Source organism: Engystomops pustulosus, chromosome 1, assembly GCF_040894005.1.
Source record: "Engystomops pustulosus chromosome 1, aEngPut4.maternal, whole genome shotgun sequence".
In the NCBI taxonomy this organism is placed as follows: Eukaryota; Metazoa; Chordata; class Amphibia; order Anura; family Leptodactylidae; genus Engystomops; species Engystomops pustulosus.
Window position 1 is genome coordinate 100,345,727 of NC_092411.1, and position 72,089 is coordinate 100,417,815.

Below are 72,089 nucleotides of genomic sequence, written 5' to 3' on the forward strand. Positions count from 1 at the left end.
TCAGCGGTGCCAGCCACAGATCAGTCTGCGCCGTGATGCCCTGTAATAGCTCTTGGGCGGTGTGCCTTTTGTCGCCTAGGCTCAGCAGTTTGAGCACCGCCTGCTGTCACTTAGCGACGGCACTGCTGCTGTGCCTAGAGCTACCGACTGATGGCGCCGTGCCCACGGATGGTAGTTCGGAGGAGGAGGTGGAGGAGGGGTGGGAGGAGGAGGAGGCATAGTAGGCCTGAAACACCTGGACCGAGGTAGGCCCCGCAATCCTCGGCGTCGGCAGTATATGAGCAGCCCCAGTGTCAGACTCGGTCCCAGCCTCCACCAAGTTAACCCAATGTGCCGTCAGCGATATATAGTGGCCCTGCCCGGCAGCACTCGTCCACGTGTCCGTGGTCAGGTGGACCTTGTCAGAAACGGCGTTGGTCAGGGCACGGATGATGTTGTCTGACACGTGCTGGTGCAGGGCTGGGACGGCACATCGGGAAAAGTAGTGGCGGCTGGGGACCGAATACCGAGGGGCGGCCGCCGCCATGAGGTTGCGAAAGGCCTCGGTCTCTACTAGCCTATAGGGCAGCATCTCCAGGCTAAGCAATCTGGAGATGTGCACATTAAGGGCTTGGGCGTGCGGGTGGGTTGCACTATATTTGCGTTTCCGCTCCAGCGTCTGGGGTATGGAGAGCTGAACGCTGGTGGATGCTGTGGAGGATCGTGGAGGCGACGATGGGGTTTTTGTGGCAGGGTCCTGGGCAGGGGGCTGACTAGCAGCTGACACAGGGGAAGGAGCAGTGGTGTGCACGGCCGGAGGTGAACGGGCTTGTTGCCACTGAGTGGGGTGTTTAGCATTCATATGCCTGCGCATACTGGTGGTAGTTAAGCTAGTAGTGGTGGAACCCCTGCTGAGCCTGGTTTGGCAAATGTTGCACACCACAGTCCGTCGGTCATCCGGTGTTTCCTTAAAGAACCTCCAGACTTCTGAAGATCTAGCCCTCGCCGCAGGAGCCCTCGCCACGGGAGCTTCACTAGTTGACACATTTGGCGCTGATGCACCAGCTCTGGCCCTGCCTCTCCGTCTGGCCCCACCACTGCCTCTTCCAACCTGTTCTGGTCGAGGACTCTCCTCCGTCTCAGAAGCACTGTGTTCACCCGGCCTCTCAACCCAGCTTGGGTCTGTCACCTCATCATCCTCCGATCCCTCAGTCTGCTCCCCCCTCGGACTTCCTGCCCTGACAACAACTTCCCCACTGTCTGACAACCGTGTCTCCTCATCGTCGGACACCTCTTTACACACTTCCACTACGTCAAGAAGGTCATCATCACCCACAGACTGTGACTGTTGGAAAACCTGGGCATCGGAAAATTGCTCAGCAGCAACCGGACAAGTGGTTTGTGACTGTGGGAAGGGTCCAGAAAACAGTTCCTCAGAGTATGCCGGTTCAAATGCCAAATTTTCCTGGGAGGGGGCAGACTGGGGGGGAGGAGGCTGAGGTGCAGGAGCTGGAGGAGTGGCGATTTCGGTGACATGGGTGGACTGCGTGGAAGACTGACTGGTGGTGGACAAATTGCTCGAAGCATTGTCAGCAATCCACGACATCACCTGTTCGCACTGTTCTGGCCTCAACAGTGCTCTACCACGAGTCCCAGTAACTTCAGACATGAACCTAGGGAGTGTAGCTCTGCGGCGTTCCCCTGCTCCCTCATCAGCAGGTGGTGTCTCACCCCGCCCAGGACCACGGCCTCTGACCCCTGCAGTAGTTGGACGCCCACGTCCCCGCCCTCGTCCTCTACCCCTAGCCCTCGGGTTAAACATTTTTAAAATGAGAGTTATAACTTTTTTTTTTTTTTACTTTTTTTTGTTTTTTTTTGTGTTTTTTTTTTTTTTTTTGTGTTTTTTTTTTTTTTTTGAGTTTTTAAAACCAAACAATGCTATCCTATTGCTATGGCTATTTTCTAGCCAAGTATCAAAGCACACTACTATGCCAGATGAGATGACACTGAGTTAGTGCCTAATTGAAATCCAACCCCTACTAAATTTTCCCACTTCGGTCTTTGCTATGGATATGTGCGTCACTAAGCGCAGAACACAGCGGTCGCAAGTCTCACTACAAATTGCTCAGAATTGGCTAGTACATGCACTGCAGAAAGTACAGCCACCAGCAGATCAACCAGAAATCAAATATATAGAACGCTACTGTATGCGTAAGTAAGCTCTTTGTATTCTCCTATGGCTATTTTCTAGCCAAGTATCAAAGCACACTACTATGCCAGATGAGATGACACTGAGTTAGTGCCTAATTGAAATCCAACCCCTACTAAATTTTCCCACTTCGGTCTTTGCTATGGATATGTGCGTCACTAAGCGCAGAACACAGCGGTCGCAAGTCTCACTACAAATTGCTCAGAATTGGCTAGTACATGCACTGCAGAAAGTACAGCCACCAGCAGATCAACCAGAAATCAAATATATAGAACGCTACTGTATGCGTAAGTAAGCTCTTTGTATTCTCCTATGGCTATTTTCTAGCCAAGTATCAAAGCACACTACTATGCCAGATGAGATGACACTGAGTTAGTGCCTAATTGAAATCCAACCCCTACTAAATTTTCCCACTTCGGTCTTTGCTATGGATATGTGCGTCACTAAGCGCAGAACACAGCGGTCGCAAGTCTCACTACAAATTGCTCAGAATTGGCTAGTACATGCACTGCAGAAAGTACAGCCACCAGCAGATCAACCAGAAATCAAATATATAGAACGCTACTGTATGCGTAAGTAAGCTCTTTGTATTCTCCTATGGCTATTTTCTAGCCAAGTATCAAAGCACACTACTATGCCAGATGAGATGACACTGAGTTAGTGCCTAATTGAAATCCAACCCCTACTAAATTTTCCCACTTCGGTCTTTGCTATGGATATGTGCGTCACTAAGCGCAGAACACAGCGGTCGCAAGTCTCACTACAAATTGCTCAGAATTGGCTAGTACATGCACTGCAGAAAGTACAGCCACCAGCAGATCAACCAGAAATCAAATATATAGAACGCTACTGTATGCGTAAGTAAGCTCTTTGTATTCTCCTATGGCTATTTTCTAGCCAAGTATCAAAGCACACTACTATGCCAGATGAGATGACACTGAGTTAGTGCCTAATTGAAATCCAACCCCTACTAAATTTTCCCACTTCGGTCTTTGCTATGGATATGTGCGTCACTAAGCGCAGAACACAGCGGTCGCAAGTCTCACTACAAATTGCTCAGAATTGGCTAGTACATGCACTGCAGAAAGTACAGCCACCAGCAGATCAACCAGAAATCAAATATATAGAACGCTACTGTATGCGTAAGTAAGCTCTTTGTATTCTCCTATGGCTATTTTCTAGCCAAGTATCAAAGCACACTACTATGCCAGATGAGATGACACTGAGTTAGTGCCTAATTGAAATCCAACCCCTACTAAATTTTCCCACTTCGGTCTTTGCTATGGATATGTGTGCCACTAAGAGCTAAACACAACGGTAGCAAGTCCCCCTGCTAATTCCTCACAAAATGGTACTAGATGCAAATTAAAATAAAAAAAGTAGAACGTTATTGTAGCCCTAAGAAGGGCTGTTGGGTTCTTTGAGAATCACTCCTGCCTAACAGTAAGCTAATAGAACACCCTAACGCTTTCCCTAACCAGCAGCAGCTCTCTCCCTAGCGGCATCCAGACACAGAATGATCCGAGCAGCGCGGGCAGCGGCTAGTCTATCCCAGGGTCACCTGATCTGGCCAGCCAACCACTGCTATCGACGTGTAAGGGTACCACGTCATGCTGGGTGGAGTGCAGAGTCTCCTGGCTTGTGATTGGCTCTGTTTCTGGCCGCCAAAAAGCAAAACGGCGGGAGCTGCCATTTTCTCGAGCGGGCGAAGTATTCGTCCGAGCAACGAGCAGTTTCGATTACCCTAATGCTCGACCGAGCATCAAGCTCGGACGAGCATGTTCGCTCATCTCTAGTCAACACCTGTTGCATGGCTTGGAGGGCAGGCCCCGGTCCAATCTCAAAGTTCTGAGTTACCTGTCACTACCATTGCTTATTCTTTCTGTATTCTCCACCGCTAAGTATATCAAAATTCTCATGAGGCAAGCAAAGTAAAGCAGCTCCATGTATAGTTTCACCATAATTGCCAATTTTCCTGGGATGTCAATGAGGCTACTGGAAATGGAGAGAACCTCTTAGTGTTTGAGAATTATCAATAATAATAATCACTTTATTAGCCTCAAAGAGGAAATACAGTTATTGCATGCTACTCCATAAAAAGAACAATACAATGAATGACATAACATTAATACAGATCCTGATAAAAAAAAATTCCCCTATAATATCATAAATTAATACACTAATATCTATCAAACAATTGCTGCATACAGGTTTTACCATCACTATACATTACAGTGTAATAGAAACCTGGGGACTGCTAGACACCATAGAATGTAATAAAGAAGTAGAAGAAACTTTACTAATGGATAATAATAATAATAATAATCTTTATTTATATAGCACCATCAAATTTTGCTGAATCAATGGATACATTTTTCCAATTAGAGCTTTCTAATACAATGCACTGGTTGATGTCAAAACATTTTTTTATCAACAGGAAGTAAATGTGAAAGACAACAGGAAGCAAATACTGTATGTAACCTATATACAGAATTCAAAATAATAATTACATATTAATTATTCTATGTAAAAAGTTTAGGTAACTTTTTGTAATTCAGAGCTACAATTTCCCACAGTTCCAAGATGACATATTTTGTGTGCATACTTAAAGAGTAGTAAAGTTGTATTCTGAAGTTAATGTGTAACTACTATTTTTTTTTCTTACTTTCAAAAATGAATATTAAAGGTTATATTAGTACAAAGTACGTTTTAATATACTTTTTCAAGCTTTCGTCTTTTTACTATTGTTTCCTCTGCAAATGTAACTGGAAACCATGTGTGGCCCTCCAAAATAAGATTAACCCGTAAAAGACTAACTCTTTCCATACCTAGAGCATATTTCACTTTATGATCCAGCACTCTGAGGCGAGGAGTATAAAGTATATTACAAATTTTACTATTATCATTTGCTCTATTTACTACTATGCATTTTTGTTGAAAGTTTAGTTGGTTAACTTGTATCAGTTGTGTATTGCCTGAACTGGAAAGACTTTAAAAAGTTGTGTTTATTTGTGAGTATGTCTTGGGACCATGACTAAACAGAACAACACTCCATGCAAAATTTTTTGATCCAGCACTGTGCCCAATGTCCTATCTATAAGAGAAAATAGCATCAGTTTTGCAGATTTATCAATTATGGGTGTTTTTGTAGTGTAAGAAAATGGGACAGTTTATATTTATATATTTCAATAGATCATCTTGAATAACTTTAACCTGAGATATGGCTTCATGCACTTTTGCATTGGTGAAAATATTGAGTACCTTATGTACTGGTCTCAGATGTGGTAAACCTGAGCTAATGGTGTAGCTCTCTTCCATTCTCTCCTACATGGCTCATTTAAAGGCGTGGTATAAGTAGTGGTAAAATACAGGTGCTTATAGTTGTGTGCTGCGGCAGACATGTACAGGAAAGTGAAAAGCTGCCACAATCACAGCTGTAGTGACTCTTTAGTGACTGACATGGACCTCAAATTCTGTAAAATTCTGACTTCCACTCTAATTTTTTTATTCTTATTGACATATGTGCAGTGCAATGACATGCCCCAAATTTACACAGAAAAGATAATAAGAGAAGGGGACACTACAGTTTTTAATTGTAGCTATACATCAACCAAGTATGTTTTAATCTGGTATGTCCAAAAGTCAGGAGGATCTATCATATTCCTTCTTCATGATCAATCTAAGAAAGAAGATCTGGATAAGGAGTACAAGGAGCGCATCACTGCCAGTCATTTCTCAGAAAGCAAAACCTTTCCACTTACAATAAGAAACATTCAACGTTCAGACGCGGGGATCTATTACTGTGCCCTAGAGCATGGCACCATGTGAACTACTGAAACCGGAGCCGTACTTAAACTCTACAATGTGATATAAACTCTTTTCATAGATTGGGGATTGTCATTGGAGATCTAAGCCAGCTGTATGACTATTTCAAAGCTATCTTTCCCATTCCCCAAAAAAGCAATGTTTGTCCTGCAAGGTCCTGCACCCATGAAAATCAGTTTCAAATTTCTTTTCCAGTTCAAAATTCCTCTGTGTGAACTTACCCTTACTTTGATTTATGTATTTGAAAGAGGTATTCTTACTTGTTAGGTTGAATAATATACAATTCAGCAAATATACCTGTTTATTCTGCTGATATAGGCTGCATTTTATTTTGGTAGAGATCCTAAAAAAGGATTTACTTACTATCAGAACATGTATGATTTTTGCTTATATTTCAAATATGGCAATACAATCAGAATTGCTTTGTTTAAAAAGTTAGTTCTGTTACAGTTCTTCTTGAATGTAGGGTCATGCAATAACGGAGATGTGTTGGTTTACAGATTTTAGCAAGTGCTAAACTACCACAGTACAAAAAGCCAGTAGCTACCCTGTCTAAAAACTCTCAACTGAGAAATATCCAGTGACAGAAAACTTTTAAATCAAATTCATGATGATAAAATATTATTGCAACAATAATTCAAATCTTACAACAATAATCATAATGAAAATCCGTTTATCTTGTTAGCAAGCATGGCTAGTTTAACCCCTTGATGTCTGCCCATCATATATATACAACGGGCAATCACGAAGGGGAGAATGGAGAGGACTCCTGAAGCAAGCCCTCTCCATACGCTGCTGATGTCAACTTTATTACAAGTTGACAACTGCTGGTAACTGCCGTGGTCAGTGCTGGCACTGATCGCAGCAGTTACCTTGTTAGCTGCTGCAGTCAAATCCAACTGTGGCACCTAACAGGTCTGCTGTTGGTTGCCGCTATCTGTAAATGGCAGTCGGCACCCTCCCTAATGTCATCAGATGGTGCCGAATGGTGCTGTGACAACTGGGAGCCTGTTAAAGGCTGCTATAGCTGTCATTAGTACAGGCGGTCCCCTACTTAAGAACACCTGACTTACAGATGATCCCTAGTTACCTCTGGACGTTGGTAAGTTACTGTGCCTTAGGCTACAATGATCAGCTGTAACAATTATCAAATGTGTCTGCAATTAAGATTTATTGTTAATCCTGGTTCTGATGACAACCCAACATTTTTAAAATCCAATTGCCGTAGAGACCAAAAAACTTTTGACTGTGGGTTACAATTATAAAATATACAGTTCCGACTTACATGCAAATTCAACTTAAGAACAAACCTACATACCCTATCTTGCACGTAACCCGGGGACTGCCTGTATTTGTATATTACAGACTGAGACAGACTGAAATATAGAAGCTGTAAATCTACTATATACTGCAACACAGTTGTATTGCAGTATGTTATATCAGTTAGATAACATTTTTAAAAATTAAAAATCTCCCCCTTCTCATATATAAATATAAATAAATAAGTTAATCATACATGTCTAAACTATAGAACCATAAAAATAACTATTCCTGATGATGAACCCTGTGAAGGAAAATAGCCCCTAAATGTCCAAAGCGACACTTTTTTTACCATTTTCCATCAAATAACATTTTTTATAAAACATGATGAAAAGGTTGTACAGCTTTTTAAATGATATCAAAGAAAACATAATCCCATTTTGCAAACAGTAACACTTTAGATTGCTCTGTATACTGAAGCCCATCAGAATAACTGTGTTTTTACCAATTCCACCAGTTTTTTAGAATTTTTTTCCAGCTTCCCAGTACATGGAACAGAATATTAAATGGTGACACTAAAAAATTAAATTTGACTTGAATATAACAAGCCAACATATAGCTTTGTAAACAAGAAAAATCTAAAAGTTAGGCTACATTCACACTGCCGTTGCCCGCCCGTACCGTACCGTAGCGGGCAACGGCAGTGCACTGGGAGAGGAGGAGGAGGTGTGCTGCACGTGTGCTGCACCGTACCGCTCCCATAGGGCGCCGTGCGCCCATTGACGTGTATGGAGGACGTATATCGGCCGTATATACCTCGGCCGTATATACGTCCTCCATACGTTAGTGTGAATGTAGCCTTACAGCTTCTGGAATTAGAGGTATGAAAAATGGAAATGCAAATAAAACTAAATAACTTGGTCTTGAATGGGGTTAAATAATGTATTTTTTTAATAATAGACTACAAAGCTTGTTTTTCAGTAACTATTATTTTATTTTCCTACGGTCAAAATTTTTCTTCTCAACCGCCTAAAAGGGGTTTGCCCATGAAAGAAAGTTCGCACATTTGAATCCCCTAAGTGTTATTGCTGTTATTCTGTCACTCAGGTCAGTGTAAAATTCCAGCAGAAACTTCATGATCCCACTAGGGCTGTGGGATGCTGTGTAATGACAATGTGCATAGATTACCAGGGTTCAGGTTTATCTACACTTTTATTTAGCTTCTGAACATTCTACTGGTATTTGATGCAGAGAAAACGATAGATGAGACAGATCAGAGATGAAAGATGATGAGATACATAGGATGCATATAACACATAATAACACAATTCAGCTCTGCTACACCTGAGCTATAACAAACACTGCCAGTTATGCTACATCTGAGCTATAACACACATAGTGCCTCCTCTCCCTTGGAAAAATCCCCCAATTTTTGTTGTCGGCGATTTTTTGTTATTTTCATATATTTCAGGGCAAGCAGAACAACACAGGATACCTGTTCAGGATACGTCAAAGAAAGACATATCTATCAGGTAGGATGTAACCTCATGAGCTTATCTTGGGGAAAAGTTCATCCCAATTTTTGTTGTCGGCGATTTTTTGTTATTTTCATATATTGCAGGGCAAGCAGCTGCAGGAGTAGATGTGGACTGTCCTTGTCAGGACAGGAGCTTTTGGGGTTGCTTTGAGGGTCAGCTTGCAGTGATAGGGTCTGACTAGAGTAGTGTGATGTACCCTTTCTTCTCCTGGATGGATGGATTGACTTTGAAGGACCACAAGACCCATGTATGCTGTACCCTAACCAATGCCTGGTACCACTGACTGGGTGAGATTGCTCCTGTTTCTGTTGCATATACTATATTTATACAGCTGTCTATGCCGTGCAATAGTGTTATACTTTCCAACATATCTGAGTGAAACTTTTTCACTAGACCTTTTTATCTTAAGGCCTTATCCTGTGTAGGTTTGATTCACTTGATGAAGCTATTTTTAAGCATATTGAAGTAAAAGTTATGTTTTATACTATTTCTTTCACCCATGCTTAGTCTTATCCTGGGCTGGGGGTAGGTTTACTGGCATGGGTGGAGTTGTACCAGGCAGGGGATGGGTGTACTGCACTGGCGGTGGGTGTACTGCTTAGGGGGTGGGAGTACTGGTCAGGGGGTAGGTGTACTGGGCATGCAATTGGTGTACCTGGCTGGGGGAAAGTGTACTTGTCAGGGGGTAGGTGTACTGGTCATGGGGTGAGTGTACTGTCAGGTGGTTGGTGTAGTAGTCAGGGTGGTTGTACTGGGCAGTGGGTGGGTGTACTAGAAAGGGGGTAGGTGTGTATATAACTATACATATTACTGCGGAAAGCAGCTGCATTTAGATGCATTACTGGGGGTTTGGCGGTTGTATGTAGATGTATTACTGGGGGGTTGATGGCTGTATATAGATTTGTTACTTGGGATTAGACGGCTGTATAAAGAGGTATTACTGTGGGGTTGGCAGCTTCATATAGACATATTACTAGGGTGTTGGCGTCTGTATATAGATGTATTACTGGGAGGTTGGCAGCTGTATATAGATGTATTCCTGGTAGGTTAGCGGCAGTATGTAGATGTATGACTGGGGGGTTGGCAGCTGTATGTATATGTATTCCTGGGAGGTTGGCGTCTGTATGTAGATGTATTACTGGGGGTGGTGGGGTGGTGGATGTATGTAGATGTGTTCCTGGGAGGTTGGCGGCTGTATGTAGATGTATTACTGGGGGGGGGGGGGGGTTCGTGGATGTATGTAGATGTGTTCCTGGGAGTTGGCGGCTGTATATAGATATATTACTGGGAGGATACCGTAGTTAACGGGGGATAGGAGAAGGTTTACGTATGCTACATTCGGTGGTGGCCTCAACCAGATTTTGCGCCCAGGGACCCCTCCCAACCTTAATTCAGCCCTGTACCCACGTGGTTCTTAAGCCACAAGACAGAGTTCTGCTTCTTCAGTCCTTTGGAATTCACATTCCTATGGAAATTATGGGAACTACTTTGAGGGCATCACTCACAACAGAATCATTGCAGCAGAATTAGTGCTCGATACCTGAACTCTTTAAGTGAGGTCAAAGAGAAAGATCAGATGAACTTTTCCCCAAGAAAAGCTCATGAGGTTACATCCTACCTGATAGATATGTCTTTCGTTGACGTATTCTGAACAGGTATCCTGTGTTGTACTGTCCTTGTTTTGAGTTTTATTCTATCAAACTGCGAAATCAAATCAGTTTTTGTAGTTCTGTAAACTATTTTCACAACACAACTGAAATTATTACATTATTAGATCTGAATTTTACCCTACATAATTCATATTTTTACAAAGCAATGCTGCACTGTGCATGTTGTTGCAAGATCGTTGGAGTTTCAACAAGGTACCAGACTGATAGTGGAACCAGGTTAGTGATAACCATTTGTTTACTAGATTATTTATTTCTACAGTTCAAGGTTATACATATATCGTTAATGTGTATCTGTGATCTGCTTTGTATATCATAAGACCATTTTCACACATATATTACAGACTCCTTTTAATTTTTTAACTTCCACAACACCCAGTCACTTCTCTGTTTAACTGAATCAGCTCAGATCATCATAGACGCCAAAGGGGATTTACTTTATGTCTGAAAATATTTGCATAGCAGCCAGTTTTTAGTCTTATTTGAATGTTCACTGTACCAGATTGGATTGATTACTATTGTAACTCATGGTAGCTGGAAACATTGCCATTTTCAACCCGTTTTGCCCGAGAATATACAAGTGATATATCAAAATGACCATGATACTAGGAATTAAATTTACTTATTGCTAAATTTAACCTATTTTTAGTTAATTTATGAATAAAAAAGCATTATACATTACAAATTTTTTTTTAAATTTTAGTCACTTTAACCCCCCCAAAAAATAAATAATGGACCTAAAACCACTACATACGAAAAATTTCGCTAAAAATGCCTGGTCATTAAAGCCTCTTCATGCTGTGTTATTAAGGGTTAAATAAAATAATGTACTACAAGGCAGTTCCTATTTAATTGTAGGTTCTTTTTCTCTTCTACCACAGCTGACAACAAAGTAACATCACCTTCAGTGTTTGTGTTGAAGCCCCAGAAGGAAAACCCCCTTGTAGCTTGTCTGGCTAAAGATTTCTATCCTAAAGATCTTGAGATCTATATGAATTCCACAAAGAACAGCTTTAGTCATGGGAAGGTCTCTGCGAAGCTGTCATCAAAGGGAAAGTACAGCACTGCATTTGTGACCAACTTGGGGGCAAATAATGCACAATGTCATGCCAAGCACCAAGGAAAATGGGTGACAAACACGGAGACCACTTCAAAACTGAAAGGTACATTAATAGAGTTTAACCTTAACAAAGAATAACCGTTCTTTTATGTATATCTGCATAAATCACATACATGTCACTTTATATTATCATATACTGACATATCATAAGCTTTGAGAAAAAATATTTTGCATATTGTTTGATAAAATATTTATATGTATCTGGATATGTATTTTATGTATGGATATACAAAATAAAGGCAGATGCTCAAAAAGGCAATAAAGTCTTTATTAATTACAAAAGTATATGAATATAAAATCATTTCAAAACCCTTGCAAAGGGGGATAAGAACACAAAAGATCTCCCATTCCCAGTACAAGTAGCCAGTGTACACTTAGATGGTGTAGTATAAAAAAGTACTCAATGAAAAACATATCAGACAGGGTAATTATCATAGAAAAGCACAAGTAGATATAGTATCATGGTATTATTTAGTCAATAAATATGATAAGTCAATAAGATACCAAGTGCATGAACCTACCAGATATATGTCAGCAAATATGCTGCCAGAGTGAATACTAGAACATAGTATAATAAAATGTCACATTACCAAATCAAAGCTGGGAAACATAGAGACCAAAGATGCCCCATGCGTATCGCCCTCTAAACGGGCTTCCTCAGGGGTCAGGGGATTTTATGTATGGATATAATTTAAAAAAATTAGTTTTGCAGGGTCAATTTTTTGGCAGGCAGAATGGGTTGTAAATTAACAAACAACCCTTTACTTACCTCTCTCCCGGCATCTCCCGTCAGCACTGGTCCACTTTCCAAATAAAGGCTGCAATGGTGACAATACACAATGGGTTCACACTGCTGCCTTATAATATCCTCTATATCAGTGGTGGCGAACCTATGGCTCTCTATATGGGCACTCCTGCCATCGCCCCAGGGCAGAGTATACCAGACAGGACTCAAGGCCTCTTGCAGTCCCAGGCAGCCCAGGACCCCAGAAGGAAGCTACAATGATAATCCAAACTTCTTCTCCTTCTTTCTACTGTATTGGTGTCCTCAGGTGTCTATACTATTTAAACCCGTGAAAGAGCAGGTAGTAATAAGTTACTGCTTAAATTGTTGCATTGGCACTTTGCGAAAAATACGTGGGTTTTGTTTGTAGTTTGGGCACTTGTTGTCTAAAAGGTTTGCCATCGCTGCTCTATATGAACGGTAGGAGCTGAGTGCAAATCTCCTCTATATCAACAGCAAGGTCTGAGTGTGAGGATTTTCTAGAAGAACAACAGGAGCTAAGTGGATGGATTCTCAAAAATGTGAGGATCTGCACTCCATTCTCTGCTCATTTTCAAACAGACTGACACCATGTCCCACTCGTTTTCTTCTCATATAGCCTGCATATAGTCCTTCTTTGCAACCCATGTTTCCTTCTTTCATTAACCTGTACTCCTTATTTCCATCTTTTTCACAGTCAGCACCGCCTGCACCTCATTTCCCCCTCTTCTTCACAGCCTGCACCCCTAGTCTCCCTCATTTTCACAGACTTTATTCCCTTTGCCCCTTTTTCTCACAGTCTGCAGTTCTATCTCCCCTTCTTCACATCTACATGTACCTATTTCTCCAGCCTGAATCCTACACAAGTCCCCATCGCAGACTACACCTCTATGTCCCCTAGTCTCTCCAGATCACATGTCAATATCATCCTTTTTTTTTAAAAAGGCTGCACTTCCATATCCATGTCACAGCCAAAAGAAAAAAAATGCAAAAAGGGGAACATTAAGAACAATTGGGCTGAAACATGAAAAGGGGCATGAAATGGCATGTAAGCTTTAGAAAGGCTGGCAACATAAGGGGGGAACTAATGAAAATAGGGGGTATTTCAATGGAGGCCAACAGAAAAGGGGTAGGTATGCAGTGTGGGGGAACATTATTCTATGTCATATGGGGACCACATTAAGGGGACATTCTATAGTGTTGGTGCAGTTAGGTGAAGGACATTATATTTTTTGGGCCCACTAGTGATTAGGGATGGAATGGGTCAAGGACAGGGCTAACAAATGAAAAATGTTCGCCACCACCTTACATGCCCCACATCCTTTCCCTGTTTTGCCATCTTAGAAGTTGAGATGTATGATTAAACTATAAGGTTCTGATAAGTAGAAATATTTATTCAAATTATATCAGTTGCAGCATGCCTTTGGGGAACCAAAGTACAGTTCCCCCCCCCCTAAAACTACACTAAAATGAAAATTTAAAAAAATGTATGAAAAGCCAACAATACAGTTTTTTATATTAGCTGTTATCTATTTGCCATAAATACCTGTTTGAGACTATTTTAAGATCAGTAAGATCTGTTGGGGATCATCATAGAATGTCAAAGTTGTTATAACTTCACTATTCATACAAATCATGAGGCTGACATCAGGTTATATCTATAGCTGACCTCTTCTTCTTTGTATTACAGACCTGAACTATCAGCCCAAAGAAATAGATTTGCCAGATTCTGGAAAATGTCAGCAGAACTCAGGTTAGTGCAAAGAAATGTACATGTTTTGCTACATATGTCATATTGTTATATGTCAAACTTACCGGTAACATTAGCTTGTGTCCAGTGATCATCAATAGTTGGACTGTAATATATTAATTACTGTATATTATTTCTAGGACAAAATATATTATTGTTAATTAATAAGCAGGGTATGATTGAATTAAAAAAAACTGCTTACAGAAATAAAAGGCCTGCATTAAAGGGGTACTTAAAAGGTTCACATCACCGATTTGTTGCAAACATTCTACCCAATGACCCATTCAACTGAATGCATGCAGCAAAAACAGGTGAACAATACAGTGTGGGGTGTGAGCGATATAAAGGGTGGGATCTCACAGGGAGAGGAGTTGAACTATTTGGGACCAGTGAGTGGGCAATATTTAGTCTTGACTGACTAAATAGGGGTGTTATACAAGAGCATGGCCTTGGAAATGGACCTTTTCCACTTTCTCTCTGTACTGAAATTTGTGAGCTATGATTTAAATTGCATACTACAAAAGCGTACATGACATCTCTACATGCTCAGATAAATTACTGTCCATAATAAGTGTTTACTGTCAGAAATTTTGCTGTGTCAACAGTATGAGTGTAGTCCATACAACAGTCCACACAACACAAATATTAGATGTCAATTTATATGCAATGTTAATAATAATAAATGAATCCTCTCTATTACAGCTATTAAACAATAGATGTGGAAAGTTATGACTGTCTGACATTTAGAGCACCATGTATACCTATTGCTTAATATAATATGATATGTATTACTTTTCAGAAAGAAGCAACACTCTCTCTTTGTATGTCATTGGAATTAGACTGCTGTTCACGAAAGCTGTAGCCTTCAACATCATTGTGACAGCCAAGTTACTTGCTCTCTGAGGTAATGATTAACTTGAAAGTGGGGGTTGTATGGTATGTAATGTGTCCTTGTTGCAGAACAATCCAACTTTTCCATTGATAACATTTAATAAACTTTTAGAACTTTGACAATATTTTGTTAAAGCTTTTAATGGTGGCATAAGGCAAAAAAAGTGAAACATTCGGTAGTTTTGTTCCTGTTACAGCAATTACCGTATGAGAAAATGATTGTTTTATTTTGATTGATTGGGTATTTTGGAACACAGGAAAAGCTAACACATTCATAATTTGAGTTGTTTATTTATGCATGCATTTGAATTTTTAGTTTTCAAATTTTAAGAATTTTTTTCTTTAAATGTTTTCTACTGTAATTTCAGTCACTCATTCAATTTACTGCAATACACTCGTATTTTAGTATATTGTGAGTATATTTTGGAACTCTATGACACCCTGCCTACAGCAGGCTGCAATATGAGAGGCATCTGACTGTCATGGGCACTGAGCAGTACCCTCTGAAAGCTTTATAGGGTGCTGTTTAAAGCTAATATGGCCTTACCCAATATGGATGTTCCCAGTAAAGCTCTGGGTGACTTCTAACCCTAATCCTCAGTAACCGGGACTTCAATAAGAACTTCAGTAACAGAAGAAAGACTAAACAAATCAAGTAATTCTAAAATGCCTTTTTTATGACCCCGTGGGGAAGATATTATAAAACAGAAATACAACACATACGTACATAACAGTATGGCAATGTATTAATTTTAACATGTGATCTAGTGACAACTGTTCATGTCCCAGAGGGACACATTCACTGTGCATAGACATGTAAACGAGGATCTTACACTGATAAATATGAGGGTCCTGCAGCAGGGATGACTCATCCTGCTCCCTCCTCCCTGTGTTAATCAGTGTGAGTGAATGAGAGCAAAAAACACACACCGGAGGCTGCCATTACGGACGGACTGTAGTTATGAGAAACAGGAAGTTGTGTGGAGATGTAAAGTGCAGCATGGGGAGAACAGGGAAGGCTGAAGCTCTCACAGGATACAGATACATGTACAGATACATTTCTAATGGAAAAGATTTATTAAAAAGTAGTCAACCCCTTTAAATATACTATTTTCTGTCCTGGTCATTTATTTAATGTGAAGAAACATTTATTGTGTAAAGTAAATATCTGTATGGGCTCATACACACTAGTTTATTGTCTTTGGGATAATGTGATATCATGTAGTTTACGCCATAAATGACCCAAAGCAACCTCAAGATTAGGCGTACCTTGAACCGGACTCACATGTTCGATAAGGAATATAGCTTTGCATGCACAGCTCTTTGCATTTAGCTGTAGATGACTTTCCTTAAAAGATTGGAAATTGGCTTTGGTCATGGCAATTCAACTTTAAATGTTAAAACATGATGTACAGTAAGTTGTGCTGTTTGATTTATTAAATTTGTAATTTTATAATTTTTTTACAGATTGAATTTCCATGGAAAACTGCTCCTGAGACCAATCTCTATCTATCCAGACTTTAACATTTATTCTTACATTGCCAGCTTCAATATTTTCTATATGCTTATAAATGAAAAATAAAATATATAGTAATAATTTGATATTAGTTATCTGGTTATTTGCATTTTTAATAAATGTCACAGAACATTTTGAAATGGAGATAAACTATTGAACGAACATTTGTTTGCATAAAACTGAAGACCAGCTGCAAACCAAAACTAATAAATACATCTACATTTTATGTCACTTATATCATTATTTTTTTCTCTTTTTTGAAATACACATGTGATCCGAGATTCCGATTTCACTTTTGATACATTTTTTAGTATTTTTTTACTTTAGCCACCCTCCTCTGGAGACTGCAGAAAGTTAAAAAAAAAAACAAAAAAAAAACACTTTTTTAAAAGGTCTCCCACAATTCATTACTATTAATCTTCTTTTATCTAATTCCCTCATATATCCACTATTTGTGTAACCAGATTTATCCAATTAGATGATTTATTTATTTTACACAATACATGTACAATAAAATGTACAATAAAAGTAGTTGTATTCCATTCACATTCATTAAGCTTTAGATCAGGTCTTATTCATTTATAAAATATTAAAAGGTCAAATCACCCCCCTTTCCCTAGAACGGATATAAAACATAATAAACAGTAAAAATCACAGGCACATTAGGTATCGCCGCGTCCCAAAACGCCCGATCTATCAAAATATAAAAACGGTTACGGCCGGTGGTGACCTCCGAGGCAGGAAATAGCGCCCAAATGTCCGAAATGCGACTTTTACACCTTTTTACATCACATAAAAAATGAAATAAAAAATGATCAAAATGTCGCACAGAACTCAGAATGGTAGCAATGAAAACGACGGCTCATTTCGCAAAAAATGACACCTCACACATCTCTGTGCAACAAAGTATGAAAAAGTTATTAGCATCAGAAGATGGCAATTTTTTTAATTCTTTTTTGTACACATTCGTTTAATTTTTGAAAAGGTATTAAAACACAATAAAACCTATATAAATTTGGTATCACCATGATCGAACCGAACCAAAGAATAAAGCTGAGGTGTTATTTTGAGTGCACAGTCAAAGTCAAAAAAACGGAGCCCACAAGAACGTGACTTTTTTTTTCAGTTTTTCCACATTTGGAATTTTTTTTCAGCTTTGCAGTACACAGAATGTTAAAATAAATAACATTACGGGAAATTAAAATTTGTTACGCACAAAATAAGCCCTCATACAGGTCTGTACACGTAAAAATGAAAAAGTTATGGATTTTTGAAGTTGGAGAGCGAGAAATGAGCGGAAAAACCCTGCGTCCTTAAGGGGTTAAAATAAAATTGAACAAATTATGCTAATAATTTGGAAGGGCTCTAGGGGCTTTACCAAAGTCGCTCTATGCAGCAGATCACCCCTTTTAACTTTTTGAAAAGCATAACCTTTATAGCTGTATCAGTGTTTGCTTCTTTGCCATTTGAGTAATTTGGCACCATTTTTGGGTACATAGGATTTATTGATTTGACTTTGATTAACCCTTGTTTGGGGGAAAATTGTGTAAAAACTTAAATTCTGATGCTTTTCAGCTTTTTTTCAATTATCAGTATACACTATGCAGTGTAAATTTTATAAAAGCCAACAAATTTAATGTCTGTACCGTATATACTCGAGTATAAGCCGACCCGAGTATAAGCCGAGACCCCTCATTTTACCACCAAAAACTGGGAAAACCTATTGACTCGAGTATAAGCCGAGGGTGTAGTATATAGCCAGTCTCCGTGTAGTATACAGCCAGTCCCAATGTAGTATACAGCCTGCCCCCATAGAGTATACAGCCTGCCCCCATAGAGTACACAGCCTGCCCCCATAGAGTACACAGCCTGCCCCCATAGAGTATACAGCCTGCCCCCAAAGAGTATACAGCCTGCCCCCATAGAGTATACAGCCTGCCCCCATAGAGTACACAGCCTGCCCCCATAGAGTATACAGCCTGCCCCCATAGAGTATACAGCCTGCCCCCATAGAGTATACAGCCTGCCCCCAAATAGTATACAGCCTGCCCCCATAGAGTATACAGCCTGCCCCCATAGAGTATACAGCCTGCCCCCTGCCAAGCGAATAAAAAAAATAAAAAACGTAATACTCACCATCCGGTGTCCCGATCTTCAGCGCGAGGCTCCCGTTCCTCGGCGCGGTACCAGGCGGCGACCGCTGGCAGATCACATGGACGCGATCTGCCGGCTACAGAAGAGAGAAGAGGACCCGCCGCCGCCTGGTACCACGCCGAGGATCGGGAGCCTCGCGGTGAAGATCGGGACCCGCGCTGAAGATCGGGACACCGGATGGTGAGTATTACTGTTTTTATTTTTTTCTTGACTCGTGTATAAGCCGAAGTGAAGTTTTTCAGCACATTTTTTGTGCTGAAAAACTCGGCTTATACACGAGTATATACGGTACTTTAATATCAGTTTACGATTTAAATTTTTGGGGGGATTTTTGCTATGTAGTGTAATTTCATAAAATATTGATAGTTGAGTTTATGTTCCACTTCTTGCCCACGATAAGATTGTGCCTCTGATATTGAGTCTTGTCAGTGAGGTATTCAACCCACACATCGGTTAGTTGGGTTTCCTGTTTTAGCAAACATAACAGGAAATCTAACTACTTATTTACCTTAATCTACAGATTTTACTGATCGTTTTGCATTTCTGTTGCCAAGTATAATGCAGATAAGTACAAATAAATCGTACTTTTAGATAAATAACAATCAAGTTTCTTTCTGGTTTCTATATCATAAGAGATACAAAGCCTGTAGCTCCATGTCGCACAGTAAAGCTGTATATCCCATTTCAAGTTTCCACCAACATATGTTCTACTGCCATCATGGAGGGGAAGCCAGTGTGGGAGATTTGGCCCAGTAGAGACCGTGGTAGCGGGGTGCTGTGATGCAGTTCACGACAGTGACACCAAAGTACAGTCCAAAACAGGTCTAGCCTGTGTTTATTTCAGCAGGAATCAAAATAAAACAGCCTTCACATTCAGGCATCAAAACAAAATAATATCCTACCCGTCAGGGTGCTAACTAAACAATGGTTCTCTGACTCACCACTAACAAAATCACTTGGCTGCTCCAGGCACAGAGGTCAGTGCTGTGTGCTCTCAAGCCTCCTTCCAGAGAGAGACAACATTCTGAGCTCTGCTGAGCGGCTTTATTAGCCTGATTGGCTGTTCCCACCACCTGTGTCCAAGGTGCTGGACAACACAACCTCAGCACTAAGGCCTTGCATAATAGCAAAACCTAGGGGAAACATACCGCCCATCCACAGTTAACCCCTTCAGTGTCTCACATACCCTCCCCCTCTGTTTGACCCTGTGGGGGCGAACACTTTTGGCCATCAGACAGTGGGTATGAGACAGGGCATCGGCATTCCCATGCAGCTTTCCTGCTCGATGTTCCACCGTGAACTTGAAATTCTGCAGAATTAGGAACCACCTTGTGACCCTGGCGTTCCTCTCTTTGGCCTGACTCATCCAGGTGAGGGGAGAGTGATCGGTCACTAGTGTAAACTGTTGCCCAATCAAGTAGTATCTCAGGGATTCCAGAGCCCATTTTATCCCCAAGCACACCCTCTCAACTATACTATAGTTCTTCTCAGTGGGTGTGAGCTTGCGGCTCAGGAATGTCACGGGATGTTCCTCACCCTCCACTACTTGGGACAGGACAGCCCCTAAGCCCACGTCAGAAGCGTCAGTCTGCACAATAAAGGTCTTGGTGAAGTTAGGGGTGGTCAGTACCGGTCCCTCGCACAAAACCGTCTTAAGTCGCTGAAACGCCCCCTCAGCCTCTTCACTCCACTTTACCATCACCGCCCTGCTACCCTTGGTCAGGTCAGTCAGGGGTGCCGCTATGGTAGCAAAATCGGGGATAAATCGGCGATAATAGCCCACTATGCCTAGGAAAGCCCTCACTTGCTTCTTGCTCATAGGTCGTGGCCACTGCTGGATCGCCTCTACTTTATTTACTTGGGGTTTGATGACACCTCGCCCAATACGGTACCCCAGGTAACGGGCCTCTTCCAGACCCAGTGCACATTTTGGGGGGTTCGCTGTCAACCCTGCTGCCCTCAGGGAGTCTACCACTGCTTGCACCTTGGCCAGGTGACTCTCCCAATCGGTACTATAAACTATGATGTCATCCAGGTAGGCAGAGGCATATCTCCGGTGAGGTTTTAGCACAAGATCCATTAACCTCTGGAATGTGGCGGGAGCCCCATGTAGCCCATAGGGAAGTACCACATACTGAAAAAGCCCATCAGGAGTAACAAATGCGGTCTTCTCTTTGGCCCTGTCAGTAAAGGGTACCTGCCAATACCCTTTCGTCAGGTCAAGGGTGGAGAAGAACCTAGCCTGTCCAAGTCGTTCTATCAACTCGTCAACCCTGGGCATGGGATAAGAATCAAATTTGGACACCTCGTTCAACTTCCTAAAATCATTGCAGAACCGTAGGGAACCATCAGGCTTGGGAATCAACACAATAGGACTCGACCAGGGAGTTTTCTACTCCCATGGCCATCAGGGACTCTCTTTCCCTCCATGGCTTTTGGAGGTTCACGTGGTATATCTGTTCGGGTTTCCTCCTCCCTGGCTGAGATACCTTGTAGGTTACCTCCCCCACTTTCTCCATGACCTCATATGGTCCTTGCCATTTTGCCAAGAACTTGCTCTCAACGGTGGGCACCAGAACTAGCACTCTGTCGCCTGGGTTAAAGGTCCTGAGTCTGGCTGACCTATTGTAGACCCTAGACTGGGCCTCTTGTGCCCTTGTCGTGTGCTCCTTTACAAGGGGCATTACCGCCGCTATGCGTTCCTGCATAAGGGAGACGTGTTCTATCACACTACGGTGGGGGGTCCTCTCCTGTTCCCAGGTCTCCTTAGCTACATCCAACAGCCCACGTGGGGAACGGCCATATAACAGCTCAAAGGGTGAGAAACCCGTGGAGGACTGGGTAACTTCACGTATGGCAAACATCAAATAGGGCAACAAACAATCCCAGTCCTTCCCATCTTTGCTGACCACCCTCTTTAGCATCCCCTTCAAGGTCTTATTAAACCTCTCGACCAGGCCATCTGTCTGAGGATGATACACAGAGGTGCGGAGCTGTTTAACCTGGAGTAACTTACACATCTCCTTCATTACCCTAGACATGAATGGGGTACCCTGGTCAGTCAAGATTTCCTTGGGGAGGCCTGTGCATGAGAACACCTGGAACAGCTCCCTAGCAATATTTTTGGAGGAGGTGTTCCTTAATGGAATCGCCTCGGGATACCGCTTAGCGTAGTCCAGGATAACTAGGATGTATTGGTGCCCCCTTGAGGATTTGACTATGGGGCCAACCAGATCCATTGCAATCCGTTCAAATGGCACCTCTATGATTGGTAGCGGGACCAAAGGACTCCTGAAGTGGGAGACCGGGGCAGTAAGTTGACACTCAGGGCAGGAGCTACAATACCGGTTTACCTCCTCCCACACCCCGGGCCAGAAAAATCGCTGCAGGATCCTCTCTCGGGTCTTCTCAGCACCTAAGTGCCCTCCCAGCACATGTTTGTGTGCCAACTCTAGCACCAGCCTACGGTGAGATTGGGGTACTACAAGTTGCTCAACCTCCTCACCCCGTATCTGGTCGACCCTGTACAACAGTTCCCCAACAATCACCATTCGGGGGTATATTTTGTCAGCCCCTGGTATTTGGAGTACCCCATTTATCACCTTAACATTCTCCCGTGCTTTAAACAAGGTAGGGTCCTGTAGCTGTGCAGCCCCAAAATTTTCACGGGAAATCTCAAGGTCCGGCATGTCGGCCACCTCCTCGTGGCCCTCGACCTCACCAGCTAGGACCTCTAGGGGAGAGAATTCATCACATGGGGTCACCCCTACTGCTGGTGTGGGTACATTGGCCTCAAAGGGTTCAGGGGCTAAGGCCGGACACACGTGATGTCCATTATCTGCAACAGCACCTGCGGTGGGTCTTCGTCTCCAGAGGTCCCAAAACACCGGTAAGTCTCTGCCGATAATAACCTCATGAAACAGGGTCCCCACCACCCCCACTTCATGGGTAATAGTACCACAAGGGGTATGTAGGTTGATGACAGCAGTGGGATATTCGCGAGTGTCCCCATGTATACACAACACTCCCACTCTCCGCCCACTGTATAGTCCAGGATCAACCAAAATTCCCCGCACCAGGGTGACCAGACTCCCTGAGTCTAGCAAGGCTTCCACTGTGTGACCCCCGATTGTGACCATACACACTTGGTGTTCTGCATCCGTGATCAACTCGGCTGCCAGAACCGGCCGGGCAAACAGTGACACTCGCTGGGTCTGGTTGCAGTCCATTGGCTCCACTGACAGTGGACAGATGGCAGCAATATGGCCCATTTCATGGCATCGCCAGCACTGGATACGGCTATGACCTCTGTCACGAGCCTCACTGGGTTTCTGGGAATCCACGCCCCCCAATGAACCCCCTCCCAACCTGACATGTCTCCCCTTTTCCGCAGTAGCAGTCTTACCAGACGGTTTGGTGACCCTGTCACTGGCACTGCTTCGTGTGGGAGAGGTAAGTAGAAGGTCCTCCGTAGCCCGATACCTCTCTACAGGGGACACGAGTTCCTCAGCTTTTGTGGGACCGGCCTGTCCAACCCACCGCTGGAGCCGAGAGGGCAGAGAACGGGTGAACTTGTCGAGAACCACTCTCTCTACCATCTGTGCTGGGGTGCAGTCCTCTGGTTGTAGCCACTTCCGGACAAGATGGATCAGGTCATGCATTTGGGAGCGTGGGGGTAGTTTTTCTGAGTAAGCCCACTGGTGGACCCGACTGGAACGAACTTGAACGGTGACCCCAAGACGAGCCAGAATCTCGGCCTTTAGCTGGGGGTACTCACGGGCTTCCGTTTCACTCAGATCGTAGTAAGCCTTCTGCGATTCGCCTGTCAGGAACGGTGCCAGGACATCTGCCCACTGCTCAGCCGGTAACTCCTCTCGCTCAGCTACTCGCTCGAACACCGCGAGATACGCCTCCACGTCGTCGGTCGTCGTCATTTTTTGTAAAGCCTTTTGTACTGCAGCCCGTTCGGAGCGCTGGACAACCGGGTACCCTTGCAAACCAGTATGGGACCCCTCAGTAGTCGTCGCTTGTGGTGCTGCCATAACGCCAGAAAACTTTTCCATCATCAGCTGGAACATGGCTCGGGACTCTTCCTGTTGTTGCTGAAGCATGGCTTGCTGCTGGCGGGACCTCTCCTCCTGCTGCTGGAGCATGGCTTGCTGCAGCTGTCGATTAGCCTGGGATTCTTCCTGCTGCTGGTGGGACCTCTCCTCCTGCTGCTGGAGCATGGCTTGCTGTAGCTGTCAATTAGCCTGGGACTCTTCCTGCTGCTGGCGGGACCTCTCCTCCTGCTGCTGGAGCATGGCCTGCTGCTGTTGCCGATTAGCTCTGGCCTCCTCTTGCAGGTATTTAATAAAGTCCTCCATCTTGGCTTTATCCTGCACTTTGCCTGCTGCTTTCACCCAGGCCATGCAATGTTGCAGGATGTAGCCAGCCTTTCAGGTGTGTGTCTTTTTTGAACTGCCCGCAATCCGAAGCACCATATGTGGGAGATTTGGCCCAGTAGAGACCGTGGTAGCAGGGTGCTGTGATGCAGTTCACGACAGTGACACCAAAGTACAGTCCAAAACAGGTCTAGCCTGTGTTTATTTCAGCAGGAATCAAAATAAAACAGCCTTCACATTCAGGCATCAAAACAAAATAATATCCTACCCGTCAGGGTGCTAACTAAACAATGGTTCTCTGACTCACCACTAACAAAATCACTTGGCTGCTCCAGGCACAGAGGTCAGTGCTGTGTGCTCTCCAGCCTCCTTCCAGAGAGAGACAACATTCTGAGCTCTGCTGACCGGCTTTATTAGCCTGATTGGCTGTTCCCACCACCTGTGTCCAAGGTGCTGGACAACACAACCTCAGCACTAAGGCCTTGCATAATAGCAAAACCTAGGGGAAACATACCGCCCATCCACAGTTAACCCCTTCAGTGTCTCACACCAGGTATACCATTCATAGGTCTAAGATCCCCCCCTCATAATTTTGCATTATTGGCCTATAGAGGTAAAGTTGGCAGTACAGATGAAATACATTAAAGATGGAAAGCATGGAAGTAAGACTCTCTGGGCATGGCAGCAGCTGAGCACATAATGTAATGTGAGCACCTGGCAGGACAAGGCAAAGAGGGATGTGATACAATGGAGGCCTCAGCTGTTAATCCATTAAATGGAAAGCAGCAATGCCACAAAAAAATCTGTCTGATATTTGCTGCTCGAAAGGTGCAAGAGCTATAAAAAGGGAACCACTGTGGTCTCTATGTTCAGTTGACAAACCAGATTTGGTTAAATAGGACCTCTGCTGTTACCACCGGGTATAGTAGATGGAATTCTAGTTTGCAGTAGCTAAGAAATTGAAATGATGAATATTATGTAATATTGATAGACATTAATGGTATTTTATGGAGGAATATGTACAAATGGAGGTTTACCATGAAGTGTCACGTAGGTTCCAAGTACCAAAGAAATCTCCAGCTGGCCATGGCTGAGAGGCAATATTAGCCACTAAAGGTTCAACAAAAACATTCTGATGTTCTGTAAGATTATCGCTTGTCTTGTGTGTTTTTGTTAATATTCATATAAAAAATCTTTATTGCTGTATAATGATATAGTTACAGTAGGTGTAATAAAAGAATTGCACAATGTATGACTCTAGATGACCCAAAAACACTATTTTATGAGGAATACAATTACTTACAATCAATTCAGGGGAGGTTGCAGGTCCCCTTTAACCTCTTACTCATGTATATTGTTTTAGTAGTGACACCATATTGGCTTTGAATGTCGTTCCACCTGACCTGCAATGTGCCAGTGGGACATTGTAATAGATGATCAAAAAAATCCCCATATACTACCATACTGAAGTATGGAAGTACATGGTAGGATCAATCAGACAAAAATGTAAAAAAATAAATAATCAAATCACCCGCTATTCCCTAGAACTCAAATAAAAATAAATAAACAGTAAAAACCATAAAAGTGTTTGGTATCAACGCATCCTAAAATGTGTGATCTATTGAAAAATGGCACCCAAAAGTCCAAAACGCCACTTTTTCACCATTTTGCAACACATAAAAAATGTTATAAAACGTGATTGAAATGCTGAACAGTCCTCAAAATAGTATAGATGAAAACGTTATCTCATATCGCAAAAACTGATATATCACACAGCTCGGTACACTTAAGTATAAAAAAGTTATTAGCGGCAGAAGATGGCAAAATAAAGAGTTTTTTGTACAGAAGGTTTTATTTTTTTGAAATGCAACAAAAACACAATAAAACCTACATAAATTCAGTATATCCCTGATTTTACCGACCCAAATAATGAAGTAGACATGTCATCTAAGGTGCACAGGGAAAGCCATAAAAATTCAGCCCACAAGAAAATGGTTTAAATGTGTTTTTTCCCTAATTTCACTGCATTTGGATTTGTTTCCAGCTTCCCAGTAGGCAGCATGGAATATTAAATACTGTCACTATGAAGTGAAATTTGTTACACAGAAAACAAGCCCTAGCACTGCTCTTTGCATGAAAAAATAAAAACGTTATAGATTTTTGAAGGTAGGGAGTAAAAAATGAACACACAAAAACAAAAAAGGGCCTCGGCGTTAAGGGGTTAAGCAGCTCTAACTACTGTATTTGGCAGGGTATCATTTGTGTACCTTTCTTTTGAAAGAGAAAAGGATTGAGATGTCATTTGACACATAGGGACAGAGCATCGGAATGCACTCAAGTACACCGGCCTATTCCTAGTGAAGGTAAGTGCAAGCTCCGCAACACATTTTTTAAAAAATGCGGCGGTTTTTCCGAATCTGTTTGGTTTTCGTTCGGCCACGCCCCTCGATTTCCGTCGCGTGCATACCAGCGCCGATGGTGTATTAAACACTGCAAAATTTATCATGTAAAAATTCCATAACAGTAGTACTGTTTTTTATAATTTTTCAAACAAAATTAAATAAATAAATTTCACATAACGCAAAATGGAGCTACTAAAATCTAACATAATCTTCTTACATTTGTTATCCATTGACTGCTTTCTTCCAAAATCAGATTTATGTCAATTTCTATACAGAATTAGAAAAACAAAATATCTTGAATCATCTGCAAACATCAAGAAGAAGGCTTCATTAGAGTCAATAGGATTTTTGGGGCTCCATTCCTGCCTATTATGTAAAACATTTGGCACTTTTTTCATTGTACTGCTTCTTTAACAACAAAAGCGAGGAAGTAAACATAGCCTAGAATGGTCATGTAGAAAGTTGCAGTGCAGGGATTTCTGCCTCTTGCTCCTCCCACTTGCATTACAAGACCAATTCAGAGACAGGCACTTCCTGCCATCAAGCAGCGTAGACTTACTTTACAAGTTACAGATAAAATAAGGTCTTTATCTGGGAGGGAGGCACGTAGCTGTGGCGACAGTGTGTGTTATAGGTGAGTTAGCAGAACTGAGAGTGTCATTGTGTGTTATATTCATCTCATGGATCTCATCATCTCTCATCTCTGATTTGTCTCATCTCTCTTTCTGTGTCAAATACTAGTACAATGTTCAGAAGCTAATAAAAAGTGTAGATAAACCTTTACCTTGATAATCTAAGCACATTGTCAGAGCACAGCATTTCATAGCACATAGGAATCATGAAGTGTCTGCACATAGAGTCTCTGCCAACACTCTCAAATCACCATCACTGAGAAATTTGAGAACTTTTTTTCATGGGCAAACCTCCTTTAGGGCTAATAAGCATAATTTTAAAAATTGATTCTAGGAGGAAGAAGGCCATAGGTAAGAAATATACAAAGATTACCATAGCCACAGTTCCTGGTAAGCGTCCCTGGTTTATCATGCTTCATTTTGATGATATATTTACTTTAATAACAAGCTCTACAAATATGTATGTCATTCTGATTTGCTAACTTAAATTTGGTTATGTATGTTCTATAAAGCTACATTTACTAGACCAAACTGCACATAAAATGGAATTCCCTGTTAATATGTGACATCTACTGACTAAGTTTTAGTACTGCACTTACTTTCGTCAGCTTTTGGCTTCCTTTCCCAAACTTTTACAGTTGGCACAATTCAGTCATGCAGGTAACTTCATCATACCCAGGCTATTTAAACTCAGACCGCCATATAGATTATTAAAATTTTATCACTCCAGTGGTGGTGTCCTGTATACCACTCCATCCAATGTTTGCTGATGTTAATGCCCAGGAAAGATTGGTACTTTGCAGTTATTGGGGCAGATTTATCAAGTTGTCTGAATAGTCAGAATATTTCTAATATAGCACAGCTCAGCTTTCATTTTACCAGTGCTCATGAATATTTTAAAGGGGAGCTGTGATTGGTTGCCAGGGGCAACTAGAAATATTCTGCCTTTCAGACAGCTTGATAAATCTGCCCCATTGTGTTAGCAAAGTATTGGCAACTTTTGCACTATGCACTTCAGTACAGCCAGTCCCTGAGTTACGTACAGAATAGGTTCTTTCGTTGAATTTGCATGCAAGTCAGAAATTTATATTTTATCATTGTAACTCCAGACAAATTATTTTTGCCCCTGTGACAATTCGATTTTCACATTTTTTTTGTTGTCACAGGACCAAGAATTATCAATAAAGCTTCATTAGATACCTTACAGCTGATCATTGCAGTCTGGGACTAAAGTAAAGCATTCAGAGGGCTTCAGCAGAGGTCATTGGGGCAGAGAAGTCCGTAACTGGGGGTCATCTGTAAGTTGGTTGTCCTTAAGTCAGGGACCGACTGTCCCTAACTACCCAAAGCTTTTGCTCAATGTTTTCATATTCTGTTACAGTTTTTAGAAAAAACATACTTGAATGGGTATTTTGGGAATATAAAAGTCTGATACAAAAACCCATAATGCTATAAATAAATGTGTATAACAAAACTCAGTGTCGTTAGTCACAAAATGGAGCTTAAATAGATTTATTTTATGATTCACAAAATGGCAGAGATATCACCAAGATGGCCGCCACTGGAAACTACAAGTTCCATGATCATTTAGTTCTCGGTAACTCCTCCTCCCTCTTATGCTCTACTCCCAATGATGATGTAACTGTCCTGCTCTGTTACCATAGTAATGATGTGTAACTGCCATCACTGTACATCACCTCACTGAGATGATGCGTCACCACAACACTGGTCATACTGGATGCACTGCAGCCAACAGACTACAGCCAAACATAGTGGTGATCACATGACCTGCCCAGGCAGGTGCAGGGCATGTGATGTGGACATGTGGCCGGTATTCATCTTCTGTCCTGTGTTTGCACCTAATAGGAGCAACATGCTAAACATCCATGAGATATGTAAGCCTCAGTTTTAGCATTCAGTTGTAGAGTTCTAGTTTATGGGACTACTGATGGTGTACGCTATGTGTATCCATAGGATCTCAGATTTTTTTTTTTTATCAAACACAATAACTCCCATGGTGTTATACATTTAAAAAGGGGTTCAAACGCATTTATAAAAAAAAATAGACTGAACTGGCCCAAGGGGAAGGAAACCCTGTCACCTGGGGCCTCACAGTTATGTGACGTGGCATCACTACAGGAAATATTTTTCTGCATTATTCTAGTAGGACTTCCTACAGTATTGTATATAATCCAGGTGAACCTGTCTGGGCTCCTCCTACCCATATATAATGTATATCTCATACTATGACTGTTCATTCACGGATTCTATACTGTTTCCTCTGCTTTACAGTGGCCAGTGCTGCCATGAACACCAGCCATATTCTCTTCATCTTCCTCAGCCTTTGTTCAGGTAATTCTGATATTTATCGGTATCATTGATATACTGTATAGCACATTGATGACAGTGATAGAACATCCTATGTCCATGTGGTACACATTATTCTACCAGGATTAATGTAACAATCTACATGTTTAATCATGTTATGAAGTACTCCACATGAAGCCTTTATATGAAGATATTATTTCATGTGGATATTTGTGTTGCAGGAGAAGGCGCTGAAGACTATATTGAGCCACTGGTGTCCCATATGATGGTTGAAGTAGGCAGAGATGTCACTCTCTCCTGCTCCTTTTCCAGTAGTCACTTTGGAACCTATTATCTTCTCTGGTACCGTCAGTATTCTGGATCAGCTCCACAATTCTTATCATTTAGCGCTAACCGGGGGGTTCATTCTTATACTGACCCAACTGCTGTTAGAAGATTCTCATCTGAGGTGAAATCAAAGCTCACAAACCTTCTTATCAGTGATGTGAAGACAGAAGACTCAGCCACCTATCTCTGCGCTCTGCAGGCAGCACAGCGTCACACATGTAACCTCTCATCCTACACATACCTCATACTCACAAGCTTGACAGCCATTGAGAAATTGTTTATTTGGTTTGTCAGTAGAGTCAGAGACAAAGCCTGAAAAAACATTTTTCACTTACCACATATGTCTGATAAAGTCAATCTGATGTTAAAGATTTTGCACCTATGAACCTTTTAATTTTTTGGGGATTTTTCATGTTTAGGCAGCCAACAATAATGTATTCATGTATCTGTCAGTACAGCATTCCTCAACCTCAACAAACAGTCCTGGATCGCAGCCAAAGAATTTTAACACTCTATGCTTACCTCCAGCTTCTTCTTCCACAGCTCTGCAGCTCTGTCTTCACTTCTTGGCAAAGCAGGCAGAGGCATGTCTAATGACCCTGCCCGCGTGCACACTATGATGCAGCGGTGTTTCAACCCCGTGAAGTCATAGTGTGTGGGTGCCAACAGGGTGCATAGAGGTCACTCTGCCCACTTTGCCAGGAAGAGAAGAAAAAGGAGCCGTAGGAAAAAGAAGGTGGAGGTAAGTATAGAGTGTTTTTTTTTTAAAGGGTGTGCTGCTCTGGACATTTCATTCAAGGAAACCTACTATCACGGATCTACCTAATAAGGTAGATATAATGGCAAGTCCTATACTTTTTATTTCAAAATTTTGAGTAGCCGATATCTTGATTAAAAGTTTATCTTGTATAAAATGCAAATTACATGAAGAGGCTACTGGGGTGTGGAGTACCCGTGCCGTGGAACGGAACTCCACGTCCCAGTAGCCTCTTTGTAGCCCTCCTACCCTATTTCCTGTATTTTACAGGCTTATACTCAAGTCAATAAGTTTTCCCAGTTTTTTTCTTGGCCTAAAATTAAGTATAAAATTATAGTTCAAAATGTACAGTATTTATATTTTTTTCCTCATAGGCAAAAGGCCAAAGAAAAAGGGATATGATAAAGGGATATTATAGGTGTGTGGGAGACTATAGAAAAAGGGGAATTATAGTGTCCCATTTTCTGAAGCGCCTTCTTAAAAAGCCAGGCAACAGAAAAAGCAGCACTTTCAGGAAGGACTAATTAAAAGGGGGAATTTTAGACTAGAGGCTACTGGAAATGACATATTATATTGTTATATGGGTTTGGTGTTAGATATGGGGTATTTGGGGGGCAATTTTTTGGGTTGTGGACCACTGCGTTAATACACATTTTACACTGGCCTTCTACAGTTACATGTTTTACTATTTCATGCAGTTTGGTGATTAATTGGTTGAAGGTGCTGTCTCTACCTACAGAAGACTATAATGTTACAAAGCTTCACTGGCAGATTTCATTTCTTTGTTAAATAAAGTGTAGATAATTGGTGTCACTGTAACAAAATGCAATCATTTCATTTTTCATCCCTCACATTGAACATCATTTACACCTGAACAACGAGTGGCATTAAAGCAAAGATTATAAACATATAAAGCAAAGCGTGTCATATTACAAAAATGGGGCTGAGCCAGAAAGTGGCTTCATCCTTAAGTGGTTAAATATTTTAATTATGTTTTCATTTTGTTAAAACCTGGTGAGATGCAGGTGGTCCTACTGGTTGGTTCCTTGGAACTTTCCAGAGGTTGAACTCTAAAGTCTATAAATTGTTCCTGGGTCTACACTTTGCTTATGCAAGTTTACAAATAAGTTTACAAATATGTTAACATACTCACGCTACCTTGTGGTCTGAAAAGGCAAGCTCTTTGAACTTTATCATAGTGAATATTAATCAATTTGATTAATCAAAAAATGTGAATGTTTTACGAGAAATTATGAAGTAAATGGAAGATTTTATCCAGAAAACTTGTGTGGTCAGTTTTGCTCTTGGACACTGTTCATTTGAAGCCTATCACACTCACTAACTGGATGAAATCCTATGTCCTATCTCTGTCTGTTATCCGGCAAACAGCAGATATTTACCAAGCTCCAGGCTTCTCTGCAGTCTTTTTCACCCTGTAAATAAGATGGCGGCTGATGGCTGGTTCAAGCAGCAGAATTTTTATTTATTAACTTATTTCTTAAATTATTTTATATTGTCCCCTTATAAAAAAAAATGGCTGGACCATTCTACAACCTCTTGTGTCACCCCCTCATCCTCATAGTCTGTAAGCTCTTGTGAGCAGGGACCTCACTCCTATTGTTCTATATGACTGTTGGTACTCTGTAATGTTATATTATACTTGTATATGTCCTCTATGATTTGGAAAGCGCTTTGATGGCGCTATATAAATAAAAATGATTATTATTATTCTCTTGGTGTTAATTCTAAGCAGTATGTGTGGAGAAAACCAGGCACTGCTCATCACCTGCCAAATACAATCCCAACAGTGAAACATGGGGGTGGCAGAAGATCATGCTATCGGGGAGATTTTCAGCTGCAGGGACAGAATGGCTGGTTTCAATTGAAGGAGAGATGAAAGTACCAGATGTGGTACAGAGATATCCTGGATTAAAACCTCTTCCAGAGTGGCCATTCTTGACCAGCCATCCAAAGCCCATCCAAATCTGCAAGGAAGAATGGCAGAGGATCCCGAAATCCGGATCTGAAAAACTTGTTGCATCATTCCCAAGAACATTCATGGCTGTACTAGCTCAAAAGCTACTTATACTCAATACTGAGCAAAGATTCTGAATACTTATGAACATGTGATATTATTGTTTAATAAATGAGCAAAAATGTCTATATTTCTCTTTTTTATGTCAAGATGGGGCGCAGAGTGTACATTAATAAGCAAAAAGAAACAAAAAAGCTATTGGCTGTGATAAAACATTGAGTGAAAAAATTAGAGGGGTCTCAATACTTTTCTTACCTACTGTACCTGGATGAAAGGTGGCAAAGTTTTTCATTGCTGGGGATCCGATCACTGGAATAACAACCTCTCAAGAGAATTAGGGTTTCTATTCCACCTTGTGTTCAAGAAAGTCAACACGTGCATTCAGATCCCCTTGTTTTAAGGATGATCACAAAACTCACAGAAAGGTCCATTTTTTTCCAGAATGCTCACATATGGGCAGACAGGTGCTCTTGTATATCCTGGAAGAATGACAGAAAGCCATCACCTTCCTGTTCAAGCATTGAACCTCTGTTGCTGTTTTGCACAGTTAATGCCATCAGGACCAATGTGATTACACCATTAAGCCAAGCAGTTTCAGGGCCATACAGCAGAAGGGCAGTCGAAGGGGAAAGGTGAGTATTAGGTTTTTCTTTTTAAATTAAGAGCAATATGGATGGGAAAAGGGCTGTAGCTACTACAAAACTGGGAAAAATGGCAATTTCCACTCCCTGTGATCAGATATCCATGATTCATCTTTTGGGTGTATACACTGCTTTCTGTGGTCTATTCATAAATAACTGGTAGTTGACATTATTTCTGCTCTAGTTTAATTTTTCTGGAAAAATTGGAAAATATGAAATTGCAGCCAGTTGCAGTTGTTCTAAAGACGTCAGCAGCGGCCCAGCACTTGAAAGCCACTGATGAGACACTCATCGTAATTTTCACCTGTGTTAGGGTGCAATCACATATAGCAGTTTCACTTGAGTATACAAAAGAGGACGTACATAACATTTATATATTTGATGGCACCGTTATAGGATCAGAACAACAAACAAGGTGTCAGATTGGTTGCATGAGGGCCTACAGTCCCGGTATCCATGATAGGGTTTGTCAGTTTTCCATCATGGTGTCTGTCATTTCTATATATACATTTTTCTACCAATCTGTGTTTATTGTGAAGAGTGAAATGTAATGTGGAATGCATGTTATTGTTAGATATTCATGTAGCAGAAGTGTGCCATCTAGGGGTTTATATACATATTACAACTGTGGCAACATCCATAATTTTTGTCAAAAATAATTATTTGAAGGAGTATTCCAGGAATAAGCATAATTCATATTCAAATGCATTAAAATATAAGCCAATATGTAATTAGTTGTTATTTAAAATGTAGCTCCCCTACACAGAAAAATGTTGTGGGCATACATTATAATGAAGAATTAAAATGCTACTGGCTCTTTAATCAGTCCATTGATTTGTCCCTGTGGAGCAGACACAAGACAGAAGATGGCCGCTGGTCACATGTCCACATGAGATGTCCTGCAGCTCCCTGGGCAGGTCATGTGATCATCACTCTTTTGGCTGTAGTCGGTTGGTTGTAGTGCTTCCAGTATGGCCAGTGTTTTGGCCATGATGGCAGTTACACATCATTACTATGGTAACAGAGCAGGACAGTCTGTTACATCATAACTGGGGAAGGGCATAAAAGGGAGGAGCTGTCTATAACAGAAAACTGAGGGATCATCGGAGTTGTAGTTGTAGTTTGTGGCCATCTTGGAGATAATTCCACCTACTTAAGAAAGCCCATAAAATTTTTTGAGTCATAAAAGCAAACTATTTTAGCTTTGTTTTGTGATTACTGACAATGTGTTTTCTTGTATTAATTTATTGATAGCATTATACTAATATGGATTGCTACATTAGTACTGCTGAACATTTTAAACATTCAACATTTTTTTGTTGCTGGTTCAATAATTCAGCATTATAATTGCATGTACAGTAATTTGATGTATACACTTTTTTTAATTGATTTAGGATTACATATTTATTTCACTCTTTGGTCATTTCACAAATGATTTTCTAATGTGTTTCTAGTAAAACATTTTATTTTTCTCTGTGGTCTGGCAGACCACTTGTAAAATCTCAACAAATGGTTTTTAGCGTGTACACTCCCACATCTAGCAGATGAAGGGAACTTTTAATTAGGTCACTGAACAAAAAACGGGGGTGCATAGCGACACCCAAAAACCGTTTGGATTCACAACTGGTGCCATATAAATATCCAAATACTTTATGATTTTTTCTATTAACTGATTTTTTTCAACTTTGATGACATTATATTATTGTTGCAATCATTTCAGGCTGTAAGTTTTTTGCATTCAATTACACACTGCAATATGATACAATTTCCTGTCACAATGTATCTGCTTTACAGTATATATCTGTATCCCCAACACAAGAATAGAGCTTTCTTATGAATTGGATAGACCACTCTCGGCTCCTCCTACACATAATGTATATATGTCTCATTCTATGACTCTTCCTTCACCATATGCTGTACTGTTTCCTCTGCTTTACAGTGGCCTGTGCTGCCATGAAAACCAGCCATATTCTCTTCATCTTCCTCAGCCTGTGTCCAGGTAATTACATTTATCTGTATCACGGATATACCAGATAGTACATTAAAGGCAGTGATAAAACATCCTATGTTTGTGGGAGCTATAAACTAATCTGTACAACATACATCATAGTTGACTCCTTGTGACATCTTGTGATTATGATGTTATATATACATTGTCTTCTGCAGGAGAAGGTGCTGAAGACTATATTGAGCCACTGGTGTCCCATATAAAGGCTGTAAAAGGGATGAATGTCACTCTCTCTTGCTCTTTTTCCAGTAGTTACAGAGAAACCCTTTATCTTTTGTGGTACCGTCAGTATCCTGGAGCAGCTCCACAATTCATATCATATAGAGCTAATCAGGGGGTTCATTCTTATACGGACCCAACTGCTCGTAGAAGATTCACATCTCAGGTGAAATCAAAGTTCACAAACCTTCTTATCAGTGATGTGAAGACAGAAGACTCAGCCATCTATCTCTGCGCTCTGCAGGCAGCACAGTGTCACATATATATCCTCTCACCATACACAAACCTCTGACTGTTTTCTCTATCCCGATAACAAGTCTTCCATAGTGTGTATCCGTTGTATTACTAGGACACCGATGGGGCAGATTTACTTACCCGGTCCATTCGCGATCCAGCGGCGCGTTCTCTGCGGTGGATTCGAGTCCGGCCGGGATTCAGTAAGGTAGTTCCTCCGACGTCCACCAGGTGGCGCTGCTGCGCTGAAGTTCCCCGAGGCCCGCTGGAATGCCCTGAAGTTCACCGGCCTATTCCTGGTGAAGGTAAGTGCAAGTCCCGTGACACTTCTTTTTTTTTTAAATGCGGCGGTTTTTCCGAATCCGTCGAGTTTTTGTTCGGCCACGCCCCCGATTTCCGTCGCGTGCATGCCAGCGCCGATGCGCCACAATCCGATCATGTGTGCCAAAATCCCGGGGCAATACAGGGAAAATCGGCGCAAATCGGAAATATTCGGGTAACATGTTGGGAAAATGCGAATCAGGCCCTTAGTAAATGACCCCATTAATTTGGTTAAAAATGTTTCTCTCACTTTTTCTCTCTTTTCTCTAACCATGATAAAAGAGTGGTGAAATGGAGCTGTTGAATCATGTTTTCCATTACACTGTATAACAATGTTTCCATAATAATAATAGATGGCAAATGAAATCCATTTCACGTTCACCAAAAGGTCCACAATTTGAAGGTTAACCACCTCACCAATAAAAAAGGGCATTCAAAAAGTAGAGGATTTTTCCATTGAATTCCATTAAATAGTAGCCGAAAAGCTACATAGCTTTTAAATTTCACTAAAATGGAACATAACTGTGAGATATACCAGATACAAACTGTCTGCAAATGTGTCATTTTCCACATTATTAAGGCCAGAAGAACCCCCCCCCCCCAATTCTGTTAAACAGTGTGAAATGTTTAACAGTTCAGTTAGGAATAGTCTGGTATTTTTCTTATTAATTTAAGGGTAGGCCCCAGAAAAGATCTTCTTTGGTGCGCCCAATGTAGTCCAGTCCGACACTGCAGTGACGCTATGATGAATGAATACATACAGTGCCCCCTCTAACCGCTTCCCGACAAACCCACGTTTCACCTTCCTGACTCGGCCCATCTTTTAAAATCTGCCCTGTGTCACTGTAAGTGGTTATAACTTCGTAACAATATATCCAGGTCATATCCAGGTCATTTTGAGATTATTTTCTCGGGACCCATTGTACTTCATGTTCATTGAAACATTTGGGTGTTGTATTTTGCATTTACTTTGGCGAAAATTTGGAAAATTCTCAACTTTCGAAATTCAAAATATTCTACTTTTCCAACATAAATAACTTGATAACTAACATCTCCTGTATGTCTGCTTCACGTTGACATGGTTTTTGTAAGATGTTTTGAGCCTTTGAATTATAAAAGCCTAAATAATAGGCCCCATAAACCCCATAAATTACCCTTAATTACCATTATAGCAACTACACCCTTCAACATATGTAAAAAAAACTTTTATGAAGTTTTTCAACACTTTCATTGTTTTAAAGTGGTTAAAAAAAATGTGAGTTACCCCATATGTGGTGGTAAACTGCTGTATGGGCACACGTCATGGCATTGAAGACTATACAATCTTTATTTCTTTTTGGTAATTTGGACACATAAGGACTTATTTTCTACAAGATTAGATGCACTTTACAAATACTTCATTTTAGTCGTTCATTAGATTACTGATGGGATTTTAGTAGCTCTTGAATGTATGGAGCAAAATAATAATATGTTATTTGTATTCTATGGACCACTATGATTATGCTGATACCTCATTTATATAGTTTTTTAAATAGTTTTACAATTTTACTGACAAAAAACTAACAGAAAATCTCATCTTTTCATAGACATAGCTTTAGTTTAGGTTGACAGAGCCCTTTTAGGGATTATTTTTTACGTGTTGCGTTTTTCGTTTCAGTGGTACCATTTTGGGCTACATAAGTTTCTTTGATCACTTTTTGGAACATTTTTTAAGCGATTTTTATGAAACATTTTTGGTAAGTTTTAGAGTTTTTTTATACAGCGTTCACCAAGCAGGTCCAATCTTTCCAATTTATTGAACAGATTGTTATGGATGCAGCAATACCAAATATGTGGGGAGTTTTGTGATTTTGTACTTTATTATATTGTGTATATGGAAATGTTGTGTTTAGGGGCTGGTGCAGTACTATTATGTCAAGCGTCGAGAAGGGGTTAAGTGGGCCTGATCATCCCTACTTAAGATACATGTGTCCCATAGTGTGGACATTTGCCACTTTGCATTCATGCTGTGGAACTTAAATTTTGCAGTTATTTTGCATTTATTTTGTACTGCTGATTTTTGTGCATGTGGATCAGATTTTTTGATGTCCTATCCAATATGTTTCCAGGTATGGGTTTCCTCAATTCTGCATCTTTGTATCAGTTTAGAGGATATGAGAATAAAAAACTTTATCGGGAACACATCCGATAATGGCAATGGCAATAGTTGTGTGATATATTTTGTGGAAGATTAAAGGGGTTGTCCAAAACTGCAAAAAAAATCTTGTTGCCTGGTGAGGCTGATTAAAAAAATAAACATTTACTTAAAGGGAACCTACCACCCTTTTTTGGGCTAATCCTCACGTCCCGGCTATCTTTTCGAAAACTTTAATACTGGGATATGTAAAATTTTTTAAGCGGCTACTGGGGCGTGGAGTAGCCGGACATGAGGCTACAAGTCGCGGCTACTCCACGCCCCAGTAGCCTCTTTACTCCGCCTACCATTTAATCTTCAGTGCGCAGCTCCTCGTAGCTGCGTGCCCCCGTCCGAGTCCCCCAGCATGCGCAGAATGCCGGGGACTCGGACGAGGGCGCGCAGCTACGAGGTTAAATGGTAGCTACGAAGATTAAATGGTAGGCGGAGAAAAGAGGCTACTGGGGAGTGGAGTAGCCATGACTTGTAGCCTCATGTCCGGCTACTCCACGCCCCAGTAGCCTCTTTAAAAAATGTACATATCCCAGGATAAAAGTTTTCTAAAAGATAGCCGGGAAGTGAGGATTAGCCCAAAAAAGGGCTATCCTCACTTCCCATTCATCCAGCTACCACCCGATCTACCTTTATAGGTAGAATCGTGGTGGTAGGTTCCCTTTAAAGGGCAACGTGGTAGCTCAGTGGGATCCTGGGTTCAAGTCCCATCCAGGTGAACATTTACAAAGAGTTTGTATGTTCTCTCTGTGTTTGCATGGGTTTTCTCCCACAGTCCAAAACACACCGGTAAGTTGCTTAGATTGTGAGCCCCATATGGAAAGGGAATGATTTGGCAAACTCTGTGCAGTGCTGCATAATCTGTGTGTGCTATATAAATAATGGAATTATTATTATTACCCCTGCGGTCCATCCCGGCATCCAGTGCTGCCATCACTTTGGTCCTTGCCGCATGTAAACAAACAGGGGCATGGAAGCTGCACTTCCACGCTGGCCACACTCCCCCGCCCACATATACAGACCTTGGAATAGGGATGGGTGGGCGGAGCCGGACAGAAGCTGAGGGGCTTCCATGCCCCTGTTTGTTTACATGAGGCATGTTCTGGACAGATAGCAGCGCGAGAAGCCGGGAGGGACTGGGGAGATAAGTATATGTTTATTTTTATAAGCAGCCCCCTCCCGGCTACCAAAGTTTTTTTTTTTTACAGTTTCAAACAATCATTTCAAGGCTTTGTTCACCCAATTGACAAGCTGTGGAATGTCAGAGTTGTGAAAAAAAATATACTCGGAGTTTTCATGCGTCAGGCAGCCAAACCCTTTTCATAATGGATACAAGTCTAATGGAGTCTTTTTATATGGATACAAGTTTTTATTAACAAAATATACACACAAATATGTTTACAGTGTCAATTCCAAGGATGTTCTTTGTGTATTAAATCAGCTACACCCACATCCTACCCACAAACCACCTAATCTACAGATGTTCCACATAAAGAACATTTATTGCGGAGTGTCTGCATTATGAAAGCTGCCATGAAGACGCCTGCTCTCTTCATCATACTCCTTGCAGGTAATCTTCTATTAATGCAATAATGTCATAATGCAGTTTTATCAGTTTACAGGGCCAATCTGTATATAACACTGAACTGAATTCAAGAAACTGGGAATTATTATCAGCTACATTGACGACTAAACCAGGATATCATATACAGGCAGTCCCCGGGTTACATACAAGATAGGGTCTGTAGGTTTGTTCTTAAGTTGAATTTGTATGTAAGTCGGAACTGTATACTTTATCATTGTAACCCCCAGCCAATTTTTTTGGTCTCTGTGACAATTGGATTTAAAAAATGTTGGATTGTCATAAGAACCAGGATTAACACTAAAGCTTCATTACAGACATCTGTGATAACTGTTATAGCTGTTTATTGTAGTCTAAGGCTAAAGTACAGTAAATTACCAAAATCCAGAGGTCCGTTTGTAACTAGGGGTCGTATGTAAGTCAGGTGTTCTTAAGTAGGGGACCACCTGTATATCATCACATTCATTTTATTATCCTTCTATCTGATCACATAAATCATATATAACTCCAACTTTATCTGTGATATATCTGTAGATTTTATTAAAATATTATAAAACAATTTAGGAAAATAGTCATAAATAGATTGAATGTCCTAATGTGTTTTGTGTGTTATTTCAGGTGTCCTGGGGCAGTACTCTGTGCATCAGGACCTGTATATTTCTGTTACAGAGGGAGCAGCGGTGCAGATAATCTGTAACTACACTGGCACAGAGTATAGCCTGCAATGGTACCAACGTGTCAGCGGTCACAAAATACAGCCTCTTCTGATATTGAGAACGAATGGTTATGAATCACTTAAACGTTTTACATCGTTTCTGGATACCAAGAAAAAGTTCACATTTCTCTACATAAACCAAACACGAATGGAAGACTCAGCAGTGTACTACTGTGCGCTGGAAGCACTGTGATAGATACCTACTGGGGCACAGTGCAAGAAGCTGCCAGAATCACTTATCACATGGACAGAGGACCCTGCACATGCAGTATTAGCCAAATAATAACACATTTTACAGTGCAGAGACAATATACAAACTGTGCTACCCGCAACATCAGAAAAAAGTACCAGACATTACCCAGAAAAGCAAATCCAAGACCCAGATGCCTCTACGATGCATTAAAATCCTTAATTTCAAAGTTAGGAATATGAGCACTGTCATTATTAGTAACAACTAAGAAGTTGTGGTCAGTTCTGACTGTGACATCAGAGGGGTTAAACAGCCTCTATAGGTGTCATTAATTTCATTACATTTTCATTACACTAGGAGCCATGCATTGAGTTAATACTTGATTCTTGCACTCATCGCAAGGACTCATGCATGTTGTACTGTTGTGGTGCATATAGGAGTGGTGAATATTTCCAGCATTCTTGATTTTGTAAGAAATGCTGACAGGGAGCTCTGATAAAATTTAAAAGTTTTTAGTTGAATAAAAAAAGGTTTAATTAGCACCAAAAAGAAAAATGTTACAAAGTTTTGAAAAGAAATAAAATAACCCAGCAAAAATAAACAATAAGAATTTATTGAGCAATTAAGGAAATTCAAAAGCAAAATGAAATAAAGTTGCCAAAACAGAAAAATGTGTGTAGGTGATGTGTTAAGAGAGCTTGGTGTCTGCAAAAAAAAGCCCCCCCCCCCCCCCCCTATCAGTTTTAAAATCTGAACTCTCATAGACTGCCATTGTAAGCCATATTCATCCATTATGCTCTGTAACGGTTCACCAAGACAACAGGAAGGTACCTGGGAGTACCCGGGAGGAAAGTCCCTATGGGAAGAGTCCGCAGGGAGGAGTCTGTGGACCAGTGAACCCTCTGGACCACCGCGGGAGATGATATGAGGCCTGTGGTAGCAGCCAAGGTACAGGGATGTGCAGTAAACAGTCCAACCCTGGGATGACAGCAGGAACACGAAGGACACTGGTAACGCTGGCACAGACTGAAGACACCGCTGGACTGGAAGCCTGGAGGGCACAGCAGGAAGCGTATGGAAATCCTGGAAGACAGGACACACCAGGTGCGTATAGGAACGCTGGAGACAGGAGAAACGGAGGCGTCTGGAAAAGCTGGAAGACAGGACACACCAGGAGCGTGTGGGAACACTGGAGACTGCAGACACAGAGGTGTCTGGAAACACTAGAGGAACACGGAGGCGTCTGGAAATGCTGGAAGACAGGAGTGTCTGGAAATGCTGTTGGGCAATCACTTCAACAGGAGCCAATGTGGGAAGCCAGGTGTGGAAACCTTGGAAGTTCCGCTAGAATGCTGAAGATCCGGCCAGGAAGGAAGGGAGGTGCCGAATTATAAAGGCTGAGCCGGATTAGCCTGTGCCAATCAGGAGGACGCTGGCCTTTTAAATCCTGAGAAGTCGGCCCTAGCAGCCGGAGCGCGTGGCCTGGAGGGAAGGAGGCATGCGGCCTACACGCCGGGAACCGGAGCACAGCCAGGAGAGGTAAGTCCGGGCAGGGGGACGGGGACAGGCATACAGCGGAGCTCACCGCAAAGTGGAATGGACTTGCTGCAGCCGGATACCATCAGGTCACTCCACAGGCGCAGCTTTGCTCGCAGTGGTGGCCAAAGCGAGGTACAGAATCCGTAGGCAGGATCAGAGTCAAGGTCAGGACAGGTGGCGCAGGATTGAAGTTGATGACATAGCAGAAAGTCAAGACAGGCGGCAAGGAACCGAGGTGTGGAACGTAGCAGGAGGTCAAAACGAAAAACGCACAGAAATCTCAACAAGAACACTAAGAGACACAAAGATCAGGCAGGGGTCACAGGAAGTGGCAGGCTATTTAACAGGTCAGCGGCTGCTCAGCGCCAATTAGCAGCACACTGGCCCTTTAAATCTTATAGAACCGTTACACGCCCTAGGGGAGATGCCATTGTAGCGCGGAGAGGTAAGTAAGGCTGCAGCAGGCACGGAGGCATATAGGTGCGCCTGCAACCCAAGACATGGACATGCAGTGGCACCTGTGACACACCGGATAAATGATTCTTCTATGATATAGACTTTTTTATCCCTTTTTTATGTGACTTATATACCCCAATTTAGAGCACAACGGCCAGTTGACGCATGACTAATTGTCTAGGTGGGATTCTTCCTTCCCTTATCCACAATGATCAGGTAGACTTTTTGCGTGCTTTGGAAGCTTGGGATAACACTAACAAAAAGCTCCCCTTGATCTCCAGGGACAAAACGTCCAAACAGCAGATGTATAAAATATGATGCACTCCTCATGCAATGTGTTTTTTATTCCACCAGTATTCAGACAGGCAACGTTCCACCTTCTCAAAGGCATTGTCAATACACCCATTGTTTGCTGCATGTGCTGCTCCAAAATATTTGTCGTTTTTTATAGTTCAAACAGCAGATGTGTCTTCTTTCAGTGGACATTGGAGAGTGGAGAGGGCATTTGACCATGTGTACTGGGGATTACTGTGGGCTTTATTGCATTTCCTGGGGCTGAGGCTTTATACTCAGGGAACGTCATAGACTAGGTTTTAAGCCGAAATTTTAATCCTGCACTCTCCAAAATACACTTAGTAACCACCATATACACGAGCCATCGTCTGCTGGCTGCTGTGGCAGTTGGAAGCTGAGCCGTGATTGGTTGCTACTCTGCCACAGGTCATTATGAGCTCTGAGCTTTGATTGGCTACTATAGACAATGGGGGACATGTATCATTATTTCTTCTAGACAAAATGCCTCATTTTTGCGACTTTTGTCATATTTGCAACTTTTTTGCGACTTTTCACCTGTTGTTTTTCAAGTATGCCTTGGTCTGCTCCTTGTGCAGTGTGTCTTATTTATCTTAGTTTCCCAGATGTTCTGTGCAACTTTTCACTTATGTATCACTTTTTTTACTTATTTTTGCGACTTTTTTTGGCGCAAAACTGCACCTGGTCCAGGGCAGGTGCAAAGGAAGTTTTTTTTCATGGACCCGATTTTAACATGTAAATTGGAATTATTTCACATGCTTTAAATGTTTAACATTTTACACAGTAACCTGTTTTGTCAAAATTCTTAAATTTTTGCATTTTTTTTTTATTGGTTACTGCTAAGGGTGAGGTCAAACGTAGAGGTTTAATTGAGTTTTTAATGCATTTTGAAACTAATTACAACAGCTGAGGATAGGTGATTTGCCTTATTTCATTACTGTTAACATTTGTGCTTACAAAATGCAATATAAATGCTGCATTAATGCATGTGTTAACATTGCGTTTACTATGCGTTTTGTACATTCAAATATTAACAGTAATGTAATTAGGAAAATCACCTCTCCTCAGCTGTTGTAATAGATTTCAAAATGCATTAAAAATTAAACATGTTAAATCCCAAATTAACAGTAGTGTCCTTCGCTGTATATAACCACCTCACATGGCTTGTATCCTCTCCTGTATATAGTAACCCCCTCACATGGCTTGTGTCCAGTCCTGTATATAATCCTCCTGTGGCTTGTATCCTCTCCTGTATATAACCCCTCACAAGGCTTGTGTCCTCTCCTGTATATAACCCCCTCCCATGGCTTGTGTCCACTCCTGTATATAACCCCTCACATGGCTTGTATCCTCTCCTGTATATAACCCCTTACATGACTTGTATCCACTCCTGTATATAACCCCTCACATGGCTTGTATCCACTCCTGTATATAACCCCTCACATGGCTTGTATCCTCTCCTGTATATAACCCCCTCCCATGGCTTGTGTCCACTCCTGTATATAACCCCTCACATGGCTTGTATCCTCTCTTGTATATAACCCCTTACATGACTTGTATCCACTCCTGTATATAACCCCTCACATTGCTTGTATCCACTCCTGTATATAACCCCCTCACATGGCTTGTGTCCACTCCTGTATATAACCCCTCACATGGCTTGTATCCTCTCCTGTATATAACCACCTCACATGGCTTGTATCCTCTCCTGTATATAACCCCTCACATGGCTAGTGTCCTCTTCTGTATATAACCCCCTCACATGGCTTGTGTCCTCTCCTGTATATAACCCCTCACATGGCTAGTGTCCTCTTCTGTATATAACCCCTCACATGGCTTGTATCCATGCCTGCATATAACCCCCTCACATGGCTTGTGTCCTCTCCTGTATATAACCCCCTCACATGGCTTGTATCCTCTCCTGTATATAACCCCTCACATGGCTTGTATCCACTCCTGTATATAATCCTCACATGGCTTGTATCCTCTCCTGTATATAACCCCCTCACATGGCTTGTATCCTCTCCTGTATATAACCCCTCACATGGCTTGTGTCCTCTCCTGTATATAACCTCCTCACATGGCTTGTATCCTCTCCTGTATATAACCCCCTCACATGGCTTGTATCCTCTCCTGTATATAACCCCTCACATGGCTTGTATCCACTCCTGTATATAACCCTTCACATGGCTTGTATCCTCTCCTGTATATAACCCCTCACATGGCTTGTATCCATGCCTGCATATAACCCCCTCACATGGCTTGTGTCCTCTCCTGTATATAACCCCCTCACATGGCTTGTATCCTCTCCTGTATATAACCCCTCACATGGCTTGTATCCACTCCTGTATATAATCCTCACATGGCTTGTATCCTCTCCTGTATATGACCCCTCACATGGCTTGTATCCTCTCCTGTATATAACCCCTCACATGGCTTGTATCCACTCCTGTATATAACCCCCTCACATGGCTTGTGTCCACTCCTGTATATAACCCCTCACATGGCTTGTGTCAATTCCTGTATATAATCCTCATGTGGCTTGTATCCTCTCCTGTATATAACCCCCTCACGTGGCTTGTGTCCTCTCCTGTATATAACCCCCTCACATGGCTTGTATCCACTCCTGTATATAACCCCCTCACATGGCTTGTGTCCACTCCTGTATATAATCCTCACATGGCTTGTGTCCACTCCTGTATATAACCCCTCACATGGCTTGTGTCAACTCCTGTATATAATCCTCATGTGGCTTGTATCCTCTCCTGTATATAACCCCCTCACGTGGCTTGTGTCCACTCCTGTATATAACCCCCTCATGTGGCTTGTGTCCATGTGGATTTGAGACATTTGCAACAAAAAGTCTCAAATAGAAGCCAAAATTTGCGCCTTCCAGGATAGGAAAAACTGAACATGTATCACAAGTAAAAAGACATGATCATACATAATGTGAAAAAACTAGCCGCCAAAAGTCTCTAAAATTCACCTCAGAGAGACAAATCTATGATACATGTGCCCCAATGAGTATAAGAGTATTTGTGAGGTAATATGGATAGGGATACAGAGATAGAGGGAGATTTATCAGACATGTCTGAGGTAAAACTGTTCCAGTTGTCCATGGAAACCATTCAGGTCATTTTATAAACAGCTGACCAGAGATGGTCAGAGACGGTCAGTGCCAGAGACAGATAGACACAGACAGAGAGTCAGAGACACTAATGCCCCTACCACACTTGCGTTGCAGATCACATCAGAGTATGATCAAGGTGCGATCAGGGTTTGGTCAGTGAAAAACTGATGTTTTGCATCAGAGTGCAAACAGTTTTCAGTCAGTGTTTGTTCAGTGTCTCAGTTTTTCACGCGCGTTTTCAATGCAATTTCAATGCAATTTCAATGCATTTTTCATGCGCAGATAATGACTGAGCTCTATCTTTTCTATGGCAATTGATGCGTGAAAAACGCATTGCACTTGCAAGCGTCTCAGAGTGCAATGCGTTTTTGATGCATCTCCATAGACTTGTATGGTGTGTTTTTCACACGCGTGACTTGCAAAAGTAGAGCATGCTGAGATTTAAACGAGTGTTCAAAAAAAAAGCATGTGTGCGCTTGAAAAAATGCAAGTCTGAAAAAGCCCATTGATTACAATGGGTCAGAGTGCAATGCAAGTTCTGCGCGTCAAAAGCATGCACCGAACACGCAAGTGTGGAAGGGACCTAAGAGATAGAATCATTCAGAGAGAGAGATAGATACAAATAAAGTATTTTTTGTTAGCCCATTCTATTTTGTTAGAGCAGTTATTTACTATCCAGGGCAATGCCAAGAGTCCGAGAGCTACAGCAAGTAGATAATATTAATGAAAACAGAAAAACATTTAGGGCTCCAACACTTACGTGTCCAATAATCTTAAAAGCTATATCTGTAATGAAAAATATTAAAAAGTTTACCGAAAAAATGAGTGGGAACCATATGGAAACAAAAACCACGCAATATACAGTACACAAAAGTGGGGTGATAGAGGTGACACGTTTTGGACTTAATAGGGTACTCATATCTGGTATAAGTAAGGACCAGTAATAAAGATAAGGTCCTTCATAGGAGGGTGATAAATATATGTATGTGCCCTCATATCATTTTAATACAAAAGGGAAACAACTTAGTGGGGGTCATTTACTAAGGGCCCGAATTGCTTTTTTCCCGAATATTACCATTTTGCATAGATTTTCCCAGAATTGCCCCGTGTTTTTGGCGCACGCGATCGGATTGTGGCCATCGGCGCCGGCATGCACGCGATGGAAATCGGGGGGCGTGACCGTAAGAAAACCCGATGGATTCGAAAAAAACCACCATATTTTTTTTTGTCGCTTGATGAACTTCAGCGAACTCAGACGGAATTCAACGCAGCAGCGACACCTGGTGGACATTGGGCGCACTACCTTAGTGAATCGCCGGAAGACCCGAATCCTCCACAGAGAACGCGCCGCTGAAACGTGAATGGACCGGGTAAATAAATCTGCCCCAATTTCTTTGTTCTTCTAATCATCATATTATCTGTATGTATTTATATTCTTTGACAGCAACATCGTCATGAGAGAGATCTGATTGGTAGATAGCACTTAACAAGGCAGACAAGAAGAGATCAGCAGTGTCAGTTCTTGTTTCTAGCAGTGATCTCCTGCTCCTGTATTGTGCTTGTATCTTCCTCTTACAATGTGGAGCCCTGCGTCTTGTAATGTATGTGCTGCCTTCTCCATCACAGTTTATTATCTTTCATGTAAGTATAACAGAGTTGTTCAAATGTTTTTGTATTTTTATCAATATTGTACAGTATTACTTTATTATTACTATATAGAGTAAGTAACACAATGGGGCACATGTATCATAAGTTTAGCTTTGTCTGTCTGGTTTTTGGGACTCTTTTTATGGCTTTTCTGCAGGTCACATGTATCTTGGTCTTGGTCTTTTGGTGAATTTGAGACTTTTTAAAACAAAAGTTGCAATCACTTCCAAGCTATTTACTACACCTGGTCAGGGTATTCTATAGATTTGTGCCAACTTTTAAATATGGATTCAGGTGATAACTCAGGGAACACTGCAGAAAACTAGGCTATGGTGAACTTTGAAAGGAGAGCACAAACATTGTGAAAAGTCTCAAAAATTAAAGCTAAAGGCAAGCCATAACTTTAATACATGTGCCCCAATGACTAGTGTTCATTTTATAATTTGATATTATCACTTTATAATATTATTTATTTGATTGACGGCAATAAACATGTTTTCTCATAAAGTTAATTATGGATAAATTTTGCTCCTTTTTAAATTTCATATCTCAATTTTCTCTTCTGTTAGGGAGAGCGCTGGGAAATGTCATCAGTTCTGATACCCAAGATGTGGAGGCTAAGGCTGGGGAATCTGTAACATTAACCTGTAGCTATTCTACTAGTAGCTCTTCTCCATATTTGTTCTGGTATCGTCAGTACCCCCACCAAATCCAGTATATCCTCAAACAGGGAGCCAAAGGCTATAAAACTTATAAACACAATAATCCAGATCTAAAGTCTGAAAAATTCCAATCAGAGACCAGCGATACGACCACATCTGTAACCATCTCCAGCCTGACTGCATCTGATTCTGCTTTGTACATGTGTGCTCTAAGTGATGGTGCACAGTAGTGAACATGAACTTGGGTGCAATGTTAAAAATGCCACATGTAATACAACTTTACTGCCACTAGGTGGCAGACTACATTCACATTATATATCACATTGGTTTTGTCACCTGAATTTTATATTATCTTCTTATCTATCGTACTCATTGTATAAATCTCTATACGTGTACACATTTTTAGTTCGCTTATGAGGGATTTGCATGTAACTGAACTTTTAAAAGACAATGGGTCCCCAAACAATGGGTAATATGGTACTATCATCTACCAGTTATTTATCGGAGCACTAGTAGATGATAGTACAATATTGCCCAGGGCCACTTCTGCCATGAGGCGAGGTGAAGTCCCTGCCTCAGATGGCGAACCCCATTTAAGAGCGGAATTTTGCCGCTGGTAACACAGACTTGCCAATAGCTGGCAGGTCTGTGCCACCTGTAAAATAAATTAAATCACCGCCATTGCGCCTGTGCACACCACAGCGTGATGACGTCATCACATGCCGACCTGTGTCCCTTCACAGACATCGCGGATGCTGGCTGGGGAAGATGAGGGAGCTGCATAGGAGTGCTGAGTGGTGAGTACAAGGGTTTTTTTTTTTGTGGGGCTGAGGCTTAGGCAGTGTATACAGTAGGGGCATTGCTAGGTCATCCTCCCCTCACTCATCACGATCTGTGTCCTCAGGACACAGATCGTGATGAGAACATGAGCAGTCACTGTTTTCCCCAGCAGGACCTAGCCTTTGGGAGAATAAGACTCCTGGAGGCTGAAGGACCTTTGATGATGCAATGGTCATATGACCTGCTGGGGAAAGCAGTGCACACACAGAGAGAGCTGCATCAGTGAGGTGAGGGAGGAGACATGACAGGCGCTAGGGAAGGGGGAGGACATGGGGGGGGGACATTACTTACTGGGGGGGGGCTGTGTGGGCACATTACTTACTGGGGGGGCTGTGCGGGCACGCTACTTACTGGGGGGGCTGTGCGGGCACGCTACTTACTGGGGGGGGCTGTGTGGGCACACCACTTACTGGGAGGGCTGTGTGGGCACACTACTTACTGGGGGGCTGTGTGAGCACACTACTTACTGGGGGGGCTGTGTGGGCACACTACTTACTGGGGGGCTGTGTGGGCACATTGCTGGGGGGCTGTGTGAGGCACATTACTTACTGGGAGGCTGTGCGGGCACATTACTTACTGGGGGGCTGTGTGGGCGCATTACTGGGGGGGCTGTGTGTGGGACATTACTGGGGATCTGTGTGGGGGACATCACAAGGGGGCTGTGTGGGCTCATTACTTACTGGGGGGCTGTGTGGACACATTACTGGGGGGCTGTGTGGGGGACATTACTGGGGATCTGTGTGGGGGACATTACTGGGGGGCTGTGTGGGGGACATTACTGGGGGGCTGCGTGGAAACATTACTTACTGGGGGGCTGTGTGGGAGACATTACTGGGGGCTGTGTGGGCACACATTACTTAGTAGGGGCTGTATGTGAGACATTACTGGGGGAAGCTGTGGTGGAAATTACTTGGGGACATTACTGGGGTAGCTGTGGAGGAAATTACTGGAAGGCTGTGGGACACATTACAGGGGGTTGTATGGGGGAAATTTCGGTGGGTTGTATGGGAGACATTACTGGGGGTAGCAGTGTGGGGGACATTACTGGGGGTAATTGTGTGGGGCACGTTACTGGGGGGATGTATGGGGCACATTACTGGGGGAGTGTTCACACATGACACTAGGAGAGGCCTCGGTTTGATCTCATTTGCGTTTCTAGTAAAACACATGTGAAGGGTAACAAGCACCTGGTCTTGTTTAAATGCAAGACAAATGTGTGAGCGCAGCCTTATAGTATTTTGGGGGAGATTGTTAGGGGCAGCAGCAGGATAACACTGTCAGGGAACCAAGATATAGGGACAGTGAGGAACATAAGACGTGGTGATGCCGGAGCCTAATGGAGTCACCTGATGACAGTGGATGTAACACATAGGGATTTCTCCTGTGTTTCTGTAGCTGTATATACTCTCAGTAAAGTTGTTATGGGCACAACCACATGTGAGGGGGTTATGTACTGCGGGGAGGGGAGAAGCTGTGTATACAGGGGGTAGAAGCGAGGCTGTGTATTCAGAGGGGTGTAGGCTGTTTATATGGGGGGTTAGGGGACAAGGGGGTTAGGGGACAAGGTTATGTATAAATGGTAGAGAGGAGAGGCTGTGTATACAGCGGTGCAGGGTGTAGTGGCTGTTCATTATAGGGGAGGCTAAATTAGGGCACCTAACTAAAGGATGTTTTATGTTGGGAATAGTTTGTTCAGTCATGTTGTGAGGATAATATATATTGGAATCACAATCCATTATACTGTAAGTGACTGTGGTATTTTTAGGGGCGCCATGGGGAGTTGTGCTGCATGGAGTTGAAAAGCTGGGAGAAAGTGTAAAGAAGTACCCTTCGGGATGGAGTAGATGATCACTTGTAAGGTACTAGAGGTCACTAATATCTGTGACTAATGATTGACTACTAGTGTGTAAGGTAGCATCACCAGGGTCACGCAGGCTAGAATCACCAGGCAGCAAAAAGGCTAGAATCGGCCCTGATATTACCCATTGTTTTAAAGCAACATAAAACATGTAAGGCTGCATTCACACACAAGCGTGCCCACCGGCCCTCTCCATAGAGATACACGGCGCACAGAACCGTATTACCGAGCTTTTTCCCGGGTATGGAACGGTGGCACATTACTGCTCCCGGTGGAAACAACGATGCTGAGCTTGTTTTTATACCTGACAGACTAAAAAGTGGAGAATGTGCACCATTATATACATATTATGCTGCACATATCTTACAGCATAATATGTATGTAACGTGATGTATACATGCTGTATGGTGTGTGTATGTGTATATGCTCTACATGTGTATGAATGCAAAAAAAGGCAAGTAAAGGCCAAAAAATTATCATAGATAGAACACATCCTCCCCCTGCAGCACTAGCCTGGCATGGATAGGTAGAGGTGTGCAGGTGGAAGTGTAGCCTAGTGAAGTGAGGACTGGAATGGCTTGACTGTGGCCTAAAGCTTGTGTCATAGTAGCACTATATGCTAAGGTAGGCCCCATCCACCCCTGTCATGGGCACAAAGGATAAAAAATAAAAAAAAAGAGTTTGTAAAAAAACTTGGGAAATATTCACGAAACCCGACGGAATCGCGGGCGGACCCTTAGTAAATGAGCCCCATTGTGTTTGCTAACTCTGTAAGAACTGTGTAAGAAGGCTAATGGATAGAAAACCCTTGAAAACCCTAGTATCACTAAGCAAGTACAGTAGAGTTTCTAGTTTGAGAAACTGATGCCTCACAGGTCCTCAATTAGCAGCTTCATTAAATAGTACCCTTCAAATGCCAGTGTCAACGTCTTCAGTGAAAAGTGTTATGGACAGAACAATGTAAGTTTGACTTCTTTGGATCACACAGAAGAACATTTTTGAGATGAAGACACGTTCTGTCAAGCATAGTGCAGGTTATGTGATGGTCTAGGGTAAAGTGGGAGATTTTCAAAAGCATTTTGCATAAGGGAGGCTATCACTCCATTTTACAAAGCCATCCATAACCTGTGGACAGCGAATGATTGGAATTGATTTCATCCTACAACAGGAAAATGACCCAAAAGAGACTTCCAAATTATGCATGAACTATTTAGGGAAGAAGCAGGCAGCTGTATTCTATCTGTAATGTAGAGGCCAGCCCAGTCACCAGATCTCAATCCCACTGAGCTGTTGTGGGAACAGCTTGACCATATGGTATTCAATAGTGCCCATCAAGCCAAACCAACTTGTGGGAGGGGCTTCTGGAAGCATGGGGTGAAATTTCTCCAGATTACTTGAGCAAATTAATTGTTAGAATACCAAAGGTCTGCACTGCTGTAATTGCAGCAAGGGGAGCATTCTTTGATAAAACCAAAGTTTGAAGGAGAAAATTATTATTTCAAATGAAAAACAAAAATATTTTTTAAACCTTGTCAATGTCTGGACTATAGTTTCTATGCATTTTGCAACTCATTTGAAAAATAAAAGCATGTGGTCTTATAGAAAATTATTTGGGTAACCCCAAAATTCGGAGTGGTAATAGAGATATATATATATATATATATATATATATATATATATATATATATATCATATTTTTATACCAGTACTGAATCCAGTGCGGGGCACAGCAATAGTATAACATAGCATACCATGGGAAATTGGAATGCCAATGCAGTACATGTAGGAGATAAAATGGGTAGTTAGATCCCTGATTGAGTGTGGGCCAGTAGCATAATTTAATTTGGTAATGGCCCAACTCCAGGACATTACATCCTGATCTCTGGGGCCCATATTGTCCCCTTCCTGTTGATGGATTATTTTGCCAATTTTCCAACAAAACCCATAATGCTATAAATAAATGAATATAACAAAAGTCAATGTCATTTGACACATAATGGAGCTTAAGTAGTTTGATTTTACAATTCACAAAATGTTATTCTAAAGTAGAAGTTATTACTAAGATGGCCGCCACTGGAAACTACAAGTCCCATGATCCTTTAGTTCACAGTAACTCCTCCTCCCTCTTATGCTTTGCCCCCAGTGATGGTGTAACATACTGTCCTGTTTTGTTACCATAGTAATGATGTGCATTAGCCTTTTCTTGGGGCCTGGAGTGGCTGGCAGTTGCGGCCTAGGCACACTAGTGTCACGGTGGGGACCGGAGGGCTGTCCCACAGCCTGGCAGGTCTCCAGCAGGTGGTGTTGGCAAGAAATGATATAGAAGGAGAGGCTGATGTACTGGTTCTCCCTGGGGCAATCCTTAGAGTCTGTAGTATGTGTCCCTGGTAGATGGATGGGGCGCCCTTGATGGTGATACAGCCGTAGCAGGGACCAGACGGAGGCAATGTTGTGCATAAAAGTAACTTACAGTTCTTTATTCGAACCAACGGCAACAACAAGCCAAACGATTCTGTACAAAGGCAGTACTGGAGTGATTGTGGATAAGGAACCTCAGGAGTTGGGTCACCAGCCTGGATGCAGGGGCAGGCTGGGATGTAGCTGTCTCCAATCCTGGAAGCTGCAGCTTTGTCCTTTGTCTGTCCTGTTTGTCCTGTGTCACTCTGTGTGTAGTTGCTGAGGCCTGTGGGCAGAGTATGTGCTCTCAGGTGGTGCTTCTCAGTCTGAAGCTGGGCCTGAACTCCATGTCTGCTCACTAGCAGAGCTGTGCCTGAACTCACTTAACTCCTCCCATGACCAAGGGTTTAGTTAATCCCTGGTCAGATGGTCTCCTTCCCCAATCACACTCCAGTTCACAATTAAGTGCATTGAGGCATATTATTGGATGATAACAACAAATAACATTTAACCCTTGCCTATCCAGGCAGAATCTACTGCTTCACAATTACCCAAGTATATGTGTAGCGTCCTGTAGAGGAGCTGATCAGACTCTCTATTAGGGGAACACACATATTAGGGGCTTATTCGCAACAACTCCTCTGCCTTGCATTGGCAGGGATGTTGCAGATGTGTAACTACCATCACTGCACATTACATCACTCAGATGACGTCTCACCACAACACTGGGCATACTGGATGCACTGAAACCAACAGACTAAAGCCTAACATAGTGGTGATCACATGACCTGCCAAGGAAGGTGCAGGACATACGATGTAGACATGTGACCAGCGGCCATCTTCTGTCCTGTGTCTGCTCCGCACTGAGGAAATCAAAGGTCTGATTAAAAGGCCAGTAGACTTTTAATTCTGATTGTATACAGTGTTAGGGTACATTCAGATTTGCGGCCACTGTACAAATAGAACAGCAAAGAGTAGTGCACCTTGCAACATGTAAACAATACCAAGGCCAGGATGTCTAGACAGTTGACCTGCAGGGATCCAAACTGTTAGATCCAGCAGATCTAAAACTAGTCCCCTCCATTTTGATCCCCTGGTTAAAAATGGTGAATTAGGGGTTTTTAGTGCAGTTTTGACTGTTGATACTGTAGACTTCTTATGATAAAGTGTTTTATCTGCTCGATGTCATTGCATTAGTATCTAATGTCTCAACAAGTAACACGTTAGAATTTCTGGGCTATTGATATTAATACACCAACTAAGGGTAAATATCATCAATATGAGGTCAATGGCTCTCTCTGGAGCTAAAAGAACCCCATAGAATGTATCAAGTAGCTGATTTTCCTGTAGCTGCCAAGATGGACCTTCAAAAAGAGGGGCAGAAGCTGTGTACCATTCTTTCTGCTTGTTCTGGTATGAAGAGCTGATCAATCTGAGTAGTACTGGATCTTGAATACCCAATTTGACTTTGATATACGGTTCCTCTTTTTTAAAAAAAAAAAAATAATAAAATCTCATTTTTGGATGAATATGTTTCACAGTTTGTGCTTATAACCACAATGGTGATTTTTTTTCTTTGGTTGATTTTCCCTCTCATAGATAATCTTTCTGTATATAAATATACATATTTCTATATGTTTGTGTGTAATCTCATTGGTAGATGACACTTCTTACAACAGCATCCTCCTCCCTCCTATTGTATGTGAAAGACATCCATAGCCCCAGTTCTTGTTTCTAGCAGTGATCTCCTGCTCCTGTATTGTGCTTGTATTTTCCTCTCTGAATCTTGTTACAACGTGGAGCCTTGTGTCTTGTAACATGTATGAAATCTTCATCATCACAGTTTATTACCTATCATGTAAGTAAAACTTAATTATAAGACTGTTGTGTCTTTCACTTCATCATTATTGTACATTATGTTATAATTTCCTGTTATATAAGTAACTTTAAGACTTTTATGTGTAATTAAACGGTTCTGGTCTTTACTAATAACAAACTGCACTAAACTTTTAACATGAAGTTTAGTCTGGGTAAATTCTGCAGGCACGTCCTCATATAATAATATTTCCATTCTCTCTGTTTAATAGGTTCAGTGCTGGGCAATGTCATCAATTCTGATAGTCAAGATGTGGAGCTTAAAGTCGGGGAATCCGTAACATTATCCTGTAGCTATTCCTCTAGCAGCTCTACTCCATATCTGTTCTGGTATCGCCAGTACCCCCACCAAATCCAGTATATCCTCACCCGGGGAGCCAAGGGTCATTCAAACTTCAAGTACAATAATCCAGGCCTAAAGTCTGAAAAATTCCAATCAGAGACCAACGATACAACCACATCTTTAACCGTCTCCAGCCTGACTGCATCTGATTCTGCCGTGTACATGTGTGCTCTGCGTGATGGGGCACAGTAGTGAATATGAACTTGGGGCCCATCATAAAAGCATCCTGTGTAAATCAACTTTTCTAGCACTAGGTGGCAGACTGCATACACATACTTTGTTGATTTAAAATGTTTCCCCCTTTCAATCCATTGTTGCTTTCCTAATCTTATGCATTATAAAAAACTATATCCTAAAGCATGTAAAAGAGCAGTGAAAAATGTAAGTAGTCTTACCTCAAAAAATGTTTTCGAATAAAGAAATGATTTTGTGTAAGTTGTTAGAGAGGGGGATAAAACTAACAGAGTTCCCTTATAGCACCTATGCTATAGATATTAAGACAGTTTGCAATAAAAAATTGGTGGCCACAACGGCATGGAACTGTAACTGTAACATAATACCCACAATAGTGATGGCTAAGGAGGCTATTTAATCCGGTAGTTGCACACATATAACAATGTCAGCCTCTTATGGAGTGCAGGCTTTTTCCGACTTAAGGACACCTGACTTACAGACGACCTCTATTTACAGATGGACCTCTCTGCCCATTGTGACCTATGATCAATGGTGAATTCCCTGGATGTGTTACTTTAGTCCCAGGCTGCAATGATCAGCTGTAAGGTGTCTGTAATGAAGCTGTATTGATAATCCTTGTTCTCACGACTGCACAAAATTTGGAAAATCCAATTGTAACGCAAAAGAAATTTTTTTTGTCCCTGTGACAATTATAAAATATATACCGGTAGTTTTGCCCTACATACAAATTCAACTTAAGGACAAATCTGCAGAACCTCGTACATAACCCAGGGACTACCTGTAAGTCAACAAACAAACTAACCTAACTGTAAAGATAAAAGCCACATTGCTGATATGTAACAACAAGATCGCAACCTTTATCACACTGCTTGTGTCATACAATACGAGCCTGTTCAGAATACGATATATAGGTTGATAATATTGGAATAGGGACCCCTTTAACCTTTATTTGGAGGTGGAGGTCCTTATAGATGAAAGGTTTCTCAACTGGTGGTTTATGTTACCTGTAAGAATTATAAGCCAACAAAAAAAATGCAAAAGATAAATAAACATATAAATTTGTTTCAATGTTACAAAATGAAAACACACAAACCTCAAAAGGGAGGAGAATGAAAGGCAAAAAGAAAAAAAAGTATACAAGATAGGTTCTGTAGGTTTGTTCTTTAGTTGAATTTATATGTGAGTCGGAACTGTTTATTTTATAATTGTAATCCCAGACAAAATTTTTTTGGTCTGTGTGACAATTGGATTTTAAAAATGTTGGGTTGTCATCAGAACCAGGATTAACAATTAGGCTTCATTGCAGACACATTTAATAACTGTTACAGCTGTTTATTGTAGCCTAAGGCTAAAGTACAGTAAATTACCAATATCCAGAGGTCCGTTTGTAACTAGGGGTCGTCTGTAAGTCGGGTGTTCTTAAGTAGGGGACCACCTGTATCAGTTTCCCAGAGTGTATGCGGTTTCCATGTGGTTCAGCAGCAGTGCATGGAAAATCTAATAGCTGGTCCAGTCCCAGTAGGATCATGTGGAAGAGGAAGAAGCTAGTTTGCTATCCAGCACTTGCTTTGGTAGTATCAAAAAAAGAGAAATGATACATTAAAAATGTATAGATAAAGTAGTGATCACTACAAAAAAGGAATGATGGGTAAGACCTTATTCATACCTGGTAGGAATGCACCACCACCTTTTTTGTAGTGATCACTACTTTTCCTATTCATTTTTAATCATGTTATTTTGAAGATTTTTTACTTTTAACCCTTTTCTGTTTTTTGAAACTACCGATGCAAGTGCTGGATACCAAACTAGCTCCTTCCTCTTCCACACAATCAAAGGAATACATGGGTGTCAAACAAATCACATGGAGTGGTAACTTGCAACGGTATGTATTTTAGTAGGAATATGTCAAGTATGTCAATACATTTATATAAGAGTGGTGATGCCGCAATGAGGCTCCTGGATTATAATATATATTTATACATTTCTGGAAAATAATTCACATTTTATCACACCCAGGGGATGTCGGATTTAGAAGAATCTAAGTTTCTAAGTAATTGTCAGAAGTATAAGCCTGTGTCAATACTGGTGGTATATTGGTGGAATCTAATAGTAGGGACTACATAGGACACTGGAGGGACCAGGGATGGACACAGGAGATGTGGCGTGACAGCTGGGAGCAGTAGTAGTACAGCAGGCAAGTAAGCAGACATGCAAGAGCCAGGTGAGCAATTTGGGAGCAATAGTTCTGCAGGGTAAATCGCAGGATGGAGGAACAATCCAGAGATGGAGTTCCAAACAAGAGAACTCAAACATGAAGTAAGATGGCATCACAATCACTATCTTAACTGAGGGCAAACTTTAAGTGGGAATCATTCCTCAGAGTATTTTGCCTTTTGGTCCTCATTTAGTACCTTTTTTGGCCCATAGCAACAATGATTTTCAGCACTCAAGAGAACTACAATGAGCAAGATGGAGGGGCGAGACCTGCCTCCTGTTGCAGTAACCTTGGAGCAATGGGCTTAATGGGTGTTGTAGTGTCACATGGCGGTATGCAGCCCTAGAGTTCCCAAGGACCACACGGACCCTTTCAGTTCCTCCAGAACACCTTTGTGCAGTGTAAATAACTTCTATCACAAAGTTCAGGTGAGGGGGGCGTGGCTTGGCCGCTTGCAAGTATGGCCGCGTGAGAGGAGAGCTCCGGGTCAGTCTCCACAATATAGCGATCGGCACCAGCAGTAAGGACCTGAAATGCCCAGCAAACAAACCGGCACAGCGCCCAGCGCTCAGGGGAGAAAGAGAGGAGCGAGGGAATCGGCAGGTAAGCCGATAGAGCACTTTTTCGGCGGAGCCGCGGGCCGCTCACAAAATGGCGCCGACTCACATGGCGCGGCCGCGACCGCGCTGAGGAAGACAGCAGCGGCCCCGAGTGCGCAACAAGCGCATACTACAAGAAGAGGGGCAAAAATACCCCCCAATAAAGAGATCCCACCACAATTATGGGGTAATAACTCACCAGCTCCTGGATCCTCAAGATCGTCAGATCGTTCCTCAATACAGCCCTCCCCAGTATACATGGCAGATGATGAAAGCATGCTGCCTCTGAATCTGCAGATGAGTGACAGCACAGACCCATCATGCTCCCCCCTGCAGCTTAATTCTCCTGAGGAAACAAGGTCTGCATCCAACAGCCCTGCAAAACAAAAAGCCAAACACCACGACTCGCCACTAGATGGCATACCTAATACATTTACACCTGATGGCTCAAATCTTGACAAACAGGATTTAGATGGATTTGCTGCATTCCAAACTACAGAAAAGCTGGTTTCTGAACATACTCTGAAAACCATGCTAGAAGTGCTCCGCCGCTCTTTACAGAAGGATATCATTTCACTGGTGAAACCTATTCAAACATCTATACAAGAACTGGGGGATAGGGTATCCCAATCAGAAGATAAACTAACTTCATTTGTACAAGCACATAATGAATTAGTGGATTCTCATAACTCACTGGAAGACTCAGTGTCTGCAATTCAGGCTAAAATTATTGACTCTGAAGACAGGGACAGACGTAATAATGTCAAATTCAGAGGTATTCTGGAAACTGTACCCAACATTCACTTGAAATCATATATTCAACAGTTAACAAAATCCCTTCTTCCAAATGTGGCGGAATACGAGCTCTGTATTGACAGAGCGCACAGAGTGCCCAAGCCTAGCAATCTACCAGATTCAATACCACGAGACGTCTTGGCAAGATTTACATTTTACCACGTCAAAGAACAACTCTTGACTGAAACAAGAAAGCTTCAAACCCTTCCAGCTCCTTATGAATCCATAAAATTATTTATGGACTTATCTGCAGCCACATTACAAGCTAGGAAGAAGATGTATCCTGTTACGTCCCTCCTTAGAGAAAAAGAAATCCCATACAGGTGGGGCTTTCCCACAAAAGTCCTAGTGAAATGGAAAAACTCCATAGTAGCTATCAAAACGGTAGAAGAGGGTTTAGAGATGATGGAATCATGGGGAATATCCAAGGATGAAAGCCCACACAATCCGAAACCTCAGCATCAAAGTCGCCTAAACCCAGAATGGAAAAACAAATGAGAACTGTAATTTTCGCAACAGTCCTGAAAAGAACTTTTCACAGATAAGGAGACAACCGGCCCCCTTTCACGCTTCCACTGGAACTGTTCACCCCGAAGAAGTACTCGATTATTCCGGTACCAAGAAACATGTTAAATGTTGTTATGTTACAGGTTTTGTTAACTAATATGATTTTTCTTATAGGCCTAGAGAAATATACGATTTATATGTCACACATGATTGTATCCCATGTGGTAACACACAATGCTGTTGATAGAACATCTAGAGTTATATACTGCACTAAAATAACCGAATTCTAATGGGACTGACAATATTATCATTAAATGTAAAAGGGTTGAACACCCCATTCAAAAGGTCACTCCTATGGAAGGAGGCTAAGGGGGAAAAATGTGATATCTTATGTATCCAGGAAACCCACGCAAAGTCTACTAATCCTCCAAAAATATCTAACCCGTCATTCCCACATATTTTTATGTCCACCTTCCCTAAGAAAAAAAGAGGAGTTCTTATTGCCCTCAAATCAAACCTGTCTGTATCTGTCATCCACTCAGAGATTGATATAGAAAGCCGATATATAATACTCATATGTGAAATCAACAGCATAACTTACACTATTGTAAATTTATATGCCCCCAACAGCGGTCAGGTCTCTTTTATTAGAAAACTATTGAAAAGAGTAGATAAGATTAAAAAAGGTAACCTTATACTCTGTGGGGACTTTAATACTACCATGCATCCTTCAGAGGACACTACTACAACCAGAAACTACAGACCCCACACCCTAAGTAATCTCCTACGAGAAAACGAATTATACGATATATGGAGAATTCAACACACCTCTGAGCGAGATTTCACTTACTTTTCCCCAAGACATAAAACATACTCTCGCATAGATATGTTTATAGTCAATAAAAATCTTATGGACCAAATAAAATCCTCCTCTATTGGCCTAATCAAATGGTCAGACCATGCCCCGATAAAAATTACAATTTTAGAACAACACATAAACCAAAACGACTACATATGGAAAGCAGATATGTCAACCTTAGCACACCCACTAAACTCAGCGAGAATAGAACTAGCCCTCAGAGAATTTTTAACGTTCAACGATAATGGCGAAGCGGATATCTTCTCTATCTGGCTTATGCACAAAGGCTATATTCAGGATGATCTCAGGAAGCTAGAACATAAAATTAAAAAAGCTAGAGAAAAAGAGATCAATAGGTCCTTAGAGAAAATTCATCAACTAGAAAACATTAATAAAAAAACAATCTCACAAGTCTCTCTAGAAGCATTAAATAAAGAAAGGGACCACCTGAGAAACCTTCTGCTTCATAACCATGCCCGCATGCTTCACAAGCTCAAAATAAAATATTATTCACAAGACCACAAAGCTGGGGCCCTCCTTGCGAATAAACTTAAAAAAAGAAAACTGAAAGCTAACATACCATATATAAACATAGGACAAAAGGCAGGATCAATGACCGCGCTTCTCAGTGTAGAAAAGATTTTTTATTTGATTGCATAAAAAATCTTTTCTACACTGAGAAGCGCGGTCATTGATCCTGCCTTTTGTCCTATGTTTGTACATTTCCCAATCCCGACCTAACCAGATCGGGAAGCAGGACTACGCAGCTAAACCTCAGTTGACTCATTAATTTATGCTCCTACTACGATCCACATCGAATTTCCTTTTCATACCGAATTTTCTATGTTATTTTGATGCGCTGTGTTCTTCCTTTTTACAATCTATCCTATAACTATACCATATATAAATCACCCACTCACAGGTAAAAAAATAATGAACCCAAGAGACATAGCAAATGCCTTTAAAGATTTCTATGAGCAGCTTTACAATTTAAAACAAGACTCACATACCAGCATACCACCACCTGAACAAATCCAAAATTACCTAAACTCCCTATCTTTGCCAAAAATATCCGCTGAGGATCTCTTAAAACTTAACACCCCTATCTCAATTGAAGAAGTACTCAAAACCATAAAACAATCCCCCTCTAACAAAGCACCGGGGCCAGATGGTCTACCAGGAGCTTATTACAAAAAATTCTCTAATATAATAGCACCTTACCTAGCAAGAGTATTTGAAGCTGCTTCCTCTAGGGGAGAATTTCCCGAAACCATGCTTTCCTCTATAATAGTGACACTACCAAAACCAAATAAGACTACAGATAACCCAGCTAACTATCGCCCTATTTCATTACTAAATGAAGATGTTAAAATTTACGCCCGAATCTTAGCAAATAGATTTAAAAAAGTTATCCCCAATCTTATTACCTATGACCAAACAGGTTTCACTCCGGGAAGACAGACCTCCGATAATACGAGGAAACTAATAGATCTCCTTCAGATATGTGAAATAGAACAAACCCCGGCCTCATTTATAACAATTGATGCCGAAAAAGCATTCGACAGGGTGAACTGGGACTACTTATTTGCCACCTTAAGTAAGTTCGGACTCACCGGGCCGATCCTGAAAGCTATCCAAGCTCTCTACTCCAACCCTTCGGCGAGAGTATTTGTTAATGGTAGACTGTCTCAAAAGTTCACCCTGTCGAACGGTACTAGACAGGGTTGCCCCCTTTCCCCCATCATCTTTATTCTCTCTATAGAGCCCCTGGCAGAGCACATAAGGAATACCCAACAAATTACTGGCATAAAAGTCGGAAGGCAAGAATACAAAATTTCCCTCTTTGCCGACGACATTATCTTATCACTGACCAACCCTGAAATCTCCTTCCCAAATGCACTAAAAAATCTTCAGGAATTTGGGAAAATATCATATTATAAGGTTAATAATTCAAAATCACAAGCCCTTCCGGTCAACGTGAAGACGGAATCAATCCAGAAACTAAAACAAGAATTTAACTTTGATTGGCAATCAGAACACATAACTTACTTAGGCATTGAACTAGCATATCCGACTAAAAACCTATATAAATATAACTATGCCCCCCTTATAGCTAAAACTGATAAGGAACTCCTAGACTACTCTAAAGTATTGCTATCCTGGTGTGGACGCATAGCGTCCTATAAAATGATGACACTCCCAAAATGTATATATATCTTTAGGACCATTCCCATTCCAATACCGGATTCATTTTTAGAGAGGCTAATACTCAATTAAGGAAATTTATTTGGCAAGGGAAAAGCCCAAGAATTGCTCTACACACACTCACAAAGCCTAAGTTGATGGGCGGATTGGGTGTACCTCATTTAAAAGATTACTATAAAGCATCAATCCTCAGCCAAATTAAACCTTGGTGGAATAACGACTCAAACAATAGATGGTGTAATATCGAAAGACACTACAATAAGGACTCTCCTCTGCAAACAAGACTCATAAACCATCTATGGCAAACCCAAATACCGACATCTAAACTGAGTACTATGATAGCCTCTGAACAATCATGGAAAGAGGGGACAATTTCCTCTAGCCAATACCTAGAACGCTTACCTTTCACAAAATATTTTAACAGTTGCAGATTTACTTACCAACCAAACACTGGCCTCCTTCTCCAGCCTAGTTAACAAATACAACCTCCCCTCAGGAGAAGTATTTAATTATCTGAAAATACGCAAATACATGCAGAATCTTAATCTCGATAACCTGATAATGAACAAACACATTACCAACTTTCTACGAGATAACCCAGCCCACAAAAAAGGGATTTCATTCTTCTACTCACTAATAAACAACAAAGGGACAATGTCCAAATTACCTTATATGAACGCCTGGGAAAAAGAACTAGGGCAAACCTTTAATAATATACAATGGAAAGACGCCCTTTCCTTAACACACTCCACTTTCCGTAGTGTTTCCCACTTAGAGGCAATAGTCAAGACACACATGCGCTGGTACTTCACGCCTGCACGTCTACATAAAATCTTTAATTCCTCATCCCCGGGATGTTGGAGTTGTGCGGCCAAAAAGGCTCATTAGTACACATCCTATGGTCATGTCCTAGAATTAGAACCGTATGGATAGAAGCATACAATTTGATAAAAAATCTGGGCATCACAAATATCCCATTCTCACCAGCTGCAGCACTTTTACTAATAAATCTGAAAGAAATCCCTTTTAAGGCTCGCACCATTGTAGCACATATCTTAATGTCCACTAAACTGGCAATAACTAAACATTGGATGGATACGCAAAGACCTCATATCAATGAGGTCATCACTCAGGTGAATACCACATGCCTATACAAGAAAGCCATCTCTTTACAAAACAACAACTACAAGAACTACATAAATAAATGGGATACATGGATACAAAGCACATACTACCAAGAATGAAAGTATATCAATACCACTAGGCCTAGTTTCAAGTTTTGTGTTAATTAGGACCGATATCACGTAATCTGTCCTTGTTCTATGTTCTTACTCTTACCTAATACATTTCTGTAATGTTAGGTAGATTGTTCATTTTTTTTTTTCTCTCTCTCACAATCTTATTTTATATTATTCTATGTTATTTTAATTGATATATATCTGTATGCCATTACAATACAAATATAATGTCATAACATTGAAAAGCTATACAAATGTACAGAATTGTATAAGCAAAAAATATGTTGTCCGGGAATACTTGTAATATAACTTGCTCCCTGTCCATTTGTACTGATTTATATTAGTTCTGCCCATGGGCAGGTAATGTATGTCATAATCCATTGTTGGAAAACAATAAAAATTGTTTTAAAAAAAAAAAAAAAAGTTCAGGTGAATCAGGTACTTTTTTACTGAATGTAGTGCCAGAAAACTATCACAGTCCTTTGTAATATAACAGTTGCTTAGCAGTGTATAGCTGATAGATTCTCCAGTAAACTCCTTCACTCTCTCTCTCTCTTGGGATGGGTAGACAAGAATTAAGGAAACAGTCTCTTGTGCAGATTAGGAAAATGGAGGCTCCTAGCTCAATTACTTTACTGCAATCCAGGGGACTTTCACAGCTTGGCTTACCGTGGGTTGAGAGGCGGGCCAACTCGATTAACGGATCCGTCTTCTTAAGCGTATTGCGCTGGGGAACCCATTAAAGGCAACAATACTAGGCAGAGAAGCCCTTGACTCACTGTTATCTTCTCTGACGAATAACTACAGGAATGTCTTGAAGAAAAATACCGAAATTTCCTCCTGGTTGCGGAGCTGGGGTCAAAAGTGTGTGTAGTATGCTTTGAATCAAAATATCAAACCTGAGTCTTTGACTCTAGCCACCAGGGCAGCTGTTGAAGGTATGTTATGGATGGAGAGAGTAGAAGCAGGTCTCTGGCCTGGCTGAGGCCCAGCACACACTCCCTGTCTAGGCCCAGGGAAAACTAACAAAACACACCTCCTACAGGGGTGTTGACCTTGCACAGGGTCTCCCCAGCCAAACAGCAGGGAGTCAATATGAGGAGTCAATAACAACAGGGGGAAAGGCTGCAGAATACAAAAGGAAAGAGCAATATTCAGGTAACTCATCCAATTGCAAAAGGGCTTAAAATTACCTGCCCTACAACATATCAAAAGTTTTTTTAAATGACAGTTACAGTTTAAAGGCAAAGCAAACTAGAGGTGGAATAGCAGAGCAATTCCTAACAAAGCCTGTAGGAGACCCACAGCAGGACTCAGTGCAGGATTATTGGAGGGGTGCCTGGGGCCCCCACCACTTTGCCCTTATAGGAGCCCCCACCAAATGTGGGCGATTCGGGCAGTAGCATGAACCCCGAATCGTCAACAGGGCTGAATGCCGCCGGGCTGAATCCCGCCGATGTGCCCTGACTTCAGTCTATGGCAGAGCAATGGAACAATAAGTTGGCGGCGCAGCGTGTGGCGCTTGTAGAAGGTTGCCTCCATCTTTGTTTACATCTGGTATCCACTACCCTGACAGCTTGAGGGAAGGGAAGGAGGTCGGTGCGCATCAGGGGAACGATGGAAGGTGAGTACAATTTTGTTATTTTTAACCAAAAGTGAGTGGTATATAGTGATTGCTGGGGGTTGTATATAGTGATTGCTGGGGGGCTGTATATAATGATTACTGGGGGCTGTATACAGTGATTGCTGGAGTAGCTGTATACAGTGATTGCTGGTAGCTGTATACAGTGATTGCTGGGAGCTGTATATAGTGATTGCTGGGGGAGCTGTATATAGTGGTTACTGGAGGAGCTGTATATAGTAATTGCTGGGGGAGCTGAAGATAGTGAATGCAAGGAGCTGTATATAGTGATTACTGGGGAGGCTGTATATAGATATTGCTGGGGAGCAGTATAAAGCGATTGCGCCCAGGCGCCCCCACCAACCTTAATCTTAACCTGGCAGAAGATTCTACATGTGAACTGCTGTGTACCAGTGATTCGGAGGGTATTAAAGGGAATCTGTCACCAGCTATAAGCTCCACAAACCCCAAACAGTATCTTGTAGCTCATTGTGTATGGTTTCCATTTCTGCCTTTAAATAGCAATTTGATGCCACCATTCTTCATAAAGTACTTTTATTCATTCCCTTGATAAAGTCAAGGAGGTGGGGGACCTCCAGCATACTGTCAAGCTACCCCACCGCCTCTCATCTTCTCACACTCCTAACCTACCCCTCTACGAAGCAACATTATCCTCTTCTGGTGCTGAGTGCTCACACACTGGTCATGAAGGGAGCTAGGGGAGGGTAAGGAGTAGCTTGAATTTTTTAATAAAAAAAAGAAAAAAGATAATGTAGTGATATATAGAGAGATCTCTGAGAAGATACATCTCCATATCCCAGTGTAGTAAACTTGTGACGGAAGGTCCAGTGAGCCTCTTGTTTAGATTAAATCCTTCCATTCATAATAGGTAGCTGCATGTCCTAGTAAATAAGAGCACTATCTGCTAGAGAGTGGAGATTGTAGGTTCAATTAATTGGATAACATTACATAATTTAGAGACCTTGGGGGATGTTTATCATTCGCCAGCCTCTTGATGTATCGGGCAGAGTCCTGTGCAGTCCTGTCTGGGGTAGAAATAAACACAGCCAGCGACTTATCACATGTGAAAAGTCGCCGGCTGCAGCAAGTGCGCAGATCTGGGGACAGTAATGCCTGGCACTGGCCCACTACCACCAGCCCCGCCCTCTGCACGACCAGCCATGCCCCTATACGCCCCACTCATTTAGGTGAGGGATAAATAATCACAAGTGCTATCAATAAGCTGGCATTTGCGATTATTTCAGGGCTTCTATGCCACTGACATGGCGCAGAGGCACTGATAAAGAGCTGATCAATAGGGTGTTGGGTGTTCCGCACCAGCCTAATATAGATGACCCATTGTATGGATATACAATAGTAATACTGCATATGTTTACATCTGTATGTATATATTTATTTATTTATATTACGTGACAGTGACAATGCCATGCAAGAGGCAAATCTAATTGGTAGATGACACTTCTTAACACAGCAGCCACATCCCTTCTATTGTGTAAAGGAGATATCAGCAGCCCCATCCCTCCTAGTGTATATAGAAAACTTCAGTAGTCCCTGTTCTTTCTGGCAGTGATCTCCTGCTCCTGTAATGTGTTTCTATCTTCCTCTCTGAATCTTGTTACAATGTGGAGTCTTGTGTCTTATACAGTATGTGCCTCTTTCTCTATCACAGTTTATCATCTATCATGTAAGTATAACAGAATTATAAGCATGTCTTTCTTTTCATCAATGTTGTACATTATGTATTACTTTATTATTACTGTATAGCAACATAAACATGTATCATTTTCTGAGTCTGGTCTGTACAAAAGACAAACTGCAATGAACATGTTATCAACATACCATTTATTCTGGGTACAATTCTGCAGCCACTTCCTATAATATTTCCATTCCCTCTGTTTTATAGGTTCAGTGCTCGGAAATGTCATCAATTCTGAAAGACGGGGTGTAGAGGCTAAAGCTGGGGAAGCTGTAACATTATCCTGTAGCTATTCCTCTAGTAGCTCTTCTCCATATCTGTTCTGGTATCGCCAGTACCCCCACCAAATCCAGTATATCCTCAGACAGGGAGGAAAGGGCCTTTCAACATTCAAGCACAATAATCCAGACCTAAAATCTGAAAAATTCCAATCAGAGACCAACAATACGACCACATCTTTAACCATCTCCAGCCTGACTGCATCTGATTCTGCCTTGTACATGTGTGCTCTGCGCGATGGTGCTCAGTAGTGACAATTAACTTGAGAGCAATATTAAAAACTTCCTGCGTAGTGCAACTTTAGAAGCATTAGGTGGCAGATTGCATTCACATTTACATACTGGGGCACATTTACTTACCCGGCCCATTCGCGATCCAGCGGCGCGTTCTCTGCACAGGATTCGGGTCCGGCTGGGATTTAAGATGGTAGTTCCTCCGCCGTCCACCAGGTGGCGCTGCAGCGCCGAAAATAATCTTAACGCCCCGGAATGCACCATCCCATAGAAGGTGAAGGTGAGCGCTCCCCAAGCGACACATTTTCGGTTTTTAAATGCGGCGGTTTTTCCGAATACGTCGGGTTTTCGTTCGGCCACGCCCCCCGATTTCTGTCGCGCGCATGCCGGCCCCGATGCGCCACAATCCGATCGCGTGCGCCAAAAACCCGGGGCAATTCATGTACAAGCGGCGCAAATCGGAAATATTCGGGTAACACGTCGGGAAAACGCGAATCGGGCCCTTAGTAAATGACCCCCACTGTGTTAGTTTTGAATTTTATAACTTTAATTTCTTATTGTATTCTAAATCCTATAACAGAAATGTAGACAGAATTACACTCTACCTCATCCCTGCTAAAATTCGAAGCGGTAGCACAGTACCACCCTCACTATCAAGGCTACGACATGGACACAACAAATAAGGTCCTGCTCACTTGCTTCACAACTAATTTTCTTAATGTGAACATCTTAATTGGACATCACATCATGTCATGGACAGCCACCACATTTGTGGCGCAAAGAAACATCCTTAGGCTACATTCACACTATCGTATGGGGGACGTATATATGGCTGACCTATATACGCTATAGGCGTATGGGCACACAACGTTGCATGGGAGCGGTACGGTGCCCCACACATATATCACCATATCACCATGGAGAGGGGTGAGCAGCGCCTCTGTCGCTGACGTGTGCCCGCCGTACTACGATACAGCAGTGTGAATATAGCCTTAGCAATGGCTTAGTCCCACGCATTGAATTGATAGTTTCTATATCTTCGATAGTAAAATAACATACAGATATGCAATACAGCTGCATACTATTGATTTTGTTAGAGTTGCTAGATATTAAAAGGAAGCTCTGCTCAGTTACATTCCACTCTCTGTAATGAAAACAGGCAACCGTTCAGAGCTCAGCTTTCATTTTCCCACAGCTGTTTATAAAATGAAAGCTGAGCTCTGATTGGTTTCCATGGGCAACTCGGGAACAGGTTTACGTCAGACACTGCTGATGCATCTCCTCCTAATAATAGCGTTACCTTTGCAACTCAAAATGACTGGTTACAACAGCGTTGTACTAAAAAATAACAGCCACAATAGTGGTGGCTGAGAGGACTAGTCAGCCAGGTAGCGAAACTTATAACAATATCACCCTGTAATGGTGTCAGTGAGCAAATATGCCAGAATAACAGTAGATAACTGCCAGTTTGTTGGGATATCGACTAGACCACAACCTTATTAACACTACCTGTGTCATACTAAAGGAGCTGGCTCAGAATAGGAATACGGAGACCCCTTAAAGGGGTATTCCAGGAATCAGCATAATTCATATACAAATGGGTGCTCAAAATATAAGCTAATGTGTAATTAGTTGTTATTTAAAATTTTGCTTCCCTTAGCAGAAAATGCTGGTGACATACATTGTAATGAAGAATTAAAATGCTACTGGCCCTTTAATCAGTCCGTTAATTTCCTCCGCGTGGTCCGTTGTGGAGCATACACAGGACAGAAGATGGCCCCTCTTCACATGTCCACATCACATGTCCTGCACCTGCCTGGGCAGGTCATGTGATCACCACTACGTTTGGCTGTAGTCGGTTGGTTGCGGTGCATCCAGTATGACCAGTGTTTTGGTGATGGCAGTTACATGTCATTACTATGGTAACAGAGCAAGAAAAGCTGTTATATCACCACTGGGAGCAGAGCATAAGAAGTAGGAGGAGTGACTGAGAACTAAAGGATCATGGAACTTGTAGTTTCCAGTGGCGGCCATCTTAGTGATAACTCCACCTACTTTAGAGAGGCCATAATTTGTGTAAATCATAAAATCAAACTATTTAGGTTCCGATTTGCGACTAATGACATTGATTATTGTTGTATTCATTTATTTATATCATCATGGGTTTTTGTGATAGATGTTCATATTCCCGGAATACCCCTTTAAACTCGGTTTGGAGGTGATATTTCCTAGAACAGGAGTATTCAGTTGGTGGACCATGGTTTGAATCTGCACTGTAAATGCCAAGAGTCTATACTTGTAGGAGACCCACAGAAAAATTTATAATATTAGACACTGGCCCACATTTATCAATACTAGTGCAGTCTGCACTACGAGCAGTTTGTGGAGTGTGCAGACTGCGGCAAATTATCCAAAACTACCGGTCTTCTGATGCTCGGTCTTCATTAATCTGGTGATCCCTGCACTGCTCTAGTTTGTTCATGCTGCAGATTTGTGGTGCAGACAAAATTGTAGAGCATGTCAGTAATATATGTGGCACAAACTATGACTAAGCACTAACGCGCCCCTTCAGGTGCACATTTTCACTTGTCGGACACAGTGTAGCCGTGGCAGAAAATTGGCACAAACACTTTAATAAATGTGGGCCACTGTGTGCCAGTGTATGCATCTCTGTTGGGCGTGTAAACACTAAGTCATGAGATAAGGTGTTATTTAGTGTTTATACTTCACTATGCACATACAGTGCTTAGGTCCCCACATTGGTGCCAGACTCTGCCCATTCACTTTAGAAAGTTGTGGGCCAAATGCTTATTAGAATCTTTACAGAAGTATTTCACTGTATAAATACAGTAAGAGAACAAAGATTACTGTATAAATTTGGTTGGAGAACCAAGCATACCCCATAATTCACATTTGAGATTTGCTATTCAGCTCTATCGTAACTGTAGGTTGTATTGTGTTCTAGGGAGATCAATGGACTGTCATGCACACAGGTGGTTGAAACCCCCAGTATTCTGAACTTCTTCCGTATGGTATCTGAGCAGGATTTCATGAATCTTTGTTGAAACAGCAATGAGTGTTTTACATAAGGCATTAACTGCTCAAAAAAATCTTTATATGAAAATGTTAAGAATATATTATACATATAATATGCTATTGTACTTGTTTGTGTTTGGAAAAACAATTAAAAAACATAAAAAAAAGTACAAATATCCTACCGCTTAAATGTATTTTCCACCAGTATAAAACTAATGGCATCTTTGGTAAAGGCAATCAATTTTTAGATCTATTGGGTTGTGACAGTCGAGATCCCCTCAGATCAGCTGCAACAGTATCTCATTCCAATCTATGAATTACCATTGCAGTACACAAAACTTCTGTAAAAATAACAGAGCCATTCTCTCCAGACAAAGCTGATCTGCAGGGGTACCAATTGTTAGATCCAGCGGATCAAGGTTGCAATCCCCCAGCTGAAAGATGGTTAATAAGCATATTTAGTGCAGTGTTCTTGCAGCTTTTTACAGTTGAAACTGTAGAATTGGGTTATTGATTTTGATGACAATGGTCATCAATATCAGATCAATGGTTCTCTCTCTGTCACCAAAACAGAGAACAGAAGTAGGATTCCAGTTTTTAACAAAATTTGAGCAAGAAGTCTGTTGTTTGGCACGGCATAAGACAAAATAATACTTTACTAAATAATTTCAATATTTAAAATGATATTTAATATAATATTTAAATCAAAATTTTTGTATCTAAAAGTGAGTTAGTTTACATTTTTGTAAAACTTTATATTTTTCTAGCCTACAATTTAAAAACATTTGCCTGTCTATGAATAAAACTGTTCACAAACCTACCTACACAGACTATTTGTAGTTATAAATCTATAGTTTAGTTTTTGCTGAAGATATATAAAAAATGAATCATAAAAAGTA

The 72,089-nt window shown here is 41.6% G+C and overlaps 2 long non-coding RNA genes and 2 gene segments (V, D, J or C); all 4 read left to right on the top strand.

The window, feature by feature from the left end:
- The first annotated feature begins 7,088 nt into the window (after positions 1-7,088).
- Positions 7,089-16,561, top strand: LOC140118175 (T cell receptor delta constant-like). The segment is given in 6 exon segments: positions 7,089-7,115; positions 8,745-8,805; positions 11,360-11,641; positions 14,052-14,114; positions 14,911-15,015; positions 16,470-16,561. Coding segments are annotated over 5 exon segments (537 nt in total).
- Positions 16,562-28,872: 12,311 nt separating this feature from the next.
- Positions 28,873-30,093, top strand: LOC140079970 (uncharacterized). Its single transcript, XR_011849908.1, has 3 exons — positions 28,873-28,985; positions 29,383-29,442; positions 29,640-30,093. It is a non-coding gene; the product is annotated as an uncharacterized lncRNA (long non-coding RNA).
- Positions 30,094-35,097: 5,004 nt separating this feature from the next.
- Positions 35,098-41,246, top strand: LOC140128427 (uncharacterized). The gene is made up of 3 exons (XR_011855143.1): positions 35,098-35,177; positions 39,550-39,715; positions 40,346-41,246. It is a non-coding gene; the product is annotated as an uncharacterized lncRNA (long non-coding RNA).
- A 14,045-nt stretch (positions 41,247-55,291) lies between these two features.
- Positions 55,292-55,883, top strand: LOC140118227 (T cell receptor delta variable 1-like). The segment is given in 2 exon segments: positions 55,292-55,331; positions 55,561-55,883. Coding segments are annotated over 2 exon segments (363 nt in total).
- Positions 55,884-72,089: the final 16,206 nt, after the last annotated feature.